The sequence below is a fragment of the Zootoca vivipara genome, chromosome 3, assembly GCF_965207765.1.
Source record: "Zootoca vivipara chromosome 3, rZooViv2.hap1.1, whole genome shotgun sequence".
In the NCBI taxonomy this organism is placed as follows: Eukaryota; Metazoa; Chordata; class Lepidosauria; order Squamata; family Lacertidae; genus Zootoca; species Zootoca vivipara.
The window spans coordinates 44,792,984-44,853,931 of NC_142586.1; the positions used below are offsets into that span (position 1 = coordinate 44,792,984).

General features: G+C 45.8%; 1 protein-coding gene across 1 annotated transcript; it reads right to left on the reverse strand.

The window, feature by feature from the left end:
* Positions 1 to 2,225: 2,225 nt before the first annotated feature.
* SIM1 (SIM bHLH transcription factor 1) lies at positions 2,226 to 58,934 on the reverse strand. Its single transcript, XM_088665991.1, has 13 exons — positions 58,661 to 58,934; positions 56,571 to 57,299; positions 56,141 to 56,269; positions 34,337 to 34,419; positions 32,886 to 32,975; positions 31,107 to 31,215; positions 30,918 to 31,003; positions 27,498 to 27,697; positions 27,278 to 27,384; positions 23,338 to 23,485; positions 14,193 to 14,358; positions 6,470 to 6,875; positions 2,226 to 4,328 (listed from the first exon to the last, which is right to left on the reverse strand). The coding sequence occupies exons 2-13, from the start codon at positions 56,743 to 56,745 to the stop codon at positions 3,586 to 3,588; spliced, it is 2,442 nt and encodes an 813-aa protein (XP_088522117.1). The 5' UTR covers positions 56,746 to 57,299; positions 58,661 to 58,934; the 3' UTR covers positions 2,226 to 3,585.
* Positions 58,935 to 60,948: the final 2,014 nt, after the last annotated feature.

Consider the following 60,948-nt stretch of genomic DNA (forward strand, 5'->3'; position numbering starts at 1 on the left):
TAAACCCAGTCAGTGGTTTTCCTGGGAGCAGATCATTCTACAGAAGGCAACTGCGCCAAAACTATACAGCAAACATGAAAGTTAGGGGGGACTGACTGCATATAAGCTCAAAATCAACAGAAAGGCTGAATCTTGGATTTCGTGCTTTAATTTTAAGTGCATTTTAGCTCTGGGGATAGATTCCAGGTTTTGGCAGATACATGAAAGAATGTTCAAACTGTGATGAAAAACACTTGAGTTTCAGTGAAAAGAAAGCAAGTGTCCAATTAGCAAAAGAAAGCAAATAACCATTTAGTTTTGTTTTTTTTTAAAAAAAACATCAAGCACCCCCCCCCCCAGGAAGTCTTTCAGATGAGGAAGAACATTATGTCAACATGCATTTTGCAATATTTGTTAAGCACTCCCAAATCGTAGCACATGTTTCAACTGATTTGGAGTACTGAATCTTAAACCAAGTACCCACCTTTTGGGTGTATTAATGCACCATTTCGCAATATTAATTGGGGGTGGGGGCATTAAAGCTCTGAAAATAAGACCAATTGCATTTATGCACAAGACAGCCTATTCATTCAGGCCTCTCCTATCCTTTTTGTGTAAAATATGTTGTACAACAGCATGTAATTTTTATTTAAAATTTGATAGAACACATAACCATTTAAAATTAACAGGTGGCAGTTGTCATAACCAGGCAAGGACGTTGCATAAGCACTTCATTGTGAAGAGATCTAGCTGAGGCTCAAGCATATGGACTTTCTAGCTTAGACAGCTGCACCAAATGGATTACCTTTCAGGTCTTAAACAGACTCTAGAATGTGCTATTGGACTCTGACAAGTCTTGTTGGGATCCATAGAATCTCAGCTTTCTTTTTTCCCCATTTTTTAAGAAGCACACTACTACCATAACCCTAAATGAATCTACACTGAATGAGGGGAGGGGGTAGAAGGTAGATTTAGACTGCAGCATCATACTCTTCAGAGCATACACATGGATGCATCATGTAAGATCTAACCCAGCACTACCATGTTTGCCAGTGGCACTTCTTCATAGTGATTTATGTAAGCAGTGGGTGGGGGGGGGGCAATGGGCTTCCAGACTCATACTGTGATCATCAAAGGCTGTATTCAGTAACATGGTTGTATCACATTAGGCATCACTTCTTCCACATGGCTGGAAGGGATACATAGAATCATAGAGTTGTAGAGTTGAAAGGGACCTTGAGAGTCATCTATTCCAATCCCTTGCAATGCAGGAATCTCAACTACATTATCATGTGGAGCGTTTTAGGGGCTCTGGGGTCTGGGCTAGGCACCTGTCACAGGGATTTCAAAGCTAGTCAGAAGCATATACAGTGAGTACTGCATGATGCAGAATATCGTAAACACAGTCCAATCCAAAGCATCATTACTGCAGTGCAGAGTGATTTCACACTTTCGGCTATGAGAAAAGGCTTAGAAACACCAGGGCCCAGCTAAACATGCTAAAGACCCAGCATACTTCCAGACTATCACAATTTTTGAGTGGGATTCAAATACATCCTGGCAAATAAACGCTGCAAATTTAAAGCTGATTTGGACATCTTTCAAAACACACTCCCCCACAAAGATCAGGCCTTTTCCAATAAGGAAACTAATAGGAGCATGTACTGGAAAGTGAGGGATAACACTTCCTTGATGCAGTGCCCGTCCTACCTCCCCACAGGCAAAGCAAGATAAATGCTCATTAAATAGCCAACATTGACTAATCTCTCTGGAAGATACCTCAGAAACCAGGTGGCAGTCATTCACAAAGCTTCCCGACGTCATGGCAAATTTGTGGTTGACCATTTTAAACATTAGGAATCATCGAATCAATATGAGGTCTCATGATTAGTCTACTCGCTCAACTAACTCAGCATGTGACAGAGGAGGCATTATATTTCCCAGCATGCCAAAAATGGTTGTCGGAAAATGAACTTCTCTTTGTGTTGATACTTATACAATAGCAAAACATTTTCATGGCAACCATTGGGGCCTCTGCATAAGCCCCAATCATTCCCAAAGAGCTCTTATGGGACCACTGAAAGTTGCACTTCACTGGCCTGTTTATCATCATGCAGCTTTGATGCATTTTCAGAATTTTCTGAAACTGGGCAAGCCAACCATTCTCCACAGTTTTGTTGAATTTTTCCTCCTCCTCCTCCTCCTCCTCCTCCTCCTCCTCCTCCTCCTCCTCCTCCTTCTCTCTCTCTCTCTCTCTCTCTCTCCAACCCCCACCCTGAGTTGTGTTTCTGTTTTTCTCACACACCTGTGTTTCTGATCCTCAGCCTCTCTAACATCACCTCTGTTGGACTTTTCCACAATCCCTTCTATTATTATTTATTTTTAGCACAGGTAGGAGGAGCCTTTGGCCCTTCAGGTGTAGCTGAACTACAGCTCCCGTTAGCCCCAGGAAGCATGGCCACTGGCTAGTGATTATGCGAGCTGCAGTTCAGCACCATTTGGAGGGCAAAATGTTCCCCATGCCTATTTAGGCAAATCAGGAAGTTCTCTCTCCACACACAACTCAGTCATTGCTAGACCGAGGACAGGGCATGCCAAGTTGTGGGAAATGAATTATGTTTGAATGCTCTTCCTTTTCTTGTTTAACTTCCACTATGCTCTATCTTCTACTATACTCCTTCCCAGAATGTAACCATTTCCCACAAAACCATTCTGATAGTCTCCTCTCCTGTATAACTATGCAGTTTCCAGAAGATTGAAGGGATCCGTGCGCAGCACCACTCAACGTTCTGACATTGCACGGGGGCCCTTTCCAAACACTGAGGAGGCCCTGCCACTTCAAAAAAATGATTTGGTGCCCCAGGAGTCAGTGGCCTTGGCAGTTACACTTCTTCTACTACTCCAAACCAGGATAAGAATGGCTCGTCGCCCTTCTGTCTCTCCCTTGTCACATGACCTCAGCAAGCGGTTATCTTCCTGTCTGTGTTTGTTGTCCAGCAAGTCAGCATCCAGGTCAAATACCCATATAATAGCCAATACCCTATCCAAGAACCACACCGGACCTCTAACTTTTATCTAGCCATTCTTTGCAGTCACTGGAGAAGCAGGACCAGTACAAACAAGAAACTGCACAGATAGCTTTGCTTTTTCTTCCCTTAAGGCCTGTATTTCACTTTCTTTTTCATGGAAAGAGTGCATAGCGGTTTTTGTCTTTTGAGGGTGTGGCAGGTGGCCAGCGGCTTAGAAATTCAGTCGCTCCCTCTACATCCTCATACATTTCCACACAATGAAAAATCTGCTCACTTGATGTACCCCAGAAGCTCCCAGCATAGATCTCCGCCACTACAATGTAGCATCAGCTTTGTGATTCAACTGACTACTGTAACCTTAACTGAGACCAGTGCATTTTCAACAGTAACTTAGATAAAGCAACACTTCCCCAGTACCTTACAAGTATTCTCTCTAGTGCATTGTAGTTTTATCAAATGCTAGTAACAGCAAGGGTATCAAAACATGTGTGCCTGCTGTCGCTACTGCAAAGATATTTTTCCTAGCACAAACTTTTTTAAAAAGAAGAGAAATGAAAAGGGGATTGGGAAACACCCATCAGCTTCCATTGGTTATTATAACAGAAGTCCCCTTATGTCCCTGTGCTGGATCTTGCTGCATCCGTAGGTGAGATGTCACATCAAAGTGTGACCCATTGCAACCCAAAGAATAGTTCCTGATGGTTTCGCTGTCGTAAAGGTGCTCCAGAGCATATCCTGTTAGCGTGTACGCATGCTTATCAAAGTACTGCCGATGGGAATTGTAATAGTTTGGGGATTCTGCTGAGTTATCCCCTGGAGTTTGATGAGGCGAGACTTCTGACTGAAGGCAGTCCTTAGCCAGTATCAAACTGGATTTAGAAATTCGGTCAGAATTGGGGCTGCTTATTCTAGACAGTGCCGTGGGGCTGTTGTCATAGTCATTGTCATGGGGGCTCATCATCTTCCCATCTTGTTGCTGTGTGTGTTCGCAGGGAGATGTGGTGGTGACACTAGGGACCCTGCAGGCATCTCCTCTCAACTGTTGTTGTTGCTGGTGCTGGTGGTAGCTTGCAAAGCAAACAGAGTGCTTTTTCCCTGCTCCATTAATTGAAACCAGCTGATCGGGAGTCGACTTCCGCAATTGCAGCCTGTTTTCCTCTTCCTTAATCATTTGCTGAGTCGCTCTTATGAGAGTCTCGATTTTGCTGGGCTCGTGTGGGCTGCCCTGATACTGCTCAGAGTGGTATCGGTCACCTGATTCACTAGCAGAACCAGGGTCTGGGGAACTGACAACGCTTTCTTCATCCCAGTGCCCTCTTCCTAGAAAGTGGGGTGAAACAAAGGAGAGAAGCAATCAGCAACGGGCTGTACAGAGTCAGAGGACAGCAGAACATCCAGACCTTATGCACGTCCAGTGGGAATATAACTCTTATAACAACTACAAATCTTCTGCAACCATGAGATGGTGAAATTAAGCTACCCACCACCTGTTTCTTTGACCTTGTTACCAGTTCACAACACTGAAGTATCAGCAGAAGGGCACAACTGACAGAACTCCCCTCTCACAGTCCAAGTCAGCCTTTGCCAACCTAGATCTACTTAGGCTCTAGCAACCTTCAGTCCCAGACAGTGTGACCAGTGGTCAGGGATTGTGGGATTTGTAGTTCAAAACATTGCACCAAGTTGGAGATTTCTGGTTTAGACTCTACGGCAGTGGTGGGGAACCTGCAGCTCATGGGTCACTCTAGGCCAGGCTTCCTCAACCTTGGCCCTCCAGATGTTTTGAGACTACAATTCCCATCATCCCTGACCACTGGTCCTGCTAGCTAGGGATCATGGGAGTTGTAGGCCAAAAACATCTGGAGGGCCAAGGTTGAGGTAGCCTGCTCTAGGCCTACCAAATCAGCTGCCCAATTTCTCCCACAAAGTGATTTTTAGGTGCCCATGCCCGCCTGTCACACATGCCTGACATCAGGTGTGGAACAGGTAAAGCCACAGCTGCCAAAGAACAACCAAAAACGCACAGTTTAGAGTGGACTCCTCGTCATTCTTTTGTTATAGACATCTTGGTGGTGGTGCCCTCCCTGTGGAACACCCTCCCTTCAGATGTCAAGGAGATAAAGAATTATACAACTTTTAGAAGACATCTGAAGGCAGCTCTGTAATGGATTTTATTATTATAATTGACTTGCATTCAACACTATTTAAATTTTGCACCTAATACAAATCCCATTGCTTTCTGCAAAGATCAGATCTACCTGATGCCATATTATGGTATTAAATGATTGACAGGGGATGCCCCCACTTGTCAAATATGGCCAATGAGTGTAAAACTTCATTTTTAATAGAAAAAAATCCCTAATTTTAAACATAGCTGATACTTCAATCATGGGCACACTTTTGGAAGTCCTGCTATGCAAGCAGAACTAACTTACAAGTAGCCATATAATTTGTTGATGTTAAATGTTTTCTGTTGTATTTCAATCAATTTTTAATTAATTGTATTTTATAATGTTTTAAATGTTGCAAGCCACCTTGAATCCCAAGTTGGGAGAAAGGTGGGCTATAAATACATTAAAATAATTATAATGCATAATAATAACAATTGACTGGCTGCAAGATTGGTTTATCTGAAATGGTCCTTTTAAAAATCTCTCTCTCTCTCTCTCTCTCTCTCTCTCTCTCTCTCACACACACACACACACACACACACACACACACACACACACACCAGTGCTCTTAATATTGATGGGTAAAATCTAATTTTCCTAATATAATGTATTTTGTTTGTCATTCTCACTAATATCTAGTTTCAAAGAATCTTTTTTTGTGAGATTTGAGGGTGAGCAGTGGGTTGGTATGGGCTCTGGGTGACAGCTAGGAGGCTGAGAGGGAGGTGTATTAGAAGGAGAAGACACTGATTTTGGTCTGTATTTATTCACAATTTGCATTAATGTAATATTCGTTTATGGAACCATATTTTTTGCAAGCTTTGATTGTTGTTTAAGTTGCCTGTTGCTGCTGCTTTAGTTTTCTGCACACCATTTAGAGTTATTTTTATATATTAAGTGGTATAGAAATGATCTAAACAAAATTTAAAAATATATTCATTTTTACACACACTTTCCCTTAATATATGCATTTTTGTAACCACTGGTTGGTTGGGGAACTCCATTGCAAAAACTTGGACAAGTGTGAATTTTGAAGGATGGCTGTGTTTTGGTGCTCACACTGTTTTGGAATGTCCAAATTGGATAGATTCACCTTTAAATGTGACCCAAATCAAAATTCTCCCCCATGCCTACTTGCAGGTAAGGTGCTAGTCAACAAACAGACCACAGATATCTCCTAACTCCATTATAAGGTCCTTAATGGTCAACTTGAGACATTCGAGGCAGGCCTTTCAAACCCTGGCTCAATGTTGCTACCACAACCTGCCTTCCAGTACATTTAGCACTTACCGTGAATTCGGTGTATGGAAGTTATATGAGGCATGCTGTTTTCGTAGGCTTCTCTGCTCTCAGGAGAAGATTTGGTTAAGGGAAGGCCAGATCGGGAACCCCACCACGTTTCCCTCCCAGACTGCGGTGTGCCAAGGAAGTATCGGCCGGCCTCACACCTGCTGCCTTCACAGGCCTGAGTGTGGAAGTGTCTGTCATCAGCCAGCCTGGAATGGTCAAGTGCAAAACCATAGCAGAGAGCACTGCGGTCTGAGTATTGTCTATAGGCACAGGAGACATCATGATGCTGAGAGTTTGGCCTTTCAATGGGATCCATCAATTGCGGAGAGGCGGTGTCGGTCAGTGGGCTGCCACCCCACTGGCTTTCATGGTCCGATTCAGATCTTTCCGTATGAAATCCAGAATACTGCAATACAAAGAAAAAGGGGAAAGAAGACATTAACAGTGGGACACAGTCTAAGAAGCAATTTGATTTACTGAAAACTCGGAACCCAATTCACAAACAGAGGAGTTGGAACTGAAGCAGGACTAAGACAAGTTCCATCCATAACTGGACTGTCAATCAGAATGCCTGTTTTCTCACTGCTACATAGTACTACAAAGCTTTCTGCATTGAAACTAGGCCTATTTTTCAAAAAAAAAAAAAAAAGTGGTGCCAGAACTCATCAGGAGCACCTCCCTCATTCTCTTATAATACCAATGATACCCAACTGAGAAGTGCTGGAACTGAGTTCCAATGAGTTCCAGCTGGGGAAAAACCCTGATTGAAATCATAAATGTAAAAGCTATAGAAGTCAAATGAGACTGTTATTGTCTATTCAGCCACAATCCCAAAGGCCCAAATCCTTTTAAGACTCCATGAAGAGGCATCAGACCCATTGCCACCTCTAGCCCTCTCCACATAATCCCATGTTATGCAAGAGCTTTTCACGATAGTGCTCTGTTGTGTCTAGTGATATTGCTGTAACAACAACACCCACTCACTCTGCTTTATGGCCTCACTGTGCCAATATGATGTTTCAGTTAAACTCCACAAGCTAAGAGGTTTCCTTCTTAGTTTGATCTCCACCCTTAATACTTATTTGCTGGCTCTCAGGTTTAAAAGTGGCAAATGAAGACTCCCAAGTGCTTATAGAGGCCAGAAAACTATGTTTGGGCAGTTATTTCCCCCTTCTCACCTGCAAACACTTGTTTCTAAGTTACTTGCTTCCCCAGAATCCACAGCCATGTACTTAAAAGGGTCTTAAGCGGATGTTTTAAAGGAATCACTGGTATGATGATCACAGTGCAATTCTATGTAGGTTTACTGAGACACAAGTTCAGCTTAGTTCAACAGTAGTATTCATGGCACTTCTAGACAGTCACTATTTTCTGGTGGAATTCAATCACATATTCAGGTTGTGAAGTTACAGTTTGTTTGTTTGTTTGTTTGTTTGTTTGTTTGTTTGTTTGTTTTTAACATTTGCTTCTGGTGTACAAATAACTCAGGTAAATAATGCTGAGGTTCCACAACAAACCCACTTCCCAAAATATAATACTTTTTGCATTAAGGAGAGTGATGGTAAAATGCACTGGAAAGTGTGAAATAACAATTGCTTTGATGCACCTTCATTTCCTCTCTCCACAAACAAATAAGAAGGTGGTGGAGGTATATTTGGGGGCAGGAAACCAAATTAAGTTCTCATGAAGAAGAAATGAAATTAGAAGAGAGGGGGAGAATTATGAGGCCAAAATAGAAGCATGCTCTTGACCAATTCCAACCATATTTGGAAGTGGTTTCTTCTCATTTTCCTTCTGTCAACTCTTCTACAGCTGTTAACATGACTTGTCTAGTCAAATTACAAGATAAAACTGGGAACAAACACTAAGAGCTTATTTGGCCTGGAGTCACTCCTGAAATCAGTCACCACTTTCCAGAACTAAAAGGACTACTGGCAGTAAAGGAGCACCAGAGAGTTCATATGTTCTATTTCTGACCATCTCCAGTCAGCCCAGTTCTTCCTGTTGTACTGACAGCTTCCAATGGGAAGGACTGGCAGTTCCTGGAACAAGAGTTGACATCCAGTGTGCTCATCCAGTATGCCAGCAGAATGACAAGAGATGGGGGAGTGAGCATTGACCAAGGATGGCATTACTAGAGGCATCCATAGCGCTTTATATTAGGGACAGCTTGCATTGTGCTTTTGCCCTGTTGCTTAAGCCACAAAAGTTGCAATAATCGTACTGTTTTAGTATAATGCAAGCTGTACTTCACCAGCCTCGATCTCATGTTTAAATAAGTGTGCTTTACCCACATTTATTTTGAGGGAAAGCCATGGGGTACAATCTGGAACATGCTCTGATCTGAACCAGAAACCCTTTGCCAGTTTTTTGCTGGAAGTCACAGCCTACCTGACTGCTGTTTACACCAAAGGTGCTCAGCTTAGGAGCCAATTTCTGTGGGGGGGCGGGTCCCCCAAAGTTGATGGGCATTGTCATTCAAATGGCATGTGTGACTGATTATGCAGGGTGGGGCTTACCTAATATTTCATTCAAGTTGGCACCTTGGTGCTTAGACTTCTAAGTGCACCCTCCAGATGTGTTATTTTATTGTGCATTCATGATTATTTGCGCTCGTGAAGCCACTGAGGCAGTCACACATGATTTTGCTTTCAATACGGTGTGCAAGTGCAAAGGTTCTCTGGTGGCCACACCGCTTCCTTTCCAGGTAGTGCATACCCCAAAACCTCCTGCTAAAATCTCGTGGCTTATTATACCACCAGTGTTCTGCTGCTCTATCTTTGTCCTGTATTTGCTATGTTCAGTTTCTGTTAATTGATTCTCATGGGAAACTTACAGATTCTTGCTTCATACAATTAACTCAAGGCAGTGTCAATTTACTCTTGGCAGAAAGCCAAGGTCTGCCTGGCCTGGAAACTACTCTCTGATTGGTTAATGACCAGCACTGAACTCTGTTATCTAGGAATGCTAGCACAGTTGTTTCTTGTTGGGTGTTAGGAGTAGGAGTGCTGCGTATGGTTGGAGAGAGACAGAGAGGATTTATTTTGCTTTGCTTTGTATGCAGAAACTCTGCAGCTTTTATTTTCTTTTAATAAATCCTGTAAATAGTTATTCTGCATCTAGCCGACTAGTCATTTCCACCTCAACTAGCTTCTGCGCTGTGCAGGAAAACTCTGCTACGTTTGGGCTAAAGCCACTAGAGCTATGCCTGACACTTCAAAATTCTAAGAGGTTATTCTATAGCAGCTCCTCTAGACAGCAATAATGAGATTCGTCTTTAAAGCCCAGGAGCTCCCAATCATAGCTGGTTTGAAACTCGCTTGTATGTTTCAGCCCCTGATTTGGAGGTTTTGTCTCAAATGTGTGATATTTGATGGCATTTGGAATCATAGAATCACAGAATTGTAGAGTTGGAAGTGATCCCCAAGGGTCATCTAGTCCAACTCCATTGGTTCAAGTCCTACCCTCCAGACCATTTATCACAAAGCAGGGCAGGGGTATGCTCAAAAATACTCAACATGGCTAAAAATCATTCAATCATATTAATCATATCATATCATATCCAGGTCATGGGCATACCGGTAGTTGGGGGTGGGTCTAGATCCACAAATATTATTGAAAAGCTTTGAAAGTACTCAGTTATCTGAGGTTCTGCTCCCTCCCCAGCAGAAGCCTACCCCCCCCCCCGGCAATGTCCTATTTACGGGGTATTTTTACCCCTGATTTTCTCAATAAAGTTTTAAAACGTAAGTGTTTTAGAATTACCAGTGATATTTTATATTTTATATATCGTTTGTTTTTATGTTTATTTTTTATTGGTGTTTTAAAATAAATATTACAGACTGTATTCCATAAGCTGCTTAGAGATCTTTTGTTCTAGTAAGCAGTATATAAATCTTGTATAATAATGATGTCAATCCCTGGCATTAAGAACAGCTTCTGTAACTAAGCGCCCTGGCTCAAATTAAGTTATGCATTATATCATATATATCAGGTTCTTTATATATCACCCTGGCAAGGTGGCTACAAAAAATCCCCATGCAGTGAAAGGGCAGATCATGTGAGTCGGCTCTAAGTGGTTTTTGGACGGCAGCCAAAAGGAGGTAAAGTCTTTCATGGCGTCTCTTTTTACCTAAGCTTTATATAAATACAGAGACAAAATAGGAAAATCAATACATTTTACGAGAGTCTAGCTCCCCACTCCCTCCTTTTCTTGTTGAAAGAGCTGCAAAGCTTACACTTTCAGGCTCTTACAACGCAAGCTGCTTCGGGGGAACAGATCGGCTTACCAGTTACAAAGCTGTAAAACACTTAGGTTAAGGAGAGAGGCTGAGAAAACTGAGAATGCATGCGGTAGATTTCAGGGGAACTTAAGCATGCATCAGTATGCGCCGCGGTTGTAACTTTATTAAGCTGCTAAGCACTAGCACATTCTTGCCGGCTGGCTTGGGGCAACAGCACACAAACCCTTCCTATCAGACCTTGATAGGTCTCAGTACCAGTCTGACCAAGGACAAGAGGACCTGGCTTCACACCCAAAGTCAAATGTGTGCTACAACCTATGTGACTCTTATTTCTATTGGAGGGGGGGAGAGAAACCTTCTCAATAAGGTTTCGTTTGCTATCAAAGGTTTCTGCAGTACTGGGCATTTGCAACTTTCTTCTTAATTTGTGCCTGAAACTTGAAGGGGAATCACAGATGCACTGTGCTAAGAACATATGCATGCTTTTAAATCACTTTTATCTTGCTTTTTACTAATGTAACTCTGAAATCCTAAGTATGTTCATTTTACATTCACTGTTATAGGCAGAACAGATGGCAAAAGGCTTAGATTAAAGTAACACAGCACAACCATTAAACTAACCTCTGCTGCTAGTGAGTCAATGCCCGTTTGGGGGTTACTTTTAAAGATAGAAAAGGGGGAGATTTTCCCTTGCATTTTTCAAAGTTGGAAAAGATTGGTATGGGTCTATCGGTATGAAGTCTTGTTGGCTGAATGTGTTGAGTGGTATCTTACGGCAACTTTGCCTTAGTGGATACTCGGTTATCATTAATCTGACCCCCTCACACATCATCCAAGTACTGCAGCTATCCTGCCATGTCATATTTTATTCCTTTCTACACTTGATTGCCCAGACTTTGGAAGCATATTTTGGAGAGTGATGGGGGGATTGGCAAAAACAAAACAAACAAACAAAAAAGAGATATCCTAATTCGTGTAAGCAGAAGCCCGTTCTGCAAAGCCACCATTGGATCCAACCCATTATTTACACAGTCCTTTTTAATCAATGAAACAGAAGTTTCTAAATTAAAGTAACAGGCTGCAGTATGAGATAGTTAGCTTTTGGAGGAGATATCAATATTCATCACATGAAAGCTTAGCAATATTTCATTGACACTCATCAGCCAAGGCTATTACAGTAAATAAGTTTGGAGTTAAACAGCTGCAAATAACATTCCAATCAGGGGCTCAAACACAATTCTCCAACAGCGCTAAAAAATGAATTTCAGAAGAACCCCTGAAAGGTTGAACCAGATGCTGACCAAGTGTTTCCATTATAGAACGAGTACTTTACATTATATGGTCATTATAAGGAAAGATGACATTCAGATGATCATTATCAATAATAAAGGTAAAGGTAAAGGGACCCCTGACCATTAGGTCCAGTCGTGACCGACTCTGGGATTGCACGCTCATCTCGCATTATTGGCCGAGGGAGCCAGCGTATAGGTTCCAGGTCATGTGGACAAATCCGCTTCTGGCGAACCAGAGCAGCACACGGAAACGCCATTTACCTTCCCGCTGTAGCGGTCCCTATTTATCTACTTGCACTTTGACGTGCTTTCAAACTGCTAGGTTGGCAGGAGCTGGGACCAAGCAACAGGAGCTCACCCCGTCGCCGCAGGGATTCGAACCGCCGACCTTCTGATCAGCAAGCCCTAGGCTCTGTGGTTTAACCCACAGCACCAATACCTCTTGTCGATTTCTGCTGTACTGTGAATAGGTGTGTGTCAATCTGTACTTATTCTGTTGTTTATTACTGCAGATCATAGCATAGGTAAGAAAATTGACATAGCTCTAATATGGCATGATGAACTCTGGTGACCTTGGTACAAGTTTTATCTCAAAACATGCCCTGATGCCATTCAGGAAACACCCTGAGTTCCTCACACTTTGTATAAATCTAGTTACAGGTAGGTAGCCGTGTTGGTCTGCCATAGTTGAAACAAAATTTTAAAAAATCCTTCCAGTAGCACCTTAGAGACGAACTAAGTTTGTCATTGGTATGAGCTTTTGTGTGCATGCACGGAATGCATGTATCTGTAGAAGTGTGCATGCACACAGAAGCTCATACCAATGACAAACTTAGTTGGTCTCCAAGGTGCTACTGGAAGGAATTTTTTTATTTTGTTTCAAATTTGCATAAAGGTCAGCACATGTACATTTAGTTGCCAGTACATACAGTCTATTCACCACCTGATAATTTGAAGACAGTGAGCAGACAAAAGATAATCAGTTCAGTCACACCCCACCAGGATGATTTCCTTTCAAGAACTTAATTTGCAAAATGGACCTGGTGAAGCTGGGCTTGGAACTCTGTGGAAAAGGCAGTGGAACTATTGGAAATTGTAGAAATTGCTTATCTAAAGGCCTTCCTCTCTTTTCTGTTGGAACACCTTGACCAAAAGGGTATAAATCCCCCAGATTCCAAAAGTCAGCTAGCTCTCCTAGCTCCAACGAGGACCTTCAATCAGTGTTCACAAGGAAAGAACACACACACTCTTAAGGACAGGTATGCTATTCCTCCCCCTCCTCTGCCTTTCTTAATTTACTATTAGTGTGAGTCATGCTGGCAAAATTGTCATACTCACTTCTGGAGAATAGGTAGGGATTCTTCCATTCTTTAGATCAAGGTATGTGTGTGTGTATGGTTGGATTTGCTGCCTGCTTATATTGAAGTTTTACTGTCTGAAGCAGCATTTATGTGTTCTATCACTTTTATTTCATATAATAAACCAAGCACATCTACCTCTCCATCAACTCCACTCTCTGCACCACCACTTAGTACCTGCCATCTGAGACAGCCGCCTCACTCAGCTTAATGGAAGAGCTGGCCCTGCCCACTGACCCTCATAATACTCTCTGCTCACTACCGGTATCTGCTTGTACCTCATATGTTCATTTTCCCCTCATGATTTAGTCTACTAGAGTTCAAAACCATGCAGGCAGCCTCCATTAAGTAGAGACGGTCTCTTCTGCAGGAGAGCTGCAAGGATGTGATGGAATTTCCTCCATGTGTCCTAATCACTAACACACACACCCCACACATTTGTTTATTTATTTTAAAGATTTTGTGTGTGTGTGTGTGTGTGTGTGTGTGTGTGTGTGCGCGCACGCACACACACACACCCCATTACGAAGTAAGATTAGCAGACAGGGACACTAAGAAAATATTTTCAGTTGTGGCCCCAGAGTTAGATAATTTATTTCCCACATGAACATAGAATATATGTTGCAGGGGAAGCTGCCTTGCTCCAAATCAGACCTGTTGATCCAGTTAGCTCGATACTGTCTACACTCAACTGGCAATGGATCTCCAGAGCTTCAGATGGGGTCTCTCCAAGACATGGGAACATAGGAAACTTCCTTATATTGAGTTAGGCCTTCTTTAAAACATATGAAGCACAACCATCATAATGAAAAAATCATGTTATTCATACCTGTGGATATGGAGATGTCCTAGATTTTGACTTTGTGCTCGGCAGACGTGACTTGCTTCCTTTTCTGTTGTCAGTGATTGTTGGTGTTGAGTTTGCATATGGGAACGATGGCTTCGTTGCTGAAACTTGATCCAATGAGAGCTGTAGTCCTTTATATTCTGTATCGCTGGATAAAAGGAATAAGGCCAAATTAATACCATCCAAGACAACTTAGGGTTAACTTGTATAGCTTTCATTTTATGCAGTGTCTTGATCCCTTTTGTAAGAAATCATCCCATAAAATAGACAGACCTGTAGCAAATGTGTGTTTCTTTCCAGACTACAGAAGAAAAGTAGAAAGAGGAGGCAGCAGCTCAGGAATAAATAAAAGAGAGAATAGCAAAGGTACACATCAAACAGTCTTCTCTGGACAAGAGAATGCTCCACATGAGCAGTGGAGACTGTCCATTTATTCAGAGCATTCTTCAAATGTAGTGACGAGCATAGTTAAATTTCATGCCCTGTGCTCCATTTGTCAATAAGGAGTACTGAATGCAGATGGCACAACGAAGAGCATCAAGCATTAATGAAGGCAATAAATAGATACAATTGAAACCATCCATTGGAAGGAAATGTACACAGTCACAAAATGGTCTAAGACGACAAAGAGTACACAGTCACTAAGAATATATCCAAATTTCTGAGGCTTTTCAAAGGGCAAACAAGAGGATTCATTTATTATAATCTACACATGAGACCTGAGGGGGAAATCCCTTAAAATAATAGAAGTGTTGAAGTTTGCTCCAAATTTTGCTCTAGAGTTAGTCAAGTAAATCCACCTGAAGTGTTTTTGGTGCAGGCCTCTGTATATATTAAAATGACAGCAGTGTGGGTCTCAATATAGACAATCCACATTTGATGGATAACTCATTAGTTTAGAGTTAATTTATTACATAACTTTAAACAAACCAAGAACAGTGGCTCATTAAATGGAATTGGGCAAAGCCAGACCTCCTGTATAAAAATGACAGGGCTAGTCTATATTATAGCACATGCAAAAATATTTATAACTGGGAATACATGGAGCACTATAAACTAATGTGGTGGTTTGGAAAGTTTGCTTGTCTAGCGATTGACAGATGAGGTACAATCAATCTGAATATACAAATGCTTCTGGTCATTTGTCAGGTTTCTGCCTTGTGTCCGTTGGTGTTTATTTCAATGGAATGGGTGTCGGGACATAATGGAAGTTTTGTACAATGGCCTGGCTTACATTCATAACCTACATCAAGAACATAGGACAAGCCCTGGTGGATCAGACCAAAATCCAGGATCCTGCTTTCCCACAGTAGTCGACCAGATGCTTTAAGGAAGTCCAAAAGCCAACAGGCCTCTTTCTCAGAGACTGGTATTCAAAGGCATGGTGCCTCTGATCCTGGAGGTGGTAGTAGCCATTGATAGTCTTATCCTCCATTAATTTGTCTAATCCCCTTCTAAAGGAGTGGGAACCAACCATCACCACTTCTTGCAGCAGCAAATTCTATAGCCTGACTGTAGCTTCACATGCAGCAGAATTAATGAGTTGAGTTTGGAAGTGGTAGAATGGACTCGACTACTTCAGGAGGGGCAAAACATTTCTGAATGCCACTTGTCCTCTGCACAGCAGTCTGGCAAATGTTACACCTGGAAAAAGAGGCTCTTGTTTTGCCAACTCCAGTCCCTTCACCCTGGAGCCACCCAGTTAGAGAAACTGAACTGTGGACTCTAGGAGGAATAAATCACTGTGCTTAAGAAATAGGTTGATCTCAGGAGAGAAGCTGAGTTATTGTACTAATCACTGCAGTTTCCCGTCCCCCCCCCCTCGCCTTTTTGTGTATTTTACTGCCTTTCCATAAACACAGACACTGCAGGTTGGTGAATGAATTTACACCAAAAGCAAATAAAGGACCATTTAACTTGCTGTCTCTGCCCATTCAGCTAGTAAAAAACCCTGGCAGGAAGTGGCAATAACAAAAGCCAATACTGTCATGACAAATTGAAAATTTTAAACACATAAATGCCAATTATAAAGCTACATATACATGGGAAGAGGCATAAACAATGTGACAACACACATAGAAAGGGAGAGGGTAGATAGGTGGGATGCTGCAAGCTGTAGTGATTTCAGTCCTAGCTTCTTCAGAAGAGAGATTTGCAAGTCCAACTGTGGTTCCATAGAACTGTAGAGTTGGAAGGGACCCTGAGGATTATCTAGCCCACCCCTCTGCAATCCAGGATTATGCAACTGTCCCATACAGAGATCAAACTTGCAGCCTTGGCATTATCAGCACCATGCTGTAACCAACTGAGCTATCCAAGCAAATCAGAAGTAAAAGATACTTATTTAGACCATTTCTATACCACATAGTATCTAAGAATAGTGTGGTGTACAGAAAACTAAAAACAACAGTAGTTACAAATACATTTTTGAAATTGCTCAGAAATATAGACCAATATCAATTCCTTCTCCTTTTGACACATCTCCTTGCACAACAGCCTCCTAGCTCTCAGTTAGGGTCCAAACAGTTTCACAGATCTCAACCCCACCCCCCTCACAGATCTTACAATAAAGAAGATTCCTGGAACCAGATTACATTACCCTACTCTCTCAATCTAGGCTCCTTGTATAGGCAGGCACCAAGGTGCATGAAGCAGACCAAAGGACACTTCAGACTGTTCTCAATTCACAAAGGCATTTAAATGTTAACCAACTTTTTGTACCACAAAACCCCTCAACATCACCCTGAATTGGTACCAAAGTTATAAAGAGGGTAACTTGATTCAATGTTTCAGATGAAATAATACCCTTTTAACATGGTGCAATCCTGCCAAAGATGCCAGCTCCTGGGGGCCCAGGCACTGTGCTGCCCCATTTATTTAAAGGACCAGGCCCCCTCAATGTTCAGAAGGCCCCTGTGAGACTTCACACACGGGCCCCCTCAATCTTTCGGAGAAGGTGGTGCCTCTGAATCCTGCAATGTTAACACTGAGCAAGCTAGCGTGTTGGATATATATATATATATATATATATATATATATATATATATATATAGCATCATTTCCCATTACTTTAGCAGCATGTCTGCAGAGAATGCACCGAAAGCCTATTAGATGAGAGATAAAACAGCCAATTTCAACACCTCCCATCTTTCCTTTAAGAATGCATCTTCCCAAAGCCAACCTTTGCATTTCTACTTTAATATCCAAGCATTTATGCATAAACAGCATCTCTTATTTGTATTAATAGCACAGAAATGTAAATCCTCACACACCAGTAGGAGAGCATCCCCCACTACATGCAAAGTTAATAGGGACCCCCAGCTGTTTCCCAGACTAGACATTTTCACCTCAATCTTCAAGGCAATCTTTTTTACATGTTGGGAGGGGGGACCATTAATACGAGTGCTGTTGGATTGAGCATCACAAGATCCAAGTTCAATTTCTCATTCTGTTACAATAAGAATCTCAAATGATCTTGGGCTAGTCATTCCGTATGAGATTTTTGGAAGCACTTGACATGGAGCTAACCTGGGCTCCCATCACAGTTGATAGTTAAACCTTCCAGTGGAGATTTCACCATTGGCCTTGATGCAAAGAGAATCAAGAGATGATATTGTTACATTGCGCTTTTTATTTCATGGAGGATGTGAGCTGGTTTGGAAGCTTCAGCTAAGAAGCAGCATAGAAACCTACTGTGTTAATATTTCTGCAAATAGAACTTCATTGAAGCTCATGAAAACATGAGGATTTAGGTCAGTTCACAGTCCCATTGACTTCAACTGGGTTAACTCCACAGAAACTTAAATATGTTTCAGGAGGCTGCTGCTGGATCTTTTGTTTTCATGACCCAATATACAACCAACCTAAGACTTCAAGGTAAAGTAAGCAGCTCTGTTTGCTTCATAATTACGTTAAACTTAAACACTGCTGTATTAGGCAGATTGTACACTGAAATGCCCATTTCAGACCCCATACCTGGAGATGCCATGCATGAACCTGGGACTTCCTGCATGTGCTACAGTTCTTCCCATTTAAAAGTCTTCCTAAGTGAAAACGGAAAATAAGTTGCAGCTCCTTGAAATTGATAAATAGCTGAGAAGTGGCTGGGAAGTGCATGGTTTGCGTGCAAGGAATAGTGGAACCCAGTGAATAGTAAGAATAATTCCCATTAGTTCTTACATACTGTACTTCAAGATGTTGGGCAGACAAGCCCAGAGGACCATTACAGCTTATGATGATGGGTAACCAGCAAAGGACACATAATAGCAATATGACCATCCAAAGAAAGGCAGACATCATTAAACAGTTATATTTATTGGTATGAATTCAAAATCTTCTCTCTTTTTAATCTAAATATTTTACATCTTATATATTTGATCCTTGATTAAACCTCTTGTAAGTTGCTAATCATTAATGGGGTTTTTTATTGTTACTGTGCAAACAGTTCATTCATGCTGGTGACCTATCAAATTTCACAGACATAGTCTTTAATTGGATTTATTCATTTCTAATCTGCTTAAGCCCTGGGTGCTGTAATGCTTGACTAAATATACATTCAGCACCCTTATTTAAACTGGTAAAATAAATGTGAGATTTGGACTCTGAATATATAAATGCAATTGTTATTGTGTACCTAACAGCAGCAGAGGTGGAGGGAGCAATTGTAGAAGTAATTTGAGGGGGTCAGCATTTGGTGTGCCCCTAGTGAGAAAGTTAGGGATGGGGGAATATAAAACTGCAAAACCTGTAATTCAAGAAAACAGACTCTTCCTTAAGATCATAAATGGGCAGTCCAATGTACTGCATCTATGGTGCCAAAGATAATCTGATGCCAATGAAGGCACACACTGTCCAAAAAAAGAATTGTGGGAACTGTAGTTAGCAGCATCCTTTGAAAAACTACAGTTCCCAGGATACTTGGGGAGGGCATGCTTTGAATACATGGTGTGTATGCAGCCTGAGATTCCTAACATCAGAAAAGGCACTTTCCTGTTGTATCAGTAACCCTTGCATTGGCAATTATTTTAAGGATAACCTCAGACTTCTCTGTGACCCTCAGGATGTTTCCCTGGCCTCTCCCCTCAAGTGACGCATATCTCCAATCCTGCTCTGGACCCTCCTCAAGTCCTTTTCCTGTGTCCTTGAAATGTGATCAAGTGTCTTGCTTGCCTGAAGGACGAAAAGATTGTGGATGTGTAGAAAAAACCAACCGGCTTTTGTATGGCTGAAATGTAACCTATTGTACAAAGGTCACATCCATTGCCCTGCCCACACTTGCCTCTCAACTTGCAGAATTTTGCCTCTAGATCCCTAGAATTATAGAAATGTTTATTTTGTACCCACCTATTGACCCTGTGTAGCCCATAACATTCCAAGGAGGTTTTATGCACTTGGAAACAACAACAAAAAATACAGTGAAATCTTTCCAGCGTCCTCCAGAAAGAAATGTTTGTTTTGTTTGTCATTACTTGAAAAGCCAAATAAGTTTATCTTTAGATTACACATAATACCTTCAGTTATTACTTTTAAATGAACAGTTCCCAGGGTTCCATCACATTCTATCATCAGAAAACAAACTGGGAGAAGAGCACCATCAACATATTTTCCGCTAAAGGTGAAAGCATATGATCATCCCTGACAGGTAACATATTTTTAAATGTCAGCTCCTTGTTTTCTGACTCTGTCATATTCAGTTATTGGTAAGTCATTGTACAGTCCAATCCGCCTTTTCCTCCCCAGTAACACCACTGAGCAATTGTCATTCTATCCAGTCACAGCAGGGCAGGAGAAGGAAATCAGGACCACTCCATCAGCTCTTAACAAGATAGCAGCTCCATAAAGCTACTTCCCCCAAACAGTGGCGGAGCTTCATGCTCTGGCAGGGGGGGAGAGAGCAGGGAGGGGTGTGGCGTGGTGCGGATCCTGGGGGTGTGGCGCGCCGCCCGCAGGGGCAGGCAGGGGAGGCAGCTGTGATGGCACCCCACCGGGATCGCTCTGCTGGGGGTGGCGCGCTCCCCCTGCACCCCTCTTCCTCCACCTGTCCCTCCATCAACTGACAGTCTGCAGCAGAGGGAGATGTGGGAAGCTGTACCAAAAGCCAAGAGACTAGAACCTGCTGACTTCTCCTCTCCTTGCACTGTTTCCATTCCAGCTGGGCCTTGGAAGAACTTTGTAAGAATGAGTGGCAGGAGAAATCCAGCCAGATGGGTGGGGTATAAATAACAGTTTGCTTTTTCTTCCTATTCTCTCCCAGTCTACTTTCCTATTGTGTCCTGTCCTTTAGATTGCAAGCCCAAGGGTGGGATTGTAATCTGTTTAGGGAGTTTCTTTGAGAGTGGAGTAAAATTGCTCTAAATAAATAAATGCTTTGGGGAAACCTTGGGTTTCCTTCCCAGACTGCAACCATGTAAATCAGGGTTGCAGAACTTGTGGCCTCCTCTCTGTGTTGTTGGGCCCATCAGCCTCCGCCAGAATAGCAAATGCCCATAGACTATGGGAGCTGTTGTCCAACAACATCTGGTGGGCAGAAATAGCCCACATCCAGGCCAACCTTCAATCCCATTCAAATGACAGCAATGATTTTTGATGATCTATATAAATAAATCTACTTAGCAAGAATAGACACTGCCTTAGCAGGAACCCTGTACAGTGTTTCCCAAACTTGGGTCTTCAGCTGTTTTTGGACTACAATTCCCATTATGCCTGGTCCTGCTAGCTAGGGATGGTAGGAGTTGTAGTCCAACACAGCCAGAGACCTGAGTTTGGGAAACACTGTCCTAGAGCATTTGCAAGTTCATGAAGTTTTACACTAGAACCGAAGGTAACTTGATTATTACTCCTTCTCCTGGCCATGCCCACCCTCTTCAAAACAGAGCAAAGCAATTCCATCAAAGCAAAGGAGAGAGAAGAGAATCAATGCAAAAAATCTACTTAATTGGCAGTAACAAGAAATAAGCTAGTCCACTGGCCCACCAGATGTGCCAGGTAAACCGCTGTAACCAGCAACTGTGATCACTCCATCAGCAGCCCCAGGATGTGGCTTTTTAATCACTGAAATGACAACATTATTAGCAACAAAACAAGCACCTGAACTTTCTCAATTAGCAAGCTTGTGGGCTGGGGATACACAATCCAGACCAAGCAATCTACAATAATTACCACACCTAGATTCTCTAAGTATTCAGAATTAGCAAGCCAGGATGGAACCAATACCTAAGACAGCACAAGGAAGGAAAATAGTGGGGAGGTGGTGTAAAAAAGGAGTGGGCAAAAAAATCACTGTCCCACAAATTTTAACAGAAATGTTATTATTCAGATTCCTTATGGTAAAAGCATGTTGTTGAGACAGAAACAAGTGTTGAGCTCTGGGTGCACCTTGGGGCATAGGCTGACTGGAGGGAAGATGGAGGGAAAGTGCCCCCCACACACAGTTAGTTCCCTGCTCCCCATTGGTAGACCCCTATGGTCACTTGAAGGAAATGTGCTTTTCACAGGCTCTCCCTCCTCTATAAATGTACTTTCCCTCTTCTGTGCCCTCCTCAAATACTGTTGCCCTCATCTGGATTCACATCTATCGATTGTGCTACAATGCCACCAACTTCCTTAAATTGAATACTGTACAGTGGTACCGAAAGGGCTGCTTTTATTGGATTTCTATGCTGGCTTCCAGACTCTTGCATTACCAGTTTCTCTCTCTCTCTCTCTGGCTACACATCTAAAGCACGTGGCTTCCCACAAGAATCTTAAGTTTGTTAAGGGTGCTGGGAACTGTAGCTCTGTGAAGCGCAAATTATTGTTCCCCAGATTCTTTGGGGGAAAGCACTGCGGTTTAAATATATGGTCTCTCTCACACTCTTCATCTAAAGCGCATGACTTGGGTTGGCCTAATTTAGGTATTCTTGCTCAAATATGTATCTTGGCTACTTTTACCTTTTTGTAACATAAAAACATCACACAAGTGAGCCAAATCACATAGTACTTTCTGAGTCACCTTGCATAAAAGCAATCCTAGACATGTCTGTTCAGAAGTGTGTCCCATTGAGAGCAATGGGACTTTATTGACAGGTAAGCCAGTGCAGCCAGAAATAAATGACAGGTGGTGGGAGAGAATCTCCCCTTAACTACCCCTTAACAACTCTAGTCCTGAAAACAGAAAGCAACTAAGTCTGCACTCCTGTATGAGTGTTTATCTATTGAACACAGTGGGATGTACTTATGAGTTAATATACCTAGGGATTGCTCTGTGTACTGCATTAAGAGGTAACAAATTCACATGGGAATCACCTTGAATATGCCGTCTAATACCCTCCATGTAGACCTCTACCTCTGGCAGTGCCTAAATATTAACAATGATGGGATAAAGAGTGAGGGGCAAAAGTCAACATTTTCATTACTACTCCTCCCCCTTTCCCCCCTATATTTTATTAGTTTGCTAACTGAACCCCTTCTGGTCACCCCACCTAGTTCCATGCAAGTCTCCATCCCTTTGAACAAGAAAGAAATCATGGGGCTTTGATAGAGACTCTGGATAAAATTAAGAACTTCAAACTCCCAGGTTCCCCCCCCTTTTGGGGAGCAAAAGAAAAACAGATGTCCTGTTTGTTAAGTATAAATAACTCCGTACGTTGAAACCTTTCTTTTACGCTGCATTAAACTTTATTTAATGCAGGGTGCCCCCTTCAACTGTAAAAAGGTGGAGAAGGAGCAAACTCAAGGGGTGACAAAGCCCTAAATCTTGTTCTTTCCCCTCTAGGGAAACAGAAGAAGACAGGAGGGAAAAGCTTTCAGGCAGATGAAAGAACTTTGTGGATTCCTACCAAGCTCGTGGAGAGGGATGGGCCTTGTCAACTCAAGCCCTGGGCCAAAGAGAGTTTTCTTGGCAGGACTGAAATATTTGCCTTTTTTATGATCCCCACTTAAAGCACTTCCATGACAGGCAAAATAAAAAGAAGAGCACCTTTGATGCAATCCATCAAGCACTTATTTTTCTCCAACAGCCCTTCTCCAGGACTCATGGGACTGGCGCATTAGCAGAACTTTGGTGTGCAATGCCCCAATGTTCCTGTGAGTTGACACACAGGCACTCTGCTGGGGAGTAACAAGAAGCCTTGCGGGATTTAGTACTTACGTGAGCACGTAATTGACGCTGACGATGCAATGAGGCCGTGAAGATCGGCTGTTGTGGACAATGGTGGCGTAGCTCTGCACCCAGACCCAGCCACCTTGCTTGGCCAAGAAGCGATAGTATTTTGTGGTAACTTGACCTTTCACTAGCACTGAAAAAGAAATAGAAGGGCTGATTTATTTAATGAGCAGTTACTCCATTTCTGTTTTACCTTCAAAGAGGAACTCTAACAAATCTCTACAAGGGCTCCATTTTCTTTATTATATTTCATTGATTTAACTTGTGCACTGCTTTTTAGAAAGCTCTGGGCAACTGGGTGGTGTCTTATCCAGAACTACTTCCCTTTAGGAAGCCAGTGTGGTGTAGTGGTTAGGAGCGGTAGACTCGTAATCTGGGGAACCGGGTTCGTGTCTCCGCTCCTCCACAAGCAGCTGCTGGGCGACCTTGGGCTAGTCACACTTCTTTGACATCTCTCAGCCCCACCCACCTCACAGAGTGTTTGTTGTGGGGGAGGAAGGGAAAGGAGAATGTTAGCCGCTTTGAGACTCCTTAGGGTAGTGATAAAGCGGGATATCAAATCCAAACTCCTCTTCTTCTTCCCTTTAGCTTCAACAAGGCTGAATAGCATTGAGTGGGGATCAATTAGAAGTGAACTCAGAGAGATGTTGTCGGTGTTCTCAGCAAAGAAATGGAATGTAGTTTTACCAGTCCTCTATATTTGTGTTGATGTATATTAAGGCCATTGGGCACATTATGTCTTTTCAAGAGTGGCACCTCTCCAGACCACCACATCGACTGTGGTCCTCCATAAGTTGTTGGACTCCAATTCCCATCAGCCCCAGCCAGCATGGCCAAGGATGGTGGGAGTTGTGGTCCTACACCTATTTTGAAAGAAGCCACACTTCCCATTACAATTCTGACCAAAGTGGTGGCAGATGGTAGAAACGTAATGCTCTACTGTAAGGGCATGGCAACTCAAAAGCACAATCAATCATTAGCAGCAAAAGTCAGTCTACTGCCCAGCCAGGGTGTCAATCAAATTTAAAATGAGTCTCTGGCATGTGATTATTATGTTACTGGAGTTCACAAGTGTCAGCAGTTAGATTAAAAGGCATTCTTATGGTCTCTAGTGAAAATGCCTTTTCCTGGCAGTCATGAGAGAGACTAAAGGCTTTGTAGTGTCTACACTACTAAAGGGTTCAGCTGTCATGACCTCCTTCTCTGTCAAACATCAACATAGCAATTCTGAAAGCAGACTGAGCTACAGTTCTGTACACACTTACCTGGGAGTAAGACCCACTGAACTTAATGGGAATTACTTCTGAGCAGTCATAAAATATTGTACTGTAAAACGTCCTACCGTAACTATGAATTGCCAAACTTTAATTAACAAATTTTACACTGTCTTTGTAATGCAGATATTGACAGCTCACCCATGTCCTAAATATTAGAATTTAGACTGAATACTCAAAATCTGAGACTCAAAGGGGCTCAAAATTAACAAAATATTTTGCAAGCCTGTCTTTGCCATGTTTATTTAAATGTCTCATTGTTTTCAGTGGTGCTTTCAAGTCAGTGTGTGCAGAATGGCAGCAATTAAAAGTGCAACACACATTTTTATTATTTATTTATTTATTTATTTATTTATTTATTTATTTATACCCCACCCATCTGGCTGGGTTTCCACCACCACTCTGGGCAGCTTCCAACAAATACCAAAATACATTAAAATATCACAGATTAAAAACTTCCCTAAACAGGGCTGCCTTTAGGTGTTTTCTAAATGTCAGGTAGTTGTTTATCTCCTTGACCTCCGATGGGAGGGCGTTTCACAGGGCAGGCGCCACTACCGAAAAGGCCCTCTGCCTGGTTCCCTGTAGCTTTGCTTCTCACAGTGAAGCTATAGACTTAGATTTAATTAGGATGGGTCCCAAAAAGCTGTGGACCACAAACCAAAGCAACCTGGATTAATTGGATTTAAGACTTTTATGATGCTCCCCTAACACTGCAGTGTAGGGTGACGCAGGGGCATGCCAGGGGAAGATTTAGAAGGTTCTAATGCCGTACCAGCCCCACCCCTGCCACCCCCACCTACAACAAGCCCAAGATAAATCTATGTCCACTGAACTGGCATAAACCAATCCCCTTTATCGCCTCTCCCAAATTGCGAGGTGTGTGTGTCTAGAAAAGGGCATGCACCATTAAACTGCATTCTATGCCCACTTACCTGGGAGAAAACCTCACTGAACTCACTAGGATTCCATTCTTTGTGGAAACATGTAGGATTGTGCTGTTAAAGTGACACAAAACCCCAGCCCTTCTTGTGCAGTGTCTCCAACTTAAGAACAATTTCATGATCACTTCTATTTAGTCTGAAGTCTGCAGTAGCAGCTAGGGGTAACCCTTTGTGTTTTTTGGAAATACATTATACACCTTTAACAGTACCCACTTTCCCCAGCAGGGAGATATAGTTACAGAATACCTTTCGCCAGCTGAATTTCTGTCTCCATCACAGTTATGTATTACAATTACAATACAAGCGCAGAGCTAGGAAAGAGCAAAGCCAAGCAGCAAGCCAGTTTAAGCAGTGATGAGGATCTGCTCTGGGAAAGTGCATTCCAAGCCACTAACATCAGATGATTCGTTAAAGCCCTGCCCTAAATTAAAATGAACCTTATAGGATTCACATCCTTGTAAATATAATTAGAATCAGGGACCAACACACCAAAAGAGAGAACCCAAAATTAAAGGTTGGCGAGGAGGTAGTATGGATTTCCTATCAAAATCACTTAACAATTTTTTTAAAAATAGTAATTGATTTGAAGACTAAACCCAAAGTGTTCTACTGTTAAGGAAGTTGCATTCCCACTCATACCAGGCCCTTTCTCAAACCATGTCATTTATTCAAGCCAAATCTATTCCATCACCCACCATTAACACATCATAAAGCAGTTCAGCAGAAGGCATGGGGGAAGTGCATATCCTTTGTTGCTTTCTAAAAGAAGGGTGGAGTTGGATCTCTTATTACCTTAATAGGCCTGAGATTATTTTGGAGTTAAGGAATGACATGGGAAAACTCATCTACACATTCCCCCACACACACACACACACAAAAGTCAAGTTGATTATCCATGAAGCACATCTATTCCTTTAGCTTTCAGTATAATTGAGCACTTTCTTTTTGCCATAGTGATGGGGTGACCAACACAAAAGAGGACCAGGGCCCCTGTGTCTTACCATCACAGTGCAGGAAAGGGGCTTTCAACAGGTATTTCTGCAAGACGATGACAAGGTGCAGGAACCCTGGTCCTCTTGGACTCAGATGGAATCTCAACCCCTAATCCCAAACACATCATCCCTTCAAATTATGAAAGAAAAGATACCCTTTTGGCAAGTGGAGGGCAACCTGTCCCCTCCTACCGGTATGCTTAAGGCAGGCATAGGCAAACTCAGCCCTCCAGATGTTTTGGGACTACAACTCCCATCATCCCTGAGCACTGGTCCTGTCAGCGAGGGGTGATGGGAGTTGTAGTCCCAAAACATCTAGAGGGCCAAGCTTGCCTATGCCTGGCTTATGGTTAAAGGGCTGCGGTAGAGACAAATTTGCTTTGTGTTGGAGACTTTTCCTCCCTGAGGTCTTATTTCAATGGAATGGTGCTTCGTTGATCAGCCTTTGGGGAAATGTTTCAATTGTGCTGCCTACTCTTTCTTTCTTTCTTTCTCCCGGCTCCCAGCAGCTACCGCAATCCTATGCATGCTTGTCCCAATGAACGCAGCACGACTTCCATCAAGCGTGATTAGGATCGCACGCAGTTACTTGGAAATACCCAAGTAAGACAGCCCACCCGCCAGCCCAATTTGACTTGGGAGTAAGGCCCAGGGAACTCAGCGCGACCTGCCTAGGCGAGGGGCTTCAAGCGTGCTAAGAGGAGAGGCTCCTTACGCAGGTGATGAGCGCAGCGCAAATGGAAAGTGTCGCAGCCGTGGACGTGGTGGTAAAGCGTCTTCTCGATCAGGTCCTGAGGCTCGTAACCGGTCAGCTCGGCTACCCTGCCAGGAAAGAGAGAGAGAAAGAGAGAGAGAAAGAAAGCAGGTCAGTTGCTTTGATTTGGCACGTCGGTGCTATTAGGGCGAGGGGAGAGGAAGCCCCGACGCCGACCTACCGGGAATCGAGGAAAATGAGCTTCATATCCAGGCTGGCCCGGAACATGAACATATTGCTGTGCAGCTTGATCTCCGTCACGGCGCTGGGGGGCAGGGAATGGCCGACCGCCACCAGGCCGACGTTTTGGTAGCAGCCGTCGAAGGGAGACATGTCCAGGCTGTACTGGCGGATCTTCAGGTAGCCGCTGCAGTGAATGACCTGTTGGGGAGACACAGAGATCCGCTCAAGTCGAGAGGGTTGTTCGGTCTGCCCTTCGTGGGCAGCGATCTGCGAAACAGCTCGCGCGCAAACAGAAATCTCTCCGGGACGGCGACACTCAAACAGTAAACACGCGAAAGGGGGAGTGTGGGAGCCCCACTCGACACCACGGATGTGCCTCACTGTAAACGCGCAGAGGATCGCGCGGCTGGTGGTCTCCCCTCCTTTTCGGCCCTGTTAATCGTCGTCTGGTGGGGACTACAGCGCCAAGGGTTGATTTTGCGCGCCTGAAGGGGCCACCGCAGTCAAGCAGGACTTTGTTTAGCTGGTCGTAAGGAGAGTGCCAGCCTCCTAACGATCTTTTATTTCTTCTTCTGGATCAACGCGCTACTCCCCCTCAGTCATCCGAATGAAACCAGGTGACGTTCACCTGCCACTAATCTTCCTCTGTGATCAAGTGGGGTGCCTGCATCCTACAACCAACCCGCAATTACAAGGCTTATTATCTACACCTATTGACTCTCAGCAGAACGTGAGAACAGTGTAAACATGAATGTGTTGCGTTTGAGGTCAGTACAGGACGATTCCCCCCCCCCACCTTTACTTGCCTCTGGAGAGAGGTCAATATGCATAGGATTGGTGTGCGCGCTTTCACGTGTTTCCGAGGAAGTAGATTTGTTCACTGGGGCTCACTCCCAGATAAACGTGGATAGGATTAGAGCCTTGGGCTGCAGTCCTATGCCCACTTACCTGGGTGTAAGCTCCACCGAACTCAGTGGGACTTACGGTAGTTCCGAGTAGAGACAGACGTTATAGTATCGCCCTGTTGACTCTCTCACCCAACTTGATCACGTGGTTTATTTGCGACGACAAAATCTATTACTACATCTCTCTGCGTGTGCCCGATATAGATCGGCTGGCAAAACACTTGGAATTACTGGAGAGTCAGTAGGACGGAGACTCAGGGCGATTGCTTGGCAGCCTCCCTTTGGATTACGTCATAGCTGCCAAGTTATCCCTTTTTTACAGGGATTTTCCCTTATGCTGAATAGGCTTCCTCGCGAGAAAAGCGAAAACTTGGCAGCTATGGATTACGTGGGCTACCTTGCAGCCGGAGGGGCAGTTAGTTCTCAAGCCTCTCCAGAAAGGCCTCCTCGACAGAATCAGGCACAGTCCCGAAGCAAGAAAAAAATCGGAAAACAGGCCTTCCCTCCTTCGGAAACAACAACGCAATTATTCACACGACTAAATTCCCCGCAGTCGAATATTATGCACGTGATTTAGTGCTCAACAGACTTGCTCCAAACTAAGTTAACCCCGAAATCAAAGGAGTTTTCTTCCAGAAAACACAAGGCTCTTGGATAACACAGTAATAACGCAATCCTAACCATGCCTACTCAGAAGTAAATCCTATTGAATTCAGTGGGGGTTACTCTCAGGAGTAAAGATTGCAGCTCAACAGAGTAAGCTGCTGCGTTATGACAGGCGGACACTCTGAGGTCTCTTAAAGCGCCTCCCTAGGTTTATCTACTGGGGGGGGGGGAGTAGTTCACTGGGATTTGATCCTAGAAAGCCGTGTACAGTATACGATCGCAGACTTCAGCAACCCAACTCAACAAAAGTGTGCAGGAGAGCAGGGAGAAAGCGCCACCACTGATGTCACCAGAGGGGGGATGGCGTCATCTCCTAGGACGCTGTTGGCCAACCCTCTGTCTGTAAAATAAGCTTTCTTCAGAGAGAAACCTATCCACCTAAGCAGAGGAAGAGAGAGGTGACATCAGCATATGGGGCTAAAGGGTAAACTGGCGCCCTTTTGTTGGAAAATTCCAGAGCCCCCTAATTGTGGTCATCCAAAACGTCAAGCCATTGTGAGCAAGCGGTGGAGTCCTCCTGAACGCTCCCTGAGGCTGAATTTTAAAAAGCTGGCATGGTAACTGAAGCCATAATGTCCTCATTGGTCAACTGGGGCAGGGCTATGAGGAGTTTTCATGAAGAGCGCCTGCACTTCAGAATGTATCACTTCGCCACTGAAAGTGGGTAAGGTAAAGGTAAAATGTAAAGGACCCCTGGGCCGTTATGTCCAGTCAAAGGCGGCTATGGGGTTGCGGTGCTCATCTCGCTTTCAGGCTGAGGGAGCCGGCGTTTGTCCACAGACATCTTTCCAAGCCATGTAGCCAGCATGGCTAAACCGCTTCTGGCGCAACGGAACACCGTGATGGATGTCAGAGCGCGTGGAAACGCTGTTTACCTTCCTTCTGCAGCGGTACCTATTTATCTACTTGCACTGGCATGCTTTCAAACTGCTAGGTTGGCAGGAACTAGGGCGGAGCAACGGGAGCTCACCCCGTTGCCTGGATTAGAACCGCTGATCTTCCTATCAGCAAGCCCAAGAGGCTCAGTGGTTTAGACCGGAAGCAAGCCAACAACCAGATCCTAAATAAGTTTACTCTGAAATGTCTTTCACTGACAGCAGTAGCTTGGACTTTGGCGACTTAGTTGGGAGTAAGTGCCATTGACCTCACTGGAGCTTACAGCCCCCCCCCCAAAAAAAAATAAATCTCCAGGCCCAGAACACTTACAGTGAGAGCCTATGTGCGCTTACTTGGAAGTAAATCCCAACCATTGACCTCCAAGGGACTTACTCTATAGTAAACTGGTCAGCATAACCACATAAGAAGAGCCTGCTGGATCAGTCCAGTGGCCCATCTAGTCCAGCATCCAGTTCTCACTGTGGCCCCCTAGGTGCCTGTGGGAAACTTGCAAGCAGGGCCCGCGCACACGAGCACTCTCCCCTTCTGCCGTTTCCAGCCTTATTTTCTCTATGCACAGGATTTGCACAGCCTTTAGGTCTTACCGAAAGCAATTACTGGGATTTTGAGAGTCTTACTCCCAAATATGCAGAGGATTGCTGGCTCACGGAATAATCCTACGCCTGTTTATCCAGAGGTGAGTCCCGCTGTGTGGGGCTTTCTCCCAAACAAGTGCGCAAGGAATCTCAGCCTTCACTGGGATCAAGTCCCAGGGAAACGGGTGGGATTGGCTGCCAAGTAAATGCCCTTCAAATCGAGGTGGAAACATGCAACGCTACACAGCCCCAACTAGTCCCGATTACTGTATTCCTGTCAGTGAAGGTTTCAAAGCACCCTTGTCTTTGTACTCAAGTCCGGGCGCAAACAGTTCTTCGCTCTGCCGCCAGTTGGCGCTCATGAGCCCACCTTACCTTGTAGCCTCCGCAAGTCAGCCCGGCGTTCCTCTTGGCCAAGACGCATTTCATCCTTAGGAAGAAGGAGCGCTCGATCTCGTACTCTAGTAAACAAGGGGGCACAATGCGCATGTCAGGGAAGAGGCTGCTCTCTGCCGCCGGCCACTGCCTTCCTTCCCACCCGCTGCTTTACTCGGTGAACTTTACCCTGAACGAAATGGGAATGGTACGGCTGGTGGGCGGTGAGGACGGCGGTCATTTCGTCGTGGTCGGCTGGGTGGATGTACTCGTAAATGCTGTTGCCTGTCAGCTCAACCTGCAAGAGGGAGGAATCAGGGGCAGGGGAAAGAAAACAATAGAATTGTAGCGTTGGAAGGAACCCAGTGAGTCATTTAGTGTTCAGCCCCCTGCTATATCTTTCTTTCCATCGATGACGACACAACGTGCCCCCATTCTATGCCCAGGGTGACCTCAGCCACCTTCAGCCCCTTAATCCACTCGATGGAATTGAGCCGCTTCTCTCTTCGGGTTCTGGTCTGGAATCTGAAGCACCCACGAAGGACGTCGATTCACACCATGAAAAGGAGCAAGGCTCTTCGAATTAGATGGACAATTCAGGTTCAGTTGCAAACTGGCATCTGCACCAAGCAATTGGATACCTTAAACCAATAATGGGGTGGCCCTGTCCAGACGTTGTTGGACTCCAGTTCCCATCAGCCCCAACCATCATGGCCATTGGACAGGGATGATGGGAGCTGGAGTTCAGCAACTCTTGGGCAGATTCCACATCCAGCCTTGGACCTAAGGCTGAGCACACCCCCACTGAAGGAAAACTTATTTCTGAGTAAACGTGCACAAGACTGGCAGCAAGTAAGAGGTATGGTTGCCAATCCTCAGCAGGTTTGCTGTGCCTATAAATGTGACTAGGAATTCAGCAGGTGAAGCTTTGCCTGAGCTGTAAAGGGAAATATTGTTAATTGAATGTACATCCCACTCTTTCTCTTGAAGGAACCCAGGATGCAAGATGGGTCAAAACTTCACCTCCTTGTCATCACAGAATTTATCATGCACAGGAGCTCAGCCAATCTTCTGAACAGAGATTTCTGGAATTGTACTATGGGAGAGCCAGCAGTAGCATAGCATGGGAGGGGGGCCACAGGAGCAGTTGCCCCAGGCACAAAATTGTTAAGGATGTAAAAATTTCAACACCTGGTGCTGCCTCAATATAGTTGCATGCTTCTTTTGCTAGGGTCCATCTGGCAACGGCTTCTCCATGTGAACCAGGAAGTGACCTCTCCAGACAACTGAATAACTTATCTCTGTGGCTGCAAACTCCTGGACACCGTTAAACAGTTGAATGTGCATGCATACTCCATCCTTTTTCCCTCACACCCACCCCTCCTCATGGCCCTGGGTGCTGGCAACCCACACTATGCCACTGAGTGCCAGCATGCCCCAGGTCTATTCAATTAAACACTATGTGAGTGTTTAATGGGATGGACTTCCAGCGCAATGGAAATGTCTCCTAAGCTCCAGTCCTGTTCATGATCCTCTGCAGTGAAGTGCCACTGAACCCAGTGAGGCTTCCCAAAAACTACATCACCCTGAGATCTGTGGATGAAGGGTGGTATACAAATTTAATTAATAAATAAGTACATTTAGGATCAGGCTGTTAGGATTGCACTGAAGTCATCTTCAATGGGACTTGAAAGCACCACCCTGTGCATGTTTACTCAGAAGTACATATTACTGAGTTTGAAAGGATGCGCTTAAAAAACACCCCTCCAAATGAATGGGACTGACTAGCAAATAGGGCTAGGCACTAGCAAACAGGCTTGGCTTCACCTGCCTTGCTCGCCAAAAGCAGTGGAGGTGAAGTGTTCAGGTCTCGCATGTGAGGTTCCTGGCCTTGAATGTTGCTCATCAAACTGGCTCCCCCTCCCTCTTTGCCTGGATCCTGAGCATGCCTGCGCATTCATAGCATACCTGTGACAAACCCAAATGAACAGAGGCGGTTTCGGAGATGTACATGATCTTGCCGTCCGGAGCTACCACAAATATGAAACCATCCAAAGTCTGCAAGGAAAGGAGCAGAAAAAAGCTGTGTGTCAAGTCTGGTTTATGAGATGTTGGTCCTCGCCAACCCTTCTCTGGTCTCTCCTCGAGGCCTTAACAAGTGAGGAGTGAGGAGCAGCCTCGACTTTCAGGCTGCAATCCTTATACACACTTACCTGGGAGTAAGTACCACTGAACACAGTGGGGCTTACCTGTGAATAGAAATGTATAGGATTGCACTGTCAGAGACAAAAAATGCTATGATAATGGGTGTGAAATACAAAAGACAGGCCTTCATTCAATTGCCATCACAGATAAAAATCTGATCCTAAATCCACAATCATCCTTGTCCCCAGGGAACCCATTTCCTGTATTTAGGCTGATGGGATTTGCATGGGGAGAAAGTGGACAAGGAGAAGAACCAAATTTCCTAGACTGTCTTTCTGACCCAACTTTGTAGATTGTATATCTTCCTTCTGATGTGATAGTCTCACTTCCCACCTCCTCCTCCTTCTTGGATCCACCTTGGGAGGAGGAGGAGACACCTTTAGTTTCTCTCTCTCTCTCTCTTCCCTAAAGGGGTCTCTCATCTCCAAGCTCTCTTTCAGAGAATCTCCCATAAACCAACAGTTCGCAGGATTCTTTGGGGAACATATAGCAATAGATATCTGACTTCAGCTTGTAGTGTAGATATGAACTCACTCCCTGATTCAGAACCCTCAGTGGAATTGCAACTGTCCTACTGATTTTAAATGGAATCAGAATCAGTATCGGTACTTATGTCAGTCGTGCATTGATTCAAACGTTGCTAACGTTGCCCTTACCCTTATAATTATTCTGGACGATATGGTTTTGAATTATATAAAAACACATAATGATCATTAACAGCCTTCCAGTATCTCCGGAGATCATATGAGACAGATTAGCTATTTGCCTTGCCCCTTTAAACCACGATTGTCTTCTCGGAAAGTGTCCAGAATCATTTTCTGTCACCTGCTCCCTGGCACTATTAAACTGGCATCGACAGGGGCCGAAATATGACCCCGCCAACTCGCAAATCCTGAAACAGATTTGCCATAGGCGCACCACTGAAGTCAACGTGACGTTTCCCCTTATTTTGACCGCACTTTATCAGGGAGAGAAAGAAATGACATTTTACATGGCTGGGCCCCAACAGATCTGCAGGTCGCTCCCCAGGGGAGAGTTTCGATCGCCTGCAAACCTTGAGTCTGGTTCAGGAACTCGTAGGAAAGAGCATCAAGCCCGTGTTTGTCTTCTATCAGGAGCCTTCTATAGCCTTCCTTCCCAGTCTGCCACTATCTCGATTGGGTTGCCCGAGCTCTCCCAACAAAATATTAAGGAGCTGCATTCCGGATTAATACCTGCAAAAGGTGAGATCCCAGCTCGCGCCCAACGTTGTCCAAAGGGCTGGTTCGACTAGCGTGGCCCCAAGCTTCACCAAGTCCTGTGGAGACATCACCGCGTTATTCGAGATCTTCGGATGAAGGGCGGTATACAATTTTATTAAATAATAGTAATAATAAAAGAGAGGCAGGGCAGCAGGGTCCTAATGCCTGATCTGGCAATGGGCGGTATATATTAATTAAATAAGAATAATTATTCTGTTGTTTCTGCCTGGCAGTACAATGGAAAATGAGGAGGGGTCACGAATAATGAAACTATAAAGATTTTTTTTTCCTACGGTACTTTCCAGCTCGGCTGCACTTTCATTGACTGGACTTCAGACGTTCTAACCTGAAACCTCTTCCTTGAATGATAATTCGATTGAAATAAATGCGGGTTTCTGTTTTTCTGGATTAAGTATAACAACCTCTGCTTTGACTCGTGGCCTGGAAGCTTTTACTTCTTGAATAATTGAAATCCTACCAACTGGCTCTCTGGGAAAATTTCTTCCCACATTCATAATCCTTTTCACACACAACGAACCAATTTCTGGTACCCAGAAACTAGTTTTTCTGCCAGAAATGTGGGTAACAACTAAACCCATTCCCTTTGGAGGGCCCTGGAAAGAGATAAATGCCGTGGAAACGAACATAACGCGGGTGCTCAGCTTAGCCACAACTATTCTGTTCAATGTTCAAAAAACATCAAACTGGGTGTGAACAAGCAGCCAGCTCCTGTAAACACACAAACCGTTGTGTGGCCATTCAGCTCTCCGAATAAAATAAAAGAATAAAAGCAAAAGCGGTTATTATAGTTAATAACTTCGTCGCATCTTTTTGGCAGATTTCAAATTGAGGAAATTTCATTTGGGAGGCGAAAGGCTGTTCCCCAGCCACGAAGGAAGCCTTGAAATTTCCCCTCCTCTTCTCTGGGCGTCACTCCTGTCTCTGGAAGGAACGTTATTCGGAGGGAAAGTCATAGGAGCGACTTACAAATCCCAGTTAAAACCGGGGGGCTGCATGACGTCTGAGAGCGTCTCCTCGTGAATTAATTCCACCACCTCCACCCCACTTTTCCTCCTCTTCCAGTCCCTCTGTGTCGGGAATTGTTCCTTCTAGTGGGAAGGAGACCGCGGCCTCCGCCTCCAGCGGCGATAGAACCAGGCAGGTGATCCGAAAAGCCGCCTTAGGTGACGCTTAAACGTCACCTAACGTAGGAAAGGACGTTAATGTGTGTGCGGAATCGCGGTTCTTTTCTTTGTCTGCAAAGCCCTTGTTCCTGGCATTCCTCCTTATCTCCCCTCCCTCCTCCTTGTTGTCTTTTTCCGACAATACTTCTAGAACGGTTGCAGCTCCCGGTTTAAATCGAAACCTTTGGATTGGACCCGCGCTGCCGAGCACAGTTTATGCCCAACCAACTAGTGGTCACAATCATCAACAACCTCAAGCAGAATCTGTGTGCTGTGGATCCAGGGTGCTTTGCTAAACTAAGACACACATGATCTCGAAGTGCCACTGGAATTACTGAGAGGATACGGGTATTGGGGGGGGGGGTCCAAGGGCGTGGTGGCCCAGGTGGGTTGTGGACAGGCCCTTGCAGGGCCAGGCAGAGGCCCGGGCCAGGTAGATAATGTGCCCCCCCTTCTGTTTTTACCCTGGGGATCACTGAAGTCTTCTAAATAAGTAAGTACAGTATATAATTAATTTTCACAAAAGTTATGCTTACAAATAATTTTATTTCAAGGCTTGAAAGACATATAAAGACAAAATGGAAAATATGTCATTTTACTGATTGTGAATATGCTGACCGAGGCCCCCTTTGGAATCGGAGGCCCGGATCAAGTGGCCCATATGCCCCCCCCCCTCTGTCTGGGCCTGGTTGTGGATCGCATACAACCCAGGACATGCCTCCTCTGTTGCTCATCCAGATTCTCTCGCGCTGCCCTGGATTCCAACGCACGTTTCCTTGCAAGTGCCCTCGATGCCGCCTCATCCCATTACACCCCCTAAGTGGGCTTAGAATGGAAAGCAAGCGGCCCAAGAGCCGCCTCTTGTTGTTGATGCAGCTAAATCCGGCTAACGATCGCGCCCGCGCTACGCAAACGTCACCGGGCCTTCTTCGCGCAAGCCTTCGCCCTTCCCCTTTCTTCGCTTCCCCCCCCCCCCGCCCACTCTTCTTCCAGAGAGCCTCCCACGCGTTTCCAGGGACTCTCTCGCGTTCACAAGCGCGTGAAAACTCGTGAAAGCGACAGAGCCTGAGGAAACGCGAGGGCAGAAGCTGAGCTAGCTAACCATTGTGGCAGGCGCTCATACAGTATAAGATGGCAATTTATACGTTCAATGCTTTAGCCGTGGTGGCGCTGAAAACACTGGGCACACCTGTCTACAACCCAGTTAAACCAAAGAGCTCTTGAATCTAAGCCGATTGGCTGCACATTCAGAGCAATTCCTCTGTGGAGATTACTCCCAGGTAGAAGTGCACAGCACAACCCTATCCATGTTGACTCCTGACTCAGTCCCACTGTATCCAAATGGGACTCAATTCCCAGGAAAGTGTGCGTTGGATTTACGCCTTAGATCTATAATTTACACGCCCATGATTTACACATGCACATATACACACGTCAGCGGACCATACATCCAGATGTTCAAGGTCAGCGGGGTAAGCCGCCTAAAATCCTGAGCCGTGAAAATCAAGTCGTTTGGCCTTTATAGATTCTTTTTGCTTCCCGCACCCCCCCTCTCTCTCACGGTATCCCACCTCTGACAGTGCATCAGCCCTGGGCATGTTTACTCAAAAGCAAGCCCAATCGAATTCAATGGAATTGACTCCCAAGTAAGTGGGATACAGCCGAAGTCCCTAGAGCCCAGCGATGATACAAAGCTAAGCCCGGGGGCAATCGAAGTCGTATTTCACTTTGCCAAAAAGACCGAGGACGGTGCCAAAGAAGGGGAAAGTGGACCTGGAGCCACCCCGTTCAGATTTTCCCGGAATCCACTCGGCCTCTTCGCCGGCCTAGCCTTGGACTCGCCAAATGGAACAGGACAGGCGAGTCCTCGCAGGAGTTCACCTGTAGCATATATAGACTGCCTCTTCTAATAGCAACCATGACATGAAACTTCTAGCCATAGGAGCCAGATCCTAGGGAGTGAGGTCCCTTCGCCCCCCCAAAAAAATAAAATATTTGAGCCGGCAGGCTCCCCCCGCAAGTTGCATAGCTGCCAAGTTATCCCTTATTTTAAGGGATTTTCCCTTATGCTGAATAGGCTTCCTCGCGAGAAAAGGGAAAACTTGGCAGCTATGAAGTTGATGGGCAGTGCCATTCACATAGTGTGCGTGTGCCGCGTCTTGTGATTACGTGGGGCGGGGCTTACCTGCCCCTCCCCCCAATATTTTATTCAGGTTGACACCTCTGTTTCTAGCATAGGTCTTCCCAGCTCTATATGGTGCATAAGGACTGGCATCGACTGCCTAAATCTTGACAGCAGTGTTTCCAGCGGTTCCTTTTGGAACCGTTCTATTATAGTATTGTGATGAATCATAGAATCATAGAGTTGGAAGAGACCACAAGGGCCATCCAGTCCAACCCCCTGCCAAGCAGGAAACACCATCAAAGCATTCTTGACATATGGCTGTCAAGCCTCTGCTTAAAGACCTCCAAAGGAGGAGACTCCACCACACTCCTTGGCAGCAAATTCCACTGTCCAACAGCTCTTACTGTCAGGAAGTTCTTCCTAATGTTTAGGTGGAATCTTCTTTCTTGTAGTTTGAATCCATTGCTCCGTGTCCGCTTCTCTGGAGCAGCAGAAAACAACCTTTCACCCTCCTCTTTATGACATCCTTTTATATATTTGAACATGGCTATCATATGGTTTTATTTGGTTTTAACATTGCATTTTCTATTGCTGTACCCAGCCCTGGGACTTTCAGGTGACTGGCAGGGAAGAAATGGTACCGATAAATAAAACAAAACAGCTTCCAGACAGTGAACCCGGGATCTTCATCAGACTTTCCGGCGGAAGTCCGGGGGCCCCACAGAGCGAGATGAGCAGGAGGACTCCCAAAACTGAGCCGGGTTGGCTCACCGCATTTGATATGAGCAAAGCTGGATCCATTATGAAGTAAATCTTTAAAGGGGGGCATTAATTCCAGAGTCTAAAACGACCTAACCGAACTTTCTGCATGCTAATTGCGTCCTCCGATTCCTCTAACAGTGAACGGGCACAGAGGAATCAGACCCTCTGCGCCTGACTTGGGCAGGTCTTCTTGAATTCTGTAACAAGGAACGTGTCCAGCTCTTCTCTCTCCCGACTTCATGTCTGTTGGGACACGCCTAATGTCTGGGGATCTCGCGCAAGAAGGCAGAACGCCTGAACCTTTCGTAGTGGCTCAGAAGCGGAAAGGCTAGCAGATGCGTGATTTACCAAGCCCTCCGCTCTTGTCTTCTGCACAACTCTTAAATGTCTAGAAGCTGGGTGCCCCACACACACACGCTTTGCCAGGCAACACCAAATATTGGGAGGACGAGATCCCAGTGGATTTCAGAGAACACCCCTTCCTAAATCCCACCTGGCCGCCTACACGTGGGATGGGAATCAGACTTGGGGGAGTGGGGGCGACGACGGAAGTGGCTGTCAGAGAAGGCTCCAAGCTGATCCTTGCTCGAAAGTAAAGTTCGGCGTGGCTCAAGGAAGCTTCCTGAATTCCGGGGCTCCTAGAATGACTAGATTGATGCGCATTTGGATTCAGTGGAGGCTCAGGTCGCTCCTGAGGGTTTCAGCCTGGAAGTCCAAATCCGTGCGTGTTTGCTTCCTTTAGAAGGGAGTCCCCTGTGGCTCATGTCCCCTGTGTGCTTAAGTTGTTGGTTGGTTAAAACAAGGCAGAAGTCTTGTGCGTCGAGGTTTGACTTTCAATGATGTTTATGCGCTCGCTCAGCGCTACGATTAAGCGAAAGGGCGTGGCTATCCAGCAACATTCAGATAGACGTAGCTGCCGGCTTAAATGAGTATTGGATCGTCTGGTTTTTAAAAAAGCAACAACAACAACCAACTCCTGTAGGGTTCTTTTCTCTTCTTCGGGAAACTGAAAGCACTGTACCGAAGCCTGACTGACCGAGGGAAGCGGGAAGGTCTCAGATTCCGCTTGGGCGCGTCACTGTCTGAAGGAGATATTCACGGGTTCCTTTCGTTTCGATGTGTTTATTAGCGGAATTAAGAAGAAAGACATAAGGACGTGTTTTTTGGGTGGGGTGGGGGGAGTTGCCTGGATGTGCAGATCTGCAGAAACGTATTAAGGAGGTTTTTTTATTTAAACAAGCAACGAGAGTAACGCTGTCTGTGGGCATACACACAGACACACTTGTCGACTCACGAGACCCTCTCTGGGCGATCCGGACGTTCCCATTCCAATCTCTGTGCTTTTCCCAGTTGCTGATTAATCCGAATGCAAAAGCGGGGGGAAGAGAGGGGGGCCCTCCTATTTCTCTTAGGCTACTAAAAGTGGAGCAGCAGATCCTGCCCCGGCAGGTTAATGAATAGCCTGCCTGCATTACAGGTTAACTTTTGGGCAGAATCCTCTCTTCTGTTCTCTCCCCCCTCCCCGCCCTGCTCTGCAGCGCTTTTGCTCCTGTTCCGGGTGAACTCCTCCCTCCAGCCGAGCCGAGTTAATATTTTCTAAACAAGCGCTTTGCTCGCCCTTCCGAGCACTTCTCTTCCAAACTAAGCCACGTGAGATTTAGGAGGGGGGCAGGGAGCGAAAGCCTTCTACTGGCCAGATGTCTCCATCCTTTCCCATGAATGACTGACCGCCAGCTGACCATTCTCCAATCCTTTGGTCTCTGGGATTCCTTAAAACCTCGCCGCGGTGGTGGGTGGGCGACTTTCAGTTTTTTCAACCCACAAGCCGGGGAGGTGGAGGGCGTCGAGGCTGCTGTCTTATCCGCTTATTGAGAGAAGAAGCCCCACTGAGCTCAAGGAGACTTAGCATTGTAAGTCACTTTGAGTTACCTTGGTAAAGAGGTGACCAACAAATTTAACTGACGGGTGGTGATGGTGATGGTGATAGACTTGCACTGCGACTCAAGCTGAGTAACACTGACATCTCAAACTGACTGATCTCCCCTAGTTGCTCCGGTCTAAAACGCCCCATTGATTCAATAGCATTTAGCGCTACAGGAACATCGGGATCCTACGAGCGTCTACCCAGAAGTGAATCCCGCAGAATCAAAGGAGACAGAGGCCAAGGAGAGAGGGGATAGGCTTTCCCCCCTAAATGCGTTTGGATCGCAATCTTGTGGCCGGAGATGTTCACCCGGAAATTGCAGCGCAATCCTAATCGCGACTACTCAGAAGCAAGCCCTTGTCAGTTTAGTTTCCCCCCTGCCCTGCACCCATCTCTTCCTCTGAAATGAACAACATTTTAACCCACGGATCCTAAAATATTTATCGTAATGACAGTTCCTTTGGAATCAAGCTTCTACTTAATTCGAAACGTTTCAACTAAGGCTTCCGCTTGCATTTATTGCGCTTTAAGACACGCTGAGTTAAAAGAGGGTACTGGAAAACTGCAGCCTCAGATAGGGACATACATTATAGTCTTTTATTTTTAAAGTACCTTCCGCCCCGCCCGCTCCCCGATTTTAAGGTTGAGTAAAGTTGCTTGGGGTGCACTTGACCTACCGCAGCCAATCCCCACCCCTTCAAATACTGTAGTCTGATTGCATTTTCTTCTTCTTTTTAAAAAGTGAGAAACCCAGGTCCTCTCCCTCTCTCTCTTTGCCTTTGGGATTAGGTTGGTCAGGAGATGTAAAGGTTTCTTCTTGCAATTTGGAGAGCCTCGCTGAAGCAGAGGAAGGAGGAGGAGGAGCGAGAATTGGAAGAGATGAAGAAGGAGCTTGGAATCTGAAGGGGGGATTTTCCCGGCTAAAGTGGTGGAAGATAAAAAGAGAAAACACAATCTATTTTGGAAGATTTCCAAGCTACGCTACATTAACCTTCCTAGGTAAAAAAAAAGGGGGGGGGAATCTCCGTTCCGCGCTTCGCCAAGCCTGATTTATCATATTTACATAAGTAGCCTTAGGAAGTGGGTGGGATGTATCTATTGGCTCTAACGAGCTCTCATTTCGCTTGAAAAGCCGGACAAAGTTCCACTGCTGCTTTCCTCGCGTTTCTGTGTGAAGGCAGACTCCTCTCCCCCCCCCCACCCCCCGCTCGCCCGCATCTTTCCCATCATCCCACCCCCGGATTACCTTCATGGCCTGCCTACCGAGGCTTTGTGATTTCTGGAAATGAGATTTCGATTTCTAAAACAAGAAACCAATTAGTAACCAAATGAGGCGGAGGAGATCCACACCAATTGACCTAATCCCACAGGCACCGTTGACTAGGCAGGCGGGAGGACGGCGAGCAGCCACCCCTCCTGCCCCCTCCAGAGGCGACCAGACAGCTGCCGGCATCGCTAGCCGGACGACGAGCATCGATCGCGCTTGGGGGAGAGCCGCGCTGAGTGGGGCAGGAGGATGGCGTTTTTTGAAGCACTTCTCTGGCCCGAGGGTCGTCTTCTGATCTCTGAACCCTCGAGACTGAATTTCGATTCGGATTAACAATGCCTCTGAGCTGCTATCCTAGGCGCTCTCCACTTCCAGTGGCACAATCTTGCTTAAAAGTGGGGGCTACTAGGGAGGGCTTGCGTGGAGATGCGTCGCCGCCTTCTTTTTTGCGTTTGGTCCGGGTGAAGCTAACCGACAGAAACCGATTCGATAAAGCACACACCATTGTGCTGGTTTGTGCAACGCAAACTAAGAAAGTCTCGCTTTCTCATTCCCTTCTCTCTCTCCTCTTCCCAAGTCGCTCACCGGCGCGCGGCCATTAATATTCAGAACTCGGGTTTCTTGCAACCTGCCTACTGCTCGAGCTGTTGCACCGAAGGCAAAGAAACTAAACTTGGAAGCAGCCTCTGACGAGAATAAAAACACAAGAGAAAATCTTTTCAAAGCAGACAAGGTGTGCGCTGCAGGCAAGCTGTGCAGAACTAAAAGGGGCCTCTGGAGAATGGATCTCTTCTAGTCCGACTGGGTTTCTCTCTTTCCCCCCGCCCCCGCCAACCCACCCGATCTAAGATTCCTCACTCGGATTCGTGTGCTTACAGTATGAAAGTGGAAGACCAAACACAGTCCTAGGGAAAGCCAGGCCCAGCCAAGGGAGAGAGAGAGAGAAGAGAGGACATCTCTAATCAAGGCCAAGTGTTTTGACTCGCCTCTCCTCCCTCACCCAGCGGGATTCCACTAGTTACAAATAAATAATGGGAAAGAGTTCGTTTAACAGGAACTTAAACCCGTTTTTTTATAAAAACAACAACAACAAATAAAAACCCATGTAAGATTATTGTTATTTTTTTCCAATGTCTGTATCATTTTCGTTTTAGCAAACAAAAATAACCACATGTCTATTATAAAAGTCACAAACTGAATATAAAAGGCTTCCCTTTATTATTACATTTACTTCTATTATAATGAATCACTAACACCCAGAAAACATTTTCTCCTGTGTTTACAACTTCAAGAATGCAGTTCCACGCAGCAGGTAAATCTATGAGGAAACCGCTACAATAGTGATAGTAACATTAAAAGCTGGGAAAACACCTATGCAGGTGTAGGGGAAGCTGTAGACCATTGCTGTACTACTACTAAAAATTACTAAAAAAATCTGCCACAACGTTAGTGTCCTTGTAGTAGCAGCATTGCCCGTGTTTCTCGCTGCAGTATTTTCCAGTAATAATACCTGATAGCATTATTTATTTTTATTATTTTATTATGAAATGGTTTGTGTTGCCTACTACAACCTGCCCCACAGCAGGAGGGATATAATAACAACAGAAGCAAAACAAGCTTTTAGTCTTATTCATACCAGAGGAATTCTTCTTAGGATCTGGGAGAATCTTACTTGCCCCACACCAAGCCAATTGTCTGTGTACAATGCTAAGGTTAGCAAATATTGTGATCTGGATTTTATCTGCCTCTGTTCCACAGTTTCCCACCTATCCTGAGGGATTCTGATCTGGATTTCAGTAATCAACCACAAAATCTGCTTTCCTTTTGTAGTCAACCAGAACAGATTGTTCTATTTGCTATGCACCCAGTGCCCTAAAAAGGCCACCTACCCAGTCCAGCAGCTGTGGTGAAATTTGAATTGGCTCATCATTTCACCGCCACCTTCACACTTCTTATTCCAAGGCAATTCATCCCAAAGTAGACAAAATGGGTCTTGCTCCCAGGTAAGTGGGCATAATGACTGCAGTCCGAAACTCAGAAATTAGCTATACAGATTTCAGTTGAGGCCTGCTCCCAAGTAATAACATATAGAAAGCTGCAACTTAAAACCCCACCCATAACCCCGTTAAGCCCAGCTACTGCAGGAAGTGTTGAGATGCAACACAGCTTGCCTATACTGTAGGTTGTTGGCTTTGCATGGAAAAGAGTAGAGTAGATAGACAGAAGAATCTGCAAGCATCCTAGACTGTCCTTCGACCTGTGCTGACATTCCTTCAGCTGCTCGATGGAAACTCTTTAGCGCTGCTGGCCTAATTTCCTCCTCCTTAATCCTCAGCTTGGGAGAGGAGACATCTTTGTAGGCCTCTCCCGCTGAGAACAAAGAGAAAGCATGGCTCTTTGTGCACCACCACCTTTCCCATCAAACTTCCTTTACTAAATGTAGTTTTATTACTTTCCCAATTCGGCGTCTCTCTGAGCCTGTATCTGAAGGTTAAGTGCGCTTCTCCAAACGGGACTCGGTGGTCAGTCCAGCTTTTGCTGGTGCATTCAAAACTCCAAATGCCACCCACTGCCAGATTAAAGAACTGGTTTAGGCGGGGTCCTTAACCCACTGGTTAGAAGGGGAAGCAAGTATCACTGAACCTTGGGAAAGGTAGGTTAGTGGCTCCATTCAGAAATGCTGGGAAGGGGGACAGGGAGAAGCTCCAATCTGTCGCTGCTCCCAGGTGGATCATTCGAAAAAGAGGTGGTGGTCGGACGCATGCTAAGCGCATTCGGAAACCTGGAGCAAAGGGTTTGGCTCCGCAAACGGCTCTTTCTAATTCGGAGCGGAGCGCAAACCAGCTCAGACAAAAGATAACCTGAAACCCTTTGATCACGCCCTCTGCGAGGAAGTCCTAATGGCCTCAGGGAGACTAACTTCCTCGTAAACATACAGTAGCACCGATAGGCTGCGATCCTATGCATGCTTTTCTGGAAGAAAGGCCCATTGGACGCAGGGAGGCTTATATATCTGAGTAAGCATGTCAAGGATTGCTCTGAACGTTATTTTTTCAGGACCCCAACCCCCCAAAATATTCCGATTTTCACCTGTGATTTTCTACTTTGGGTTGTTTCTATATCCAGTCCCATTGGACTGCAAGAAGATCAAACCTATCCATTCTTAAGGAAATCAGCCCTGAGTGCTCCCTGGAAGGACAGATCGTGAAGCTGAGGCTCCAATACTTTGGCCACCTCATGAGAAGAGAAGAATCCTTGGAAAAGACCCTGATGTTGGGAAAGATTGAGGGCACTAGGAGAAGGGGACGACAGAGGACAAGATGGTTGGACAGTGTTCTCGAAGCTACGAACATGAGTTTGACCAAACTGCGGGAGGCAGTGGAAGACAGGAGTGCCTGGCGTGATATGGTCCATGGGGTCACGAAGAGTCGGACACGACTAAACAACAAAAAATACTTAACATGTCTAATACTGTAGTGTTTTTGTATGTATTCCAAGCGCGTCCCGTACACATTCTTACAACAACAGCGCAAGGCAGGCCAGTACCACAGTCCTCATATATTTCAGCCGAGAGCCTAAGAGCTACGTGTCCCCTAAGACTTCACGGTACACTACCTGTGTGTCAACCCTCTGCATTATATCTAGCCAGAATCCAAACTTTATTTATTATTAGACCGCGGGGAATAACTTCATTTCCCTTCGTACCAACCGACTGTGCAGTGATCTTTCCACCCATCTTTATTATTTAGAGTAGTTTGCTGCCCATGGAAATTGCAGCGTTGGCTTACTGCAAACCTTCATATCCGGCACTTTCCTAGATCACGCATGATTTCGACCCACAGCCCTGAAAAAAAGTTGTTACTATTGCTACAGTGCAGGGCTCTTTACATACCAATAAGCAACAAATAAAAATGGACAGGTCCCTGCCTCCACGGAGTTTACAATCTGAAATAAACAATGAGGAACGCAAGACCGGGAATCCTGCGGCCGGGTTCATTTAGTATGAAACAAGTGCGGTGGGAAGCAGGAAGGCAGGGATGAGACCTTCCGTTTGTTAATTCAAGGACAAATTATCCGACAAACATATTCTTTGAAAAAATGCTGTCATAAAACTAATTAAGGCAGAATACTTGGAACTTGCTTTGGTAGAACTACTGCACCTTTGGACTTATTTCACTCTTGGGCCGAGTTTGCACTAAGGCCTGTGCCCAAGTCCAGGATCTGGAAGTCCTGGGTTCAAATACTCAGTTGGCTACGAAGCTCATGAGGTAATCTTGAAGCAGTCACTGCCTCTCAGCCTGACCTACCCCACCCATACCGTTGTTGTGAGGATAAAATGAAGAGGGGAGAATTATTTGCACCGCCGTCAGCTCCTTGGAGGAAAAGATGGAATATAAATTCAACAAACAAAGCCATAAATAAATAACACACAATAATAATAATAAAATTTCCTAAAATTAAGTGCTAAGAGGAATGGTTCACCCTGACACAATCTCTATCTATATACCGGTGTTTTATTTAGAGCAGGTGTGGGGAATATTTGGCCCACTAGGGTGTTGATGAACTACAATTCTCATCAGCCCCAACAAGCACGGCCAAAGGCCGGAGGTGATGGGAGTTCTAGTTCAGCATCTGGAGGAGGGCAAAAGGTTTAGAGAGACAGGGGAGCATTCCATCAGGTGAGCAGCCTGAAGTGGTACAGCTACTCATGAGGTGCAACTAGCACCCAACGTTATACGTATATCAGAATGAGTTTCGCTCAGCAAACACGCTGCTCTTGAATGTGGACACAATGCAGCCCTGGACCAAAGGAAGTGGCTGCAGTAGACATCTCGATACCTTCTCAGGTAGTCAGCCCGCCGTGGGTTTTTCCTAATCTACAGAAGAAAAGCTTGTCACGTTCTGAAGAGGCTCGGACTGAACCTCAATGGGTTGCGGATCGCGCTGCCCTGATCACTCTATCCTTCCAGTCTCCAGCAACAGTCATATACTTGAGAGCCACTCTCCGTGTCTGTCCTGGTCCCTCAAAAACAACCCCCTGTCCGACCTCTAGTCTAGCCAAGGCTGTCTCTTCTCTGGGCGCCTTGTTATATAAGAACACCTGAAGCTGCCTCCAACAGAGATTCAGAGCCTTCGTCAACCCAGCTCAGTACTGTATTGTCTGTTGCCAGCAACCGTCTTGAGCATTCAACACGGCTCTAGGGGAAGGTGCCAGGGGTTTGACCTTCTGCGTGCAAAGCGCCCGCTCTTCCGTTGAGCCACGGCCCTTGTGCTACAAACCAGGCTCGCAGGAGACCGGGGAAAAGCGCGTGCAGCCCACCTTGACCTGAACTGTAATTGGTTTGTTGTTGATGAGAAAGGAGTTACGAAAGGGTTTTCTTCCCTCTCTCTCCTCTCCCCCATCTCCCTCCCTCTCTCCCTTCTTACTGAGTGCTTAAATAAAAGTGCTTAAATAATGCCATCTTTCCAGATGGCCTGATCTGCTTTTACTCTCGACAGCAACAGGAGATTCACGGCTGGCATGCGCGGCACTTTCTGGTTCAGGTTGCCAAAGCGCTTCCAAATCCATCGATCAGGGTTCACGAGAGACAGAAAGCAGGAACAAGCTCGCGCGGGTCTACTCGGAAATAAAGTCCCACTGAGTTTCTCCCAAGCTAAAGCAACTTCAGTCAGAACTGCGGCCTAAAGCTAAAAGCCCCACGAACCACATTGGATTTCTCCAAGGAGCAGGCAGGCAGTTTTACAGACATTTGGCCGACTGTATCTCTCTCAATCCCAGCCTCTGGGAAATGTGTTTATTTTTTTCCCCTCGCTTGTTCTCCGAGGTCAGCGCTCTCGGGTTGACTGTCGAGATTTCTTACAGGAGTGTGCCCCTCGTTTGGAGACCGTTCACCAAATGCAAACCTGGTCCAAGTCCAGGAGGGTGGTTGTTTTTATCACGATCATCCCCACCCCGCCCAGCAAGTCTGCCCTGAAACAAACAAGTTTGCGTTTAAATTGTGCAGTCCTATACATGCCTGCTCAGAAATAAGTCACTTTGAGTTCAGTTCCGTGAGACTTAAACCCAGCTAAATTCGCGTCTAAGACTGTCTATATAGATCAGATTACTCTTCCTATGGAGCCAAGGTACCGCCAAGGTCCCACGTGAGGCAGAGGTCTTTGGAGAATGCATTCTTTCTGAGCATCTCGGAAGTTTACTGATTGACTATTTTGCTTATTAATGCTCACATTAAAAAAACACCACACATATTAATCTGTATCTCCTCCGCTCTGGATTTAGAGGAGAGTAGGGAGGACAACTGTGGCGCATCTGCTTACTCAGACTCGGCTCCATCTCCCTGAAGGCTCCAGACGAGGAAGGACTGAGTGGAGTTTGCCACATCCCAGGCTTGGCAGAGGCATGCGCAGTCTTTGACCCAACCCATTTCCCTCACCACGTGGCGACCCTTCAGCCTCTCGGTTTGTCGAGGAGACCCTGGTCATCAGGCGGCCATTTCAGCCTGCAGCTTAGAAAATGAGCACCTTTTAACCCCCCCCCCCATCACTTCACCACTTTCTCGCTTATTTTACGGCTTCGAGGATTAATAGCTACTAATTCTACCCAACGATATTATCCAGTGTCCTCCCCTCCCCTCCCCACAAAGAAGACAAGAAAGCGAAGCGCTTGACTTCGAAATGGGTTGTATTGAAACACATAAATTCGAGTATTCGAATCCTAGGGGCTGGAGCAACCTCGACAAAATCGGGCATGCCTCCGACACCACCGGCTGGATTATTGGGGAAAATGGGATTATTGAGGAATGCCGCAATCCTATACACATTTAGCCGGGCAGAGAGTAAGTCTCATTGGGATTTACTGCTGAGTAGACGTGTATAGGACTGGGCTGTAAATGACACGCACACAATCAGAGGAAAGCGGGCTTGGACTGCCAGTCCTTTTAAGCGATTGTTCCAAGGGACCTCAAATTTCCTCGTTTCCGTGTATTTATTTAGGATTGTGTGAGAGGGGGGGGTTGCTCTGATCACTGAGAACAAAACCCAAAGCCCCACACCGAGGAGGCTGACTTTTCGCGTCAACGGACCCGGGTTCTGCCCTATTTAGGTATCCAGTCCACGATATTTGTTCCTAGCTGGGCTGCGGGGCGTTAACTTTACGCTGGATCGGCTCATATTCGGCCTTACAGAACCATCAGTTGCTAGCGACCTCTACAAAATTTACGACCCTGCCCGTTACAAAGCACAAATCAGTTCTGTTTTACATGCAGATAAAAATGTACGCAGAATCAAAGTGCTGTTTGTCTTTAATAATAAGTGAAATCCGGTGGCTCAATATGCTGTGATTTAAATAATATCAATAAACGGTATATCTGTAAAATGTTTTATACACACAAACCCCACTGCCATTAGGTTTTTAAAAAAGAAAATCGTTAGGGAGCAGAACAGATATGGATTCATTCAGCCTTGGCAAGCAGAATCGTATTTTACCAGGAAAATAGACAACCCGATTAAGGATGAATCATATGCTCACTTACCTGGGGAAAAGTCTCATTAAATTCTATAGAATTGCTCTGTTAATCAGACCCATAAAACGATTCCGTTTTCCATGCTAACCATAACAACAGAGGAAGGAAAAATTAACATTTCGTCCTGAAATCCTTGGGGAAGGGGGTGAGGATGAATTATTTCACCACCTAACCTAATGACTGATGAAAATATCTGCAAACAGTTTATTAATTAATAAAATTACCACCACCACCACCACCACCATTATTTTATTCTGGCGATCGATGCGGCTTTCTGCGAAGAAATTACAGTTTTTTGCCAATCAGCCTGACCTCTGCTTTTCTCAGCCATAAATCTGCTTTTGGAGCAGTTATGCCGGGGCTTTCGTTCTGCACTTCACATTTCAAGTCCACATCAAAACTGGAATCAAACAAAGGGAGGCAGCTTAAAGGCTTTTAAATGAGAAAAACGTCTGTAAGAAAATAAACACTGAAACCCAATGCTCAATCATTTCCCTCAGCAGCAAGAAAAACAGCATTAAATCACCGATCCACGTGGGAAAGGAGGTTGTTGTTTTTTCTTCCTTTTCTCCCCTTTGTTGTTGTTTTTTTAAAAAAAATACCGCCTCCCAACTAAAACAAGGCCATGGATTTCAATACTGAAACGCTAAACGCATTTATTTATTTAACAAAATAGTAGCTGCAAAATTATAGAGTGTAGAACTGTCGAGCTGCACTGCTAAGCGATTTTGAGTAACCCTACGCTAAGCGATACGAAGCTGCCGGTGCCTGTTCAAAACGCATGTCCCATTCAGTTTAATGGGACTTACTGCTTGGTAAGTGGATATAGGATTGCGGCCTCATCGCAGCGTCCAGAATCCAACTAGTGATGGAGTAACAGCACTTCTAAATATATATGTTTTCAAAATCCCCGCATTTCTTTATTTTTACTATCAAAAAATCACGTCAAGTGCCTGTTTAATCCACCAGCCCGCCCACCCACCCCAATGGAGATGGGATGATTTCGGTAGGAGGGTGTTTTGGTGTGTTTCTGGTCACGAAGTGCATAACGTACACACAGATACACCCACGCACGCAAAATGCGCGCGCACACAAACAAACAACCCCACATATATATCTCATTTCAAGCAATCGGAAAAATAGGAGAACACTGGGTGAGTTGAAATCAATGAACATTTTCATAATTATCATCGACGTGAGAACCGCACGGAAATTCCCTCCACGCGTTGCTGCTGTTTAACTTGCACTTTTACTTTTGAAACGCCGCAAAAGAAGTACAGCAACGAAGTTAGCAAGCCCTTTTTCGATGTAAGGCCTGCGGGAAGGATTGCCTATCTCACTCTTGCTGTCGTTAACCATACTACAACTCTTTTTAAAAACGCCAGCAACAAACGATTGTTCTAGAGAAGAAATGAATACTTGGGGGCAAAACTCTGAACTTTTGGACCGTTATTCTCCTTCCTAGTGGTCCAGTTCTTGTAGCCCTCTGTAAAAGGGACACCCCTTCTTCAGACAACGGTGCAATCCAGCTCCGTCCAGTCCACACCCGCCCATTCCGCACACCTAAACAGCTTTCTCAGAGTACAAGTATCGCTTCCCATGTACTTGAGTTCTCTCGTCTTGAAAGACAGGTGAAGGGGGGGGGAATGAATCAAACGCTTCACGGTTTCAGTTGCAATTTTTAATCATAACTCCTACTGGATCATAAAAAAAATAAAGTAAGCGGGAGAAATATCAAGCGCGCACACACAAAAATACCGACAACCAACGAACCTTTCCATCGCAACCAACCAGCAGGCGAAAACCCGCACTTTGTGTTTCAAGGTTAGCTCTAATATTCGTTCCCCAGACCTCTCGGGGTTGCCTGCGCAGACCTCTCTGTCTACCTGCCTCTCGGACTCACCAGTCAAAATAGCCGTTTTATGTACTTGGGCAGCTATTGCATGCTTTCCACAAACCAATGTAACTGGGTCTATAGGTAATATCCGATTTAAATTACCAAAACTTTACTGAGGAACAGCCTCCATGGCTTCAGTGGGACTTGCTTCTGAAGACACCTCCTTGCCCCACCTTTAAAGCAACGAAGGCCACTCCCTGGTTTGGGCATCGGATTAAAACGTTCCTAGAAATCTATCCGCTATGGTTTGTAAACCCTTCCCTATCTGGAGTACCTCGGTCCCTTCGATCTAATCTTGCACACGTGTAAAGCAACAGCTACGTAATAACTGGTGGCCCTCAAGCATCTGAATGCAAACGCTGCTTAGGAAATATTTTAGACAAAAGAGACGAAAAGACGCGTGGCATGCATGCATGTGTTTCTCTCGTAAAAATATTTTACCAAACTTTAGTAATCTTTGGGGAAACAACAATCGCAACACCAACTCTCTACAAAAGATGGGGCATGAAAGCAAGACAGGCTTGATGCTGCATTTCAGTCTGCGAATAATGCAACCCTTGCAGCAGGGTTCCTTCGAAAATGGTTCTGTCGTTCAGCAACTTGGCCTGATTTGGCTCCCTAACAGACGGTCCCCGAACTGGGCGCTGACGTAGAAAGCCTAGCAAGGCTCCGCCATGGCGTCATTGTCTGGTTTGGCCCCCTCGCTCCGTCACTGCTTGTTTCTGGGGAGGAAGTTAGCCGGCGCTTCTCACCTTTAAATGCGCTTTTGTCCTTGGAGGAGGGGAGAGGAGGGGGTGAGAAGAGGAGGAGGGATGTCCCCCCTCTCCCATTTATTTGTAAAAGGATCAAGGCCAGAGCTCGTCCATAAACACAGGAAGGCGAAACGGAGTCCTGAATTTGACCTTTGTCCTCCAAACCGGCGTGAATACGAATTCACTTAAGACCTCTGGGGACTAGGAAGGAGAGCTGCGGTAGGTTTCACGAGGTCTGGCATTTCCCTTCCTTGCCTTAACGCAACATCCGGAGAGCTCAGGGAAAGGCAGAAAGCGCAAGGTTCGTCCATTCCCCACCCCCACCCCCCTAAAAGAGAATTGGTGCAAAAATAAATAAACCACCTACTACTGTCTGCGATTGCGTGCCACGGTGCGTCCATTCTCACAACACAAAGAATCCAGACCCGGATTCTAAGTAAATCCCACCCTATTCCGTTGAGCATTTCAGGCCCTGTGAAAAATTGGGAAGAGAGGCGATGTATTTGCCTGTCTTCAAGAACCAGCCAATAAAAACAAGTCAAAATCCAGATACCAGGGGTAGCCCCGCTTTTAAGTGAACCTGCTGGCCTTTGATGTGCTAAGGCTTCGATCCCAAGGCATACCGGTACTTTGAGAGGGAGAGGGAGGGAGGGGGAGAGGGAGAGAGCCCTTAGACCTGGGGAAACTAGTCCTATGGTGTTCAGCCGGGCTAAGTTTGCCAGGCGGCTTTAGGTCTGAGGCCCAGCACAGTTGATGGGTGGTTGCTGATGGTGCCACGTGTACTTCAGCGGAAAGAGATGGCTTGATAGCACGGGGGAGGGGGGCGGTGAGCCCGTGGCCCTCCAGCCGCTGCTAGACTCCAGCTCCCATCAGCCCAATGTCTAATAGTCAGAGGTGATGGGAGTTGTCATCTAGGATCTGAAGGGCCGCCGATTCCCCCATCCCTGCCTTGCCCTAGTAACAATAATGGTTTGGACACCGCTGGTTTGTTTCTGCATCTGCTTCTAGCGCTCGCTTTCCTCACCCCACTGCTGTTCTCCTTCCTCGCCTTCCTTCAAGTGGCAATCCTGGACATGTTCAGTCCGGACCACACACAGACAGATCCTGGGACTCCTTCCACATGGAATACAACCATTCCGAAAGGCAGCTGTGCCCGAGACCCTGCTTGGCGCCACTGAAATCGATGGGGCTTCATCTAGGCGGCTAGGCTCAGGCCTGTAGGCCCCGATCCCTACCAACGTGCTTGGAAGAAGGAAGGAAGACTTTCAGCAGAGTCCGCAGCCCAGTTAGCTCTTGCAGGCTAATTCTCTCTGAGCCCCTTTCCCCAAAATTAAGATATGCAGTGATTTTATCAAAAACGCAAGCCATCACATAAGACGCCTTCCCCATAACCCTTCCCTACCTTAGCCCACCCATATAAAGAGGATGGTTGAGGTGGGGGTGGGGAGAGAGAGAAATAGGGAGAGAGGAGCGGGTGCGTGTTCAGGAAGAAGTTAAATTCCCCTTGCCTGAGGTGGGATTTATTTCCTAATCGCTGGATTTAGGTTTGCTGTCTAGTGACTGCAATGGGCTTGGAAGCTCCTGGGTGTCGCGCGGTGCCCAGCACGTTTAAGATCGACCTTAATAATTAAAAAAATTAAAAAAATGTGGGGGAAGCCCACTTCGGGCAAGCACCGGAGCCAAAATCCAGGCCAACCTTAGCCATCCGTAACTGGAGCTGAACACCTTTCGGTAAGATTTTTATTGAGATTTCCCCATACAATACAAGAAGATCATAGCTACCTAAGATAGAAAACAAGAAAAAGAAGCAAAAGAGAAAGAGACAACAGAGATAGACTCCTAGCCCCACACTCGCGGCCTCCGAGTGTGGCAGACGCTGTGGCCATTACCCCAGCAGCAGCGGATCTGGCTCGCTTTGCCCTTGGCCACCTCAATTCCCTGGTGGCTCTCTCTCTCTCCTCTTCCCCCTCCCCCTTTCCTTTCTCTTTCCAGACATTCGCCGGCTTACAAGCCAGGGGGAAGATGGGACAGAGGATCAGCCCTTCTTTGCCTCCTCTGATTGCTCGCAGCCGACAAGCAACACCATATGCTTCTTCTGATCACACAAGCCCGCGAGGGAGGCGTCGGTAATTGTGCAGAGCTGCTGCAAAGCACGCTCCGGAGGAAGCCCGCCGGGACCGAGGAAGCGGGCAAATCGTGGCTAATCATCTTTGGAGGAACCCCACGGGCCCCCCACGAGCCCAATACTTCCACAAGTTCCGCGTGGACAGTCGAAAGGAGCCGCCTTTTCGAAAGGGGGAAATGAGGAAGGGTAGGGGGGCGGCGGATAAAAGGTCTCCAAAAACTGTGCGCCAGAATGAAAAGGTGACTTATCGCTTTTGCAGCTTCTCCCCCTCACCCCAAGAGTGATTAGCACCCTTCTCCTAAACACAGACATGTGGGAGCAGCGGCTCAGTGTACAACACACACACACACAAAACTTGGATTGCTTTCCCAAACACAGAGCACTATCCAGCCGAAATTGAGCGCGCTTTAATCCCATCAACCGCGGCATAAAGGAATGCGGCACGTGTTGTATATGCTGGTGAAGTTACCGGCTCTGGCTGGATCATGCCCACCTTGAAATCAAGGGAACTTCCTTGCAAACAAACGAAAATATATATGTGCAGAATGGGAATCTGGAGATGCCTTGGTATGTGCAGGACAGTAAAGGGAAAATAATAATAATCATCCCATCCCAGACTGCCTTGTTTTCATCAAATGCCTGTATAAATAACAGCAAGTTACATGTTGCAAAGTATGGGTGCGATCCAGCCAAAGTTAATCGTATTTAAATCCCTCTGGTTTCTTTTGCTGATCTCTGAGCATATGTTTAACTCCCCCGCTTTCGAAATCTGCGGAAGCTAAAAAGAATGAAACTTGGATCCTGCTTTACGAAAACTGCCTGATGCACATATTAATAAGTTGAACTGCATATTGAAAAATATGCAGAACGCACAGCTGGGTCACAAGCCCAGTTATTTTGAAGTCCCCTCGATTTCAAAGGAACGTTTTCTGAACAAGTATGATGCTTAGGATTGTAGGCTTTCTGGGAAATAAATTCCACTTCAACTTAAAGTATTTCCAAGTAAATTTGGTCGGAGCTGACATTCTGTAAAAACAAACACCTTGCGCTTGTGTTCTCCTCGATTTCATAACTGAAATATCCTGTGGATGCGATCGCCTCTCTTTCCCAATAAAACTACATATGCTCTTAAGGCTATACCGGTAGCTATCCTAATGATTTGTTTTCGTTAACTCCGCTGGGAGAAGTTCCGTCTGCAAAGTGCCCTCTCCACCCCCATTTCCCTATATCCCCTGGTTCTTGTTTATCTTTACAAAATACTGGTATCATCCTTAGTGAATTTTTCTAACCCCTTTCCTCATTTAAAAATAGCCACTGATCTTATAATGCCAAATATATATTTTAGATTAATCGGGATCATATTCATATCCCGATTCCATGTAGACGGGAAATGAAGTCTCATTTGGTGACAACAGAAAACACGAGGGGCCTTTAATCCAAATAAGAGTTTGGAGTGACGCAAGGAAGTCCTACGATTCTCTCCCGAGTTACCGCACGTAGGAGTTCAGTCCCAACATATTTGGGACCCGGGTTTCACAGGAGAAAAGCCCTTGGCTTACTGACGTTTTTAAAGTACACAGGATCGTAGAGTATCTTTTAAAAAAAATCCCCAACATCTAGAAAATGGGAATTTCCTCTTAAAAGTCATTGCCAGAGAGGATCGAGGCCAATGTCCCTGGCTTTTCTTGGGTTCCCCGCCCCCCTGTTTGAAGTTTGCCATACCTTATTATTAAGGGATCCTAGTCTCCCCCCCCTTTTAAATTACACTACTCCAGAAAAACACTCCAGGTATTCCTCCCCCCATTCTGATCACCCAGAACGTGCAGTTAACGCGGCCTTGCTTCTTACGAATAACTTAACACCAGGAAAGACTGTTTTTGTTTTTCGCTGACTACACCGACGGCCTTGATTCATGCCTTCTCAAAAAACTGGACCCTCGACATCAGTTCCAGATGTGCCACGTTCATGCATATGCAAAAGAGGCATTTAAATTCGTCGGTTTCTTCCTCCGCCCCCGCACCTTCCCCCCCCCCGCGACGCATCTGTCCGCGGCTGCCTCCCATTTTTTTGCTCGGCACAGAAGCCCAGGGGCTGCGTGCTGTCGATCCATCCATGCAAATATTTAGCTTCGTATTAATTCATTTTCCCCACCTTCTCCTCCCTCCTGCCCAATTTAACTATAATAAATATGAGAGAATTGCCCTTTTGAGCAACGCACGTGGCTTCGCCGGGAGGGAGACGCGGGGCGGAGAGAGAAAATGCATTGTTTGTTTTACTGGAACAAGCAGCTGAGCTCTGAGCCTCGACGTGTTGACAAAGGTGCCGGCGGTTCCCAGCCAAACACATCCTATGTACCAAAGGGGAAAGTGTTTATGGGCAGGGAGGGAGAGAGGGGGAGCGAGAGAAGGGGAAGATTTATTTTTGAAAGAAAGTGGGGAACCGCTCCAGAGAGCCGTCTCGTGCGAAAACTACACAGGCCAGAGGAACAGGGCCACAAGGCGACGACTCCTCGACGGCTTTCCTAGTCTGGACCAGATGAGAGGAGGAAGAGGCCAGCTCTGAGGACCTCCTGGGCTAACAAGGACCTCCCCCCCCGCGGATTAGGAAATAGGGGTGGGTAGCTGAATCCCGCGACAGTGGGCACCTACCTTCGGGGAAAACCACCCGCATCTTCAGGTAGCTGGTGGTGAGCCTGATGATGGAGGCTTTATCCAGCTGCGAGGTGATGGCGGAAGGCAAAGGCAGCAGTTTGGCCAGTTCGTAAAACTCGCTGTTTTCTTTCTCCCGCCTAGTCCGGGCCGCATTTTTGGACTTCTCTTTCATGGTGGTTTCTTCCCCCTTCTTTCTGACAGTGTAAGCTCCACAGATGCATCCAAAAAAATAGACCAAATTGTCTATCGGTCAGTTCCAGCAAAGCATCGTGAAATTTGTTTGTTGCTTTGTTTTGAAATCACAAAGTCATTTTAAAATGCGGGCGCGCGAATGCTTAAGCTTCAGGGTGCGGGACGGTGATAGGTGTAAGACCATCAATTATTATTATTATTATTATTATTATTATTATTATTATTATTATTATTATTATTATTATTAGGAGCTGATTATCAATGGGCTGTAAAAGTTGCGAATCCAGCTCTGGGAATCCAAAAGCAACTGGCAGAGAGGAGTGTGGCAAGATGGCTTCAGAGCTCAGCAATCCAGTCAGGGGGTCCTTGAGGCTTTCTTCCTGTCGTGGCTGAAAATGTAATTCCGGGCAAAAGAGACATGATAGCGTCTCTTCAGACGTTTGAGAATCTCCAGGCCTCTTTAGCTCTTCCTCTCTCTTTGCGGAAAAAAAGTGGCCGAGAATCTGCAGACTCAGGGACCGATCCTTCAGGCTACTGTGAAGACAACAACGGCAGGGGAGTGAGACGGGGAGGTCGAAGGGTTTAATTCTCAAGGGAAAACATCACACCTTGGAAGCATTCTGCGGTGTGTAAGTAATTAAAGACTTTCCCCGGAGGAAATGAGGCTGACATCCACCTGGGCATCCTTCCCTGGCAGCGAGTCCCACTGAACTCAGCGGAGGCTTGCTTTTGGAGTCAGGCACCTGTAGGATTGCAATCCTGCGCAATCCTGCGCACACTTCCTTGGGTGTAAGCCCCGTCAAGCCCAGCGGGACTTGCTTCAGAGGAGTGCAGCTGGGGCCAGTGAGAGTGTCGCTTTCAGCATTGGGAATGGGAGGAGGAGGAGGGATCAGATGGCCTCCCTTGGAAGCGGCACTGCTTCAAGTGGTGCCCATTCCTCCAAATAATCGAAACCAGGGGGGACGCTTCGGCTCTGCGTAACTCCATTAAACAATACATCACACACAGATGCAGTGTCTTTAACCAAGTAAAAACAAAAAGTAATCACCACCATTCTTATTTAGGGCCCAGTCCCATGCAGATGTTCTCATCACACCCTGTTGATACCAGTGTTTCTCAGATTCTGTTCATTTTAACAGGACTCGCGCAGATTTCCCCAAATAATTTGGCCCCCTTGTTGCTAATATTATTAATTATTACTATGGTGGCATACTCCCGTTTCCTCCTAGCAACCAGTTCTTAGGAGAAAAATATAATCAATGATGCAGCCAGAAAGAAACAGAGTTAAAATCGTGAGAATTGTAGAGTTGGAAGGGACAGCGAGGGTCATCTAGTCCAACCCCTGCAATGCAAACGGTGCTTCAGATCCAGAAACGAGTCAGGCCGGATTCCTTCGCTTAAGGTAGTGTTCGGTCTGGTTTGAAACCCATTTGAAACAGTTCAGCTATGAAAGCCGACACTCTGACTTAAACACTTTTGAGGATAGCAGCATCCGTGGATAATGAAATCAGCTAGTCCCTCCTCTCCCTCCCTCCCTCTATTTGTATCTCAATATGGAGAAGGGGTGGTGGTAGGATCAAACAGAGACCTCTGTCGCTCTGCCCTTGGAGAACCCTCCGCAGCTGATCCCTTGCAAACGCTCCTTCCAAAATCATTCTCTAGCAATGCTACGCAGAGCACCTTCGAAGGGAGCTCCCCCGCCCGCTTTCCCCCAAAAGAGACTTTCGCAGCAAGGGAGAGCATCAGATAAACTTTATCTGAGCGCCACATAAGGGGGGGGGGAAGTCCGGGTGACGTTTGGCCAAGTCTGAAGGGATCGCACCTCCCCGCTCCCCAAAACAGCCTCGGGGCCCTCGCCACCCCTCCGCCCTCTCGCCTGCCCTTCGGCCACTTACCTTCTGTCCCCGCGCCCAAGGTGGCAATATCGGCCGGCGCTTGACTGAAACTCAGGAAGATCCTCCCAAGGTGGAGAAGAAGTTAGCTTCCCCCGCCGCTGGCGACGAAGTTTTCCTCCGTCCCATCTCGCTTCGGTTTCTCCCAGGTTCGCCCTGGGCTCTAATCTGGGATGAAGAGGGGCTATTAATGAAGATCCTTTAATTTCCGGCTGAGAAACGCCTAATAAACTTCTGGATAGCCAAAAGGGCTTTTTAGCACAACTTCATTTCTCAGCCCTGCTTTCTTCTAGCCCGGCCTTAATGCCACTCACAGAGCCAGCTCGCTTCCTATTGGAACGGGGCTCCGAAAGGCCGGCCTCTCACTGGCTGGGCGGCGCAGTGACGTCACCGCTTGTCGGACACACCCCTTTTTACCTTTGCGCGCGCCGCGTCCAGTTTCTGACCTCCGCGCTCCGAAGTAGGGGACGCGCCAAGAGGCGGCTGGATTGATCGCTCCGCTCCGGGATACCAGGGAGATGAGAAGGAAAGGACCCCGACGGCTCGGAGTGGTGGGGCAGCTCTTCGACAGTCCTGGGGAAAAAGCACTCCCCTCCTATTTTTGCTCGCGCCAGGCTCACGTTAAACCACTTTGCTTCTTGCAACCGGAGAGACAGGAAGGTTCGGGGGGGGGGTCATGGTCCCCGCCGGACGAACTCCCTTCCAAAGAGGCAGATCCCTTGTGCCTGTGAACTTGGAGGCATCGAACGCAAATAGCGTCCGTGGGAAACTCAAGGAAGAGTGAAAACGTGTAATGGCCTCAGAGTCAGAGCCTAACTTATTGGCCGGCGTTTAAAAATAAACCGTATCCACTTCTGTTGTCAACGGGGTTTCCTTCCAAGTGATCAGTTTGAGGATTGCTGACCCAAATTGGAGCACATTATTTGGAAATATATTTCCACGAATTTCTTCTATAGGACCAATTTATTGTCAAAGAACTGAGTTTAGGACAGAGGTTTACTAGCCTCCTCTAGAAATAGGTAACAGAGCAGAGTAGAAATTGTGTACAACCCAAGCCTCCTTAATGCGCTCTCGTGCCGGTTTGAAGACAGGAATCAGTTTTAAATTATCTGTTGGCAGAAAGTGGGGCAAACTGCACGAAGAAGAAGAAGAAGAAGAAGAAGAAGAAGAAGAAGAAGAAGAAGAAGAAGAAGAAGAAGAAGAAGAAGAAGAAGAAGAAGAAGAAGAAGAAGAAGAAGAAGAAGAAGAAGAAGAAGAAGAAGAAGAAAGGTCGGTCTTGCGAGCTGATGATAGGAGGCGGATTCAGAACTGGAAGGGAAGAAAATACGCACACATACAACTGGAGGGTTGGTCAGATCCTAGGAGAGAGATTTAACCCCGCAATCCTGAGCACATCGTTCCCTCACTTCGTGTGTTTTCGGGCGGCAGCCTGAAAGTATTTCAGTTTCAGAAGCAAAAGAACGTGATTCTCAAGAGCTCCCTTAGCCAAGGTCCACCACGCAAGTTTTCGCCTGGTGGTGGAGGGATTACAACTTCTCTCTTAAAATGCGCCCCTCCCTCAAATCCTTTTCGTTTTAAGTAAATAAGCACCGAAAATGAGCAAATAAAATGTGTAAATGTGCAGAGAGGTAATGTGTGTGTGTGTGTGTGTAGATAGATAGATAGATAGATACACACACACACACACGTGTGTGTGTGTGTATCTCTATCTACACACACACACCTGCCTGGTTACACGGGATGCTTCTGTTGCCTTCCAATAAGGCAAGGCCAATAGAACCCAGTGGGACTTACTTCCGAGTAAACACGCATAGGCTTATTTTGCTGCCAACCTATTATATACACTTGTCTGGGCTATGCGTGTCAATGGGACATGTCAAAGGTTGCGCTGTTCATTAGTTGTTATCCGGCAGTGCTTTAAAAGCCCAGTTAAAATTCCCTTCGTTTCCGTTAAATGTTTGGATTAAAAACGTCACCTCTACGGGTTTTTAAGGGACTGGCTAAATAGAGCCCTGGCTCTCCTTGCCTTTGGAAGACGACTCAGAAAGGCTGTTTCTTTTAAGGATCACCAAAGCGCAGAACGGTTTGGGAAAGCGAGGCCTCAGACGCTGGATCCCGAACACGCGCAACCCGTTTCCAATATGGATAGGATCAAACTGCACAAATAATTTCTCAGGGATAAATGCAGGGAAAGGGGTGAGGTGGACGAAGCCTGTATAAACTCATAGGGTATACTTAAAGCATATCCTTTATCTCTGGTCTTTTGGGTTCATCTATTTAGCCCTATGGGA

Bases quoted from the DNA above. Each gene is read 5' to 3' on its own strand.
- SIM1 (XM_088665991.1), bottom strand. From the start codon at position 56,745: ATGAAAGAGAAGTCCAAAAATGCGGCCCGGACTAGGCGGGAGAAAGAA. The intron at 27,385-27,497 runs GTAGGTCGGCGT...CTTTCCTGGCAG, and splicing joins CTCATTTTCCTCGATTCCCG to GGTAGCCGAGCTGACCGGTT. The intron at 23,486-27,277 runs GTAAGGAGCCTC...TTTCTTTTTCAG, and splicing joins GCGCTGCGCTCATCACCTGC to TGCTAGTGAAAGGTCAAGTT.